At 39.6% G+C, this 72,089-nt stretch overlaps 3 protein-coding genes and 1 pseudogene across 3 annotated transcripts; 2 read left to right on the plus strand and 2 right to left on the minus strand.

Moving 5' to 3' along the window:
• Positions 1–5,420: 5,420 nt before the first annotated feature.
• LOC116893679 (olfactory receptor 5A2-like) lies at positions 5,421–6,380 on the minus strand. The gene has a single exon (XM_032895396.1). The coding sequence runs from the start codon at positions 6,378–6,380 to the stop codon at positions 5,421–5,423; it is 960 nt and encodes a 319-aa protein (XP_032751287.1).
• A 16,353-nt stretch (positions 6,381–22,733) lies between these two features.
• Positions 22,734–23,675, minus strand: LOC116893680 (olfactory receptor 5AN1-like). Its single transcript, XM_032895397.1, has one exon. The coding sequence runs from the start codon at positions 23,673–23,675 to the stop codon at positions 22,734–22,736; it is 942 nt and encodes a 313-aa protein (XP_032751288.1).
• Positions 23,676–33,870: 10,195 nt separating this feature from the next.
• Positions 33,871–35,776, plus strand: LOC116891764 (annotated as a pseudogene).
• Positions 35,777–51,566: 15,790 nt separating this feature from the next.
• LOC116893681 (olfactory receptor 1440) lies at positions 51,567–52,633 on the plus strand. The gene has a single exon (XM_032895398.1). The coding sequence runs from the start codon at positions 51,567–51,569 to the stop codon at positions 52,527–52,529; it is 963 nt and encodes a 320-aa protein (XP_032751289.1). The 3' UTR covers positions 52,530–52,633.
• Positions 52,634–72,089: the final 19,456 nt, after the last annotated feature.

Consider the following 72,089-nt stretch of genomic DNA (forward strand, 5'->3'; position numbering starts at 1 on the left):
TCCTTATTGTTATTGAAGACCAGCTTTAGCCTGTGATGGTCTGATAGGATGCATGGAATTATTTCTATCTTTCTGTATCTGTTGAGGCCTGTTTTATGACCAATTATATGGTCAATTTTGGAGAAAGTATCATGAGGTGGTGAGAAGAAGGTATATCCTTTTGGTTAAGATAGAATGTTCTATAAATATCTGTTAAGTCCATTTGGTTTGTGACTTCTCTTAGTCTGTCTACATCGCTGTTTAATTTCTGTTTCCATGATTTGTCCATTGATGAGAGTGGGGTGTTGAAATCTCCTACTATTATTTTGTGACGTCCAATTGCTGCCTTTTACAATGTTTCTATCCTTCTTTTTTCAATGGTGTGTGTGTGTGTGTGTGTGTGTGTGTGTGTGTGTGTGTGTGCGCGCGCGCGCGCTCATGCTTGTGTGCCCAGGCACGTGTGCATGTTATGTAGATATATTATTTAGGGGTTAACCATCAACAGTTACATATTCTCTGCACTCTACCCAGCTGTGAGTCTCTGTATTGACTCCTATCCACTGAAAAACACTAGGCTTCTTTGATGAGGACTGAATGTGGTACTAATCTATATGTGACTGGATAAGTGTTTAGAGGGTGGTGTGATACTGTCCATATAACAAGATACCAGCAGTAGATTCTTCCCTAGGGTCTAAGATTTCCCCCCTTTATCATTCTAGGCCAGGATTTTAGTAACAAGCCTGAGTACCACCCTTGAGTGTGGGCCTTAAATCTAAGCAGAAATTGGGCAGAGGACATATCTTTCTGTCATTATAATTCACAAGGTTCCCAACTGAGTAAAACTGTTGATAACTTTTACTCCTCAGCAGCCTGTAGAGCACCTTTTGGCGCTATGAAAGCTAGGCAGTAGGAAAAAGCTCCCAGGGCAGTATCTTCTTTTCTATCCTAAGTTAGGCACTAAAGGCAATCCCCACATGGATCCACTTGATCTAGGCAACCATTCGTTCTGGCTTTATTCCCATATGACTATACTTTGTGGCAAGTTGAAATTTAAAATTATTCTTCATAACTTACCCCTTGTTAACTTGACACATAAACATAACACCTTAACCTATAACTTTTTTAAACCTTTGTTCCGAGAGACTCATGTTAATATCATAATACAAAACGAAGTCTCACTCTAATGAGCTCCTAATGTCTTAAGCACGTTTACTACTTCTGAAAGGAAAATTATACAGATGTAAGGTTTAAAAATGAAGTTAAAAGAAAATTCAGACTCAGGACTAAACACTGAAAAGCAAGTCCAGGCAGCCCCGCCCTGCCGCTAGGACTAACAGACCATAAAGATAAAGAAAAGGAATGCAGGAACCAGCCCGAGTTATCAGGACTGACCCAAACCATCTGGCAGAAGGGCACCTCCCCCAGCTTACTCAGAGTCACACCTTAACCAGATGTCCTTCAAACCCTGATACGCCCCTAGCTCCTAAAATCCTGTACGCTCCAGTCAATACGTACTTTCCTGCTGTGCTGTAATCTCACTGCCATGTTTAAATGAGCCAATCACCTATAGCTGCGCCAGAAATTAGCCAATTGTGTGTAAAGCGCCAAACCCCTAACCTCCCTATATATAAACCCCGAGTTTGGAAGCTGGGGTCGATTCTCTGTCTCCTGTGTGAGATACTGAGTCGACCGGGATCCTGAGTCGACCCGGGATCTCGTTAATAAAAGCTACCTCTTGCTGTTACATCAAGACGGCTACTCGTGATTCCTGGGGGCACCCCACCCCGCGATCGGAGCGAGAGACACGTCCCCCGTTTAGGGGTTCGCTCTTTCACTTCAAGAGTCCAAAATATTAAAAAACCCAAAGTCTCAATGAGTTCATATTTAAAAGGATATCACTTAAACATTCTTATTTCACAGTAAGTGAACAATAACACTTAGGCCAAACAAAATCCAGTAGTGTAAATATCAAGCCCAGTTGATCAGTGCCTGGCTATCTGTGCTTTGTGATCTTCAGAGATAAAGAGGGTGTTGGCAGAGTCACCTCGGCAGTTCTGTCCTCCCCAGCACACAGACGTTCCACTTTATTCTAGCTCTATTGTATACCCACCGCTGTCCTTAGGAGATATTCAATGGTTGCGGCATCTCAGTGTCCTGGGTGTCCACAGGAATTGAGTCTCGACTTTCACCAATGTTTTCTACTCTCTCTCCACAGGGCCTTCAGACCTTCAGCACAGTGCCAGGCCTCAATTTCTCTCCACAAGTTCTTTCATCCTTTAGTTCAAGTACCATGTAGATATTTTTTTCCTTTACTGCCAAGTTTTGCAGTAAAGGCCATGTGTAGCCTAGCCCCTTTGGACCACAGTTGAGTGAGTTTCTCCATACTCATCCTGATGAAATACTTTCCTGTTGCTCTCATGAAGCACAAGGTTCACTTCAACGGTGCAGATTTCTTATTAACCACAACAGACTCTTCAGCCCTAGTCTAATCAGCACTCACATATTCTTAACTAAAATATCTCAAAATTGTCTTCTGGCCCAGTTTCTAGTAAAGCCTGTGTCATCCTGAAACCTCATGAAAAGAGTCTGTCCTGTCCATATTTGTTTCAATGTTAGTATCTTCCAAGCTTTCATTTAAAGAGCTTAATAAACGTTTCTAATAGTGTTCGATGGCTTTTCTAATCCAAAGTTGCAAGGTCTCTAGTTCCCCTGTCCCAAAACATAGGGTCAGGGTTATCACAAGAACATTCCATTTCCTCAGTGCCAATGTGTGTTTGAATTTCAGTTCTGTTCTTGGGATAAAAGATCCCAGCAAAAAACAACAAGGAGGGAAGGGTTTATTTGGTTCACAGTTGAAATTCGACACAGGCATGCAAGCAGGTAGTCACATCACATCCACACTGGGGAGCACAGAGAGATTAAATGCATGCTTCTCTGCTTGTTGGCTTCATGATTTCCTCACCACAAGCAAAGAACAGCTGATGCAATGTTGTTATCCACATTCCTGGTAGGTCTTCCATTTTACCTCACTTAAGGGAAGCAAGACATGCCCAGAGGCTATCCGGATCTAGACGATTCTTCCTTCAGGCTATTACTACATGTTTCTGGGTTGTAACAAATGGATATTTAATACTAATCAACACACACACACACACACACACACACACACACACACACACAGAGAGAAGTGAAAAGAATTTAAAAATTCTTTAAAAAGTAATAAAATAATACAACTTTAAAAAATCAAACCCTACCCATCACAAGAACTTATCATTGTTCTTTGGCAAATTATGAATTATGAAGGATCATAAACATTCATGCTTTCAATAAAATACTACATTTCTTTTAAAATATAACTTAAAACTTATTCTTTAAAATTTCTTGTGTGTATATAATGTGCCTTGATCAAGTTCAAATCTCATTTTTCTCTCTTGTCCCTTGCATTTCTTCTGGAACTATCATTCTTCCCAACATCCTTTGCTACTATTTCATATGAATACATTTTTTTAAACCCACTGAGTTTAACTGTGGGCTCTTGAATGTGGATGACTGCAGCTTACCAGAAGAAAATAAAAAAATGAAGAAATGAAGCACTATGACCATCACTCTCTCAGGAACCTTAATTTTCAATGAGCCCCCTAGCTAGAGGCTCATTTTATTGTCTTCTGCAGGTCTTGTGCTGGTAAACAAAGTTTCTGTGAATTCAGGGGTTCAATAACCATGCCATTCCTAGAATATAAAATATCATAATATCAACCCCCACACTCATGCTCTTATCTTATATTCTCTCTCCTCCTTGTCCATGCTATTACCTTACCCTTGGGGTATAGAGAAGGTTATATAGATATTCCCTTTAAAGTTGAGTACTTAAAAGTCACTTATTCTCAGAACTTTGACCAGTCATGAATCTCTATTTGACCATGTCCCACTGACAAGCGTCTTCTCTGACCCAGGCTGAGAGTTGTACAACTTAAAGATGTAAACATAATTACTTAGCAGATAAGTTTTGATACATATCAATTTATTTGTTTGTTTTTCTTAAAAATGGTTCTCATTGTGTTGCCCTGGCTCTCCTGGAACCCATTTTAAAGACCAGGATGATCTTGAACTCACCAAGAACTGCCAGTTTTTGTGTCCAATGTTGGAATGAAACCAGCCATGCCCAGCAACATATCCACTTACCAACAGTAAGTTATCGGTAGACTCCCAGAAAGTGGTTGTGGTCTCCTTAGTCATAGGCTTTAGATCATGTTTATAGTACCTGGTGCATAGATTCCCTCCAATAGAAAAGACTTCAAATCCAATCACAAAGTGACTGGTTACCTTGTGAACATTCATATCATTACTAGTCCAATGAGCATATATTATCGTTATGCCCAGTTTGAGGGAACCCCAGGAGACCACCAAAAATTGTAATACAGATGTAATAAACAAAGGGAGTTTTTATTATGGAAGCCCTGACATGGATAGCTGTTTCTCCCACTGCACAGGTTAGAAGAGCGACCTCAGTTCTAGGGGTTTGAGATATATATAGGGAGATGCATAAGCTGGGGCTCTTGACCACAGGCATTACATGATTGGGTAGGGGAAAGGGAGTGCCATCCTTCAAACCCAATAGCATTTGTTCAGACAGGGAGGCAGAATCGTGCAGCTGGACAAAGACCTTTATGACCTGGGAAGAAATAACTTATTCCACTATCAGGGACCAGCATGTTTTTATGTGGTCAAGGCTATCTGGGAATACTTAATTGCTTCTATGCCATAGCTCAAGAGTGGGCTTTTATCATCTCAAGGATACTAACTCCTGCTTCCTTCAAAGGTCAGAGCAATCTGCACCTGGAGAGTGCTGTCACAAAAAAAGGTATTGCAATATTCCAGAACCAGGTTGGTCTCCCTTTTGTCTGCCCTGTTCAAAAGCCAGAGGCATCTGTACTGGGGAAAGGGTATACTAACTCTTCTGGCTCAGGATCTGATATGCAGGGGACAGGGGGTAGGGTGTAGGGGGAAGATTACCTGTTCTTTTTCACCATCAGGCAGTTTGGTATTGTAGTTGGCAAGGTCCACAGTTAGGTGATATTGTTGATGACTGCTCTTCTAACAGTCTATATATCACCTTGTGGTAAAAGTAATGCTAGGCAGCAGGGAGGAAGCTTCCATCTGAGTTCCAGCTCCATATCCAAAGTACAGAAAAGGGGTATTTTGATATTGCACAGTGTTATTTTGTCATGATGAGGTTTTCCACTAAAGAGAGCATTGAAACCTAAATGTACTCATGCTATTTGTTTTAGGAACCAGTAATGACAAAACCATCTCTAATTAAACATAACAGAGGGAAGAATAAGCTCAGTCCATTAAAATGATCTTGAAGTTCAAGATGTCAAACCTACATAAATTTCTGCAATAGTCGGCCACTCAGACTGTCGTGCAAACACCATCCAGTGTCAGAAAAATGAATGCCCATGAGAAAGCATGTAGTCCCTTTCCACAGCTTTCCTCACAGCATTTTTAATGTCCTTATTTCTGAGGCTATAGATGATGGGGTTCATCAGGGGGATCACCACAGCATAGAAGACAGATACCACCTTGTCGTGGCTGAGGGAATAGCTTGAACTGGGTCTCATGTACATGAAGAGACCAGAGCCATAGAAGAGGGTCACAGCAGTCAGGTGAGAAGCACTGGTACTAAAGGCCTTGGTCCTACCTTTAGCTGAGTTGATCCTAAGGACAGCAGCAACAATGTATCCGTAAGAGATGAGGACTACCAGGACAGACATCACCCCCACAATGACACCTAAAATAAAGGTTACCACCTGGCTAGTGAAGATGTCAGAGCAGGCCAGAGCCAGGACTGGAGGGAGGTCACAGAAGAAGTGGTTGATTATGTTGGGTCCACAGAAATCATGCTGGTAGATAGAGCATGTTTCAATCAAAGAACTAAGGAAACCACCCATATAGGCACCAGCCACCAACTTTAAACACAGTGAATGGGACATGATAGCCATGTAGAGCAATGGGTTGCAGACGGCGGTGTACCGGTCATAGGCCATAGCTGCCAGGAGCAAGCATTCAGTCAGCCCCATTCCACAAAAGACAAAGTATTGTGTGGCACAGCCAAGAAAAGAAATGGTGTTCTCATCTGTGACAATGTCAGAAAGCATCTTGGGGGCAGTGGAGGATGAGTAACAGATGTCCAGGAAGGAGAGATTACTGAGAAAGAAGTACATGGGTGTGTGGAGGTGACTGTCCATCCTGATGAGGGTGATGAGGCTCAGGTTCCAGGCTAAGGTCAGGAGATAAATCCCTAGAAAGAACATGAAAAGGAAGACCTTCATCTGAGGCTGATCTGAAAATCCCAGGAGGATGAATCTGGTCACAGTTGTGCTGTTTCTTCCTCCGGCCATACACAAGCTTCCTGCATAAAAGACAAGACAATTCCCTGGTTGGAGAAATGATGTTTGAAACTTTAAGAAGAAATACCTGGGGCTGGAGATGTAGCTAAGTCGGTAAACTGCTTGCCTGGCATGACCAAAGGCCTGCGTTTGATTCCCAGCACCACATAAACTGGATATGTTGGCACAGAGGTGCCAAAGTGAATTAGAATTCAGTGTGATTCTTGACTATATAACTAGCTACTTGAAAGCCCACCTGGGACACATGAGACTTTGAAATGAAAAAGATGGGGCTACTGACATGATCTATCAGAAAGATGTTTGCTGCATCATCATGATGAAAATTTGCATTTGACAAATTTCAGCATCACAGCTTACAGTATGAAAGGACTGCAATCAAGCATCCTTGATAAAGGAGGATAAAACCTCAGAAGCACCAGATGCTAGGATTTTCCCAGAGAAGAGAAGCAGGAAGAACAAAGGGTTCATTAGGTCAGTGGTTGGCAAAGTTCAGCTTGGATGTTACCAGTTAGCTCAGATCATCATTCTAAACACATGAGGTAAGCCTATGCACACTTGTAGTAAATATTTAAATCCCAGCCTGGGGTTTTTACCCTACCTTTGGTTATTGAGTTCCCAGATGAAAGACATACTCATAGCCTTTAGATTTACAATAAGACCTAAACAGCACAAGAGTTGGGCAGCTGCTTATCCTCCATGCTGTTAGAATCTACTTTTCCATTGATACCTCTGAGTTATTACTTACTATTTACTATGTTTCGTCAGTACTGCTCTTAACTCCAATTGGGCAGCTCTCAGGGCCATGCTCTCTTGACCTTTAATCCATGCTGGCTTCTCCTTCCTCCTTCCTGTACCTTCTTTTTCCTTGTGATCCTTCTTTCCCTCAAGCCTGTGAAATGTAAGAGACCCCACCTATGTCTCTTCTGCCCAGCTAATAGCTGTTGGCATCTTTATTCACCAGTCAGAATTAGCTTGGGGCAGGCTCACAGGGGCTACATGCAGACTCCAGATCATTAGCCCCCCACCCCCAACATTATAGTAGGCAATAAAGGGCAAAACCTCAACACACGCTCAACAATTAAGTACTGGTGTCAGGTCAAAGTGAAAGCAAGTGTGTTTTAAAAGGCAAATGAACCTATGCCTTTATCTTTTCATGATAGATTGGTGAAGTTCAAGCTGTTGCTCTTCTCTCGCTTTTATTTGACTGCACATCCTCCCCTGTGTTTCTTGTCACTCACACTCATGTATAACATCTGCTTCTGACTTTGGGTGTTCTAAGATGTTGAATCATCCTTGTCCTTCAAGTAACAGACACCTGTTGACTATATTCATGCTTATTCATGGCATAAAATAAATGTTTTCCATTGCTCATCCTCAGAGTTCAGCAGAGTGTCCCTTCAGTTATTATGCCTGGCATATTACTATAATAAAATATATAATTTTTTTGTACATGAACAATGATCCTAAAATATAATCCCAATCATAATATAACTGTGAATAAATACCTACTTAATACTTAGCTATGTGCAAGGCACTATTGTGAGGACTCATTTGTACAAAGTCTGGTCCACACAGCCTCAGGATCTGGCAGTGTTTCTCTCTGCCTCTTTTACAGAGCAAAGCTGGAATAAGTTGAAATGTACTATTTTCAGGAGAATGAAGTAGGAGGGAATGAGTTAGACTTACTGAATTCTTTAGGTGAAGTGTCTTGAAATCTTGTACCACCAGAGTAAGTATTGGTGACATTTTAGCTCTGGCCTCTTCTGTAATCTTCAGTTCATTTGCATTTCTCAATGCTATGAACCTCATTTGTGATTACATCATTATTTTAATGTATACTCACTTTGTGTAAATAAAAATGTGTGCTTCTGGAATCCCTGTTCCTTTGTCACTAAAGTTTTCAAATAACCTGTGGGAGTTTATTACTTTAATGGGCATAGATATCCTTCTCCCCTCCACCCCAGCTCCCAGAGGCTGGCCACCCCAGCTACACCAGGATCCAATGAGTAACACGAGCAACCATTAGAGCTAACATCTACTGAGTAATAATTATTCTCTAGAGTAATGATGATGGGACTGGCTGCCCATTACCAATGTCTCCTGCCTTATTCTCCTATGAGACTTCCTTTATTTGGGTCTAAGAAGATGCCCTCTTGTATTGAAAAACAGCTTTTCACTTTAACATGTCCTCAGCTAGAAATAAACTTCACACCCAAACAGAGTAAGACTATGGATAAAACATAAAGTGAATAAACAATTAATTAATTAAAAATGTGGTTCTTAGGAACAAAAACTTCCAACTAAGTGATTTTGGATCAAATTCCATCTGTGTTTTCTTACCCATAGGAAACAAATATGAACATGTTTAGTAGCTTAAACTAATATAATAATGACTTCTACCTGAAAGGGTACTGAGGTCATCAAATAAGATATGAATAAGAAATTCTTCACATGGTGCTTGATAAATAGAGCTCAATCCAGGAGCATAAACTAATAGCATGAATAACTGTTTCTTGAGTCATGGCCAAGAAGTGTGTACTACCGTACCCACATCTAAATTTAACTGGGTAGAATCTTGCCCAAAAGTCATTCCCTTAATTCAATTTAATATCTTTGAACACAGGATTAAGTACCATTTCACTTCCTGGTGTCCCTTTAATTCTCAAACTATATATTTTATATTTTTCTTTTCTGAGCTTGCTATGCTTAATCAAAACACTATTCATGAGATTAACTAGAAAACAAACTCTATGATGAGTGTTTCTGTGTTTTTCTTTGTCAATGCAATTAGTCTGAGTCTCTTCACCATAACTTCAGGCATACTCTTCAGACAGGGGCAAAAAAAGCATGCATGTTCTTCCCCCCAAAAACTACAAAAACAGTCTCTAACCACATACTGAAATTCTTCTCGGCTGAAACCTTTTGGGATAGATCTGCACAATTCAAATTACTCCCAGTAACAAAGTCTTCCATATTCCTACTAGTAGGCTGCTAAACCTCATTTAAAGCATTCTATTTCTTTCCAAATCCAAAGTCCCAAAATCCACATTCTTCTAAAAAAAAAAAAAAAAGCATGGTCAGGTCTATCACAATACCCCTGTCCTTGGTATCAACTGCTGTCTTAGTTAGGGTTTTACTGCTGTGAACAGACACCATGACTAAGGCAAGTCTTATAAAGGACATTTTTTTCCCCCAGCCAGTTCTGAGGCTGAGGCGGGTTTATTTTTTCCTAGTCTGCTTTTACACCATTTTAATTACATGCAAGTAGTAAGGTCAGTTCTAGCTTAAGGGAAAAAGCAAGACAAGAAACAGAATTAGTCAAGAACAAGCAAGGCAATAAACAAAGTCCTGTGATAATTGTTTCTAAGGCTTATTAGGATAACCAAGATACCTGACCCTCCTTCCCTGTCCTAGCCCAAAGTCATATTCTTGCCTGAAGCCTACTTCTTTGTTCTAGCCTAAAATCAGATTCCTGTCTGTGCTAACTTCCCTATCCTGGCCCAATGCCAAATTCCTGCCAAGCAGCCACAAAAACTTTCCTACCTCCTACTTTTTTATTTCATAAACAAGACTGCAGCTGACTCAGGTTGTTCTGAGAATGCTTTCCTTACCTGTAATAGAATATGCATTATCAAAAGCAATGCACCTCTGTCTTTGGTTGGTAAGGCTCTGTGCTGAACTTACCAGTCTCTGAATGCCAGTCTGTTAAATTGGGGCTGACTTACAGGTTCAGAGGTTCAGTCCTTTATCACTAAGGTGGGAGCATGGTAGCATCCAGGCAGGCAAGGAATAGGCAGAGATGAGAGTTCTACATCTTCATCTAAAGGCTGCTAGCAGAATACTGGCTTCCAAACAGATAGGTTGAGGGTCTCAAAGCTCACACTCACAATGACACACCTATTTCAACAAGGTGACATTTACTCCAACAGGGCCACACCTTTTATAGTGCTACTCCCTGGGTTGAACATATACAAACCATCACAAATACTTAACTAAGGAGAAACCAGTCTGCATCACTGTCTGCCCCAACCTGCAGGAGGTTCAGTGGAGACCTGAGGAGGGGGTGAAAGAATGGGGGACAGGAGCAGCAAAGAAGGAGAGCAAGTAGATTGTCTGATCAAGCTCTCAAACTTTATTTCAGGGCAGTGGCTTAAAAAGACAAGCAAACAGGAAGGCCAAACAGGGCCCAAGACCAATTCATCACCCTCACTACCATTCCATTGTTCTTTCTGTTCCTGCAATTCTAAAGTGTAAATTGTGGGTGTACTGATAAGAACAGATAACTTGCCAGGTTTCCCAGACACAGAGGCTGAGTAAGTGGGCCTGAAAAATTCCTGAGAACATTCCTGAAACAGAGGGTGTAAAAGTGGGCTTGGACCCTGGCAATTATCTATTCTATGATTTTTAAGAGCTCTTGAAAGATAAAAGCATGCATGTGATAATTATTCTTTTCCATCCACTGCAACATCTCATACACCTTCTAACTCTAAAACACAAATCATGAATACAGGAGATAAGAAATAATGTGTACCATCTCCCTATATTTTTTTGTTTTTAGTACCTTCTATTACAATACTTACCCAGGCTTCCAGTCTCTTCATTGACACTTATTACAATGACATCATACAAATCTTCCAAATCAAACTCAAGGAGACTCTTGAATTATCAAAAACAACTTGGTAATGAGATTCTTTTGGCTATGTACATTATGGAGTCTCATCTGGATGACAGTGGTTTAGGAAACAACAGTTATTGATTTGGCTTTGTCATGGATTCTGAATGCAAAACTCCTCACCAGGCATATTTATAACTCCCACTTGAAAACATTAGACCATTTTTCTTTTACTCTTAATAATTAGATAATTTCTTTCACTTTTAGCCAACAGCAGTAATAAAAAAGATGCGATCAAGTTTTTATTTGATGACTAGCAATGAGCCTTCATTTCTATCAGACTGGTCATTTCAGGAGATTTTACTTACATCAATGTAAAACTGTATTTTCAGCCTGCAGACATCCTCTGTATAGTACATTCATCAGTCTCCACAGCTAAAAAGTGGAAAAGTTTCAAAAATCAATTATCATAAATACCTCTGACTAGAATAATGGAAGCTGACATCATCTATGAAGTCAGTAAAGCAATAATTCTCCAAGACTCAATAATTCAAGTTGCTACATCCTGACATAGAACAACCACTGATTCATATTAATATCATTGTCTATATAAAATTGAACCTTTGTTTAAACCCTGTGAACTGTGTAGTACGTCATTCATGCACACATATTAGTGGAATATGGGCAAATATCTCAGAAAGATACATATTTGTGACCTTGGTAATGAGAAGTCCTCTGCTGCAACTTCTTAAGACTATAAATCAAGCATTCAACATGGGAATCACCCACAGGGCAGAGTATGACAGCAAATTTGTCAAAGGTAGAGGAGCCACCATAACTGGAACTCAAATAGACAAACAAACCCGAGGTATAGAAGAGGAAAACAGCTGTCAGGTATGAAGCATAGGTGTGGAAGACTTTAGAACTGCCTTTATTCTGTGTGATCCTCATGATGGAAATGTGTAGAGGATAGTTTTGATGTTCTGCATGTGAACTCTGAATGTCCTGTTCCCCAATTGGTTCCTGATAAATCAATAAAGATGCTAGGCTAATAGTTGGGAGGAAGAGGTGGAAATTCCTGGTCTGTGAAGGTAGGCTAGCAGATGCAAGTGGAAGAAAGAAGTTGTAGTATTTTAGAAAGAGATAAAGCACCAACCATGTGAAATCTCAGGTGGGGTAGCCATTGGCCACTTCCCTAAATAGGCCTGGGATAGCAGATGGGAGATTAGAAACATAACTAAGTAACTAAGTTAAGAGCAGATTTAGGGTGCTGAGCAGGAGAAGATAATCAGGTGACTAAAGTTGAGAGTAGATTTAGAGGTGTTGATCTGGAAGTAAAAAGAAGGTTGTGCTAGTCAAGGAAGGCTTAGAAGAGCCCAGCCATTGAGCTAAAAGCATATAAAAAATTAAGCTAATGTGCGCATGCATCCAAAGGTACCTGGGCTGGCCTGGTAGCTTAAAGCAGAGCAGCAGAAACTATATGCTACAGATAAGACTACATAGCTATATCATGATAAATAAGGCATTTGCTATTCCAAACAACGTGGTTAATATGGCAAGCAGGAGCTGTACAAAGAATTTGTCATTGCAGGATAGATTTAATAGCTGGTGCATGTCACAGAAGAAATGTTTATTGAAGTTAGTCCAGAGAAGTGGAGCTGCAGCAAGGTACAAATCAGAGATACAGAAGTAGTAAGTCCAGTCATATAGGATCCCACCACCATCCAAGCACAGAGGGTAGGTGATATGATTGGTGATAGAGCAGTGGGTTACAAATGACAGCATACTTGTCACAGGCATGGCTGTCATGAGGAAATATTCACTTAGTCCTCTAGTGAAAAAGATAAAATATTATACCATGTAGTCCACAAAGCTGATAGTGTGCTTTTCCTGGAAGAATTTGGAGGGTGTCATGGGAGGTGATATAGTATAAGACTTTGAAGGAAGATCATGAAGAAGAAATACATGAGTGTGTGGAGGTGTGAATCCATTCTTATTAAAATAATGAGGAATGTGTTCCAGTTGCAGATAAGAAAATGACTATTTCTGTGATATGTGGGAATCTAAGAATCTCAGATGTATGAATTGTGTTATTTCCTTCCCCAATCATTGCCTTCATGATTATTGATGATGAAAAGCAACAACAGCAATGGAAGAAAAAGAAGAAGAGGAGGAGGAGGAGGAAGGGGGAGGAGGGGGAGGGGTAAGAGGAGGAAGAGGAGGGAGGGGAGGAAGAAGAGGAAGGGGAGAGGAAGAGGCAGAGGGAGGGGGGGAAGAGGGGAAGGGGGAGGAGAGGGAGGGGAGGGAATGGGAGAGGGAGGAGGGAGGAGGAGGAAAGGAAGAGGAAAAGAGGAAGAGGAAGAAGGAAGAGGAAGAAGAACAAGAACTAGGAGAAGAAGAACAAGAAAAAGACAAGAGGAACAGGAACAAGAACAATAAGAAGAAGAAGGAGAGGGGAAAGAGGAGGAGGAGAAAGGAAAAGAAAAATAAAAAGAAAAGAAAATGCATTGTTAACGTAGGTGAAATATTACAATTAGTACATTATCCCTTTTCCTACCGTTAAGTCCTGGCAAGAGACATCTAAAATCTACATCATGAGAAGAGATTTTGAAAACTTGAAATGGCAACTTTTATGTGATTATTTATTAAATAATAAAAATTATGAATATATTTTTATAGTACTGTAAAAGTGGTCTTGGAGCACATGAGAAACATATACATTCAGGACAGTATTCAGAACTGTTAACACAGAAGACAAACTATAATATAAAACTCATTCTTGCTTTAGGTAGAGATTGTACATTAGTGGCTGAAATACATTCAACATGAACAATGATGAAAGAGAATAATTGTAACCTGTAAACATACATGTAAACATATAAACACAAACACATACACAAATACATAAACACACATATAAACACATACACAAACACACAGAGGATTAGATTTACTGATTATCATATGTTGAACCATCCCTGTTTTTCTGGCATGAAGCCTATTTGATCATGGTGGATGATCTTTTTGATGTGTTCTAAGATTTGAAATGCAAGAATTTTATTGAATATGTTTTTATCTCTTTCACAAGACAAACTGGCCTGCAATTTTCTTATTTTGTTAAGTCTTTACATGCTTTGAGTAGCAGGAGTACCTCTAGCAACATAAAATGAATTTGGCAGTAATCTTTCTGTTTCTATTTGAGAAATAATTTTGGCATTAACTCTTTGTTGAACATTTGATTGAATTCTGCACTAAAACCATCTGCCCCATGGATTTTTTGGGTGGTGGGAGATTGTAATGACTACTTTTATATCATTAGGTGTTGCATACCTATATAAATTATTTTTCTTATTTTGATTTAACTTTGATAAGTGGTACCTACCAAGAAAATTATCCATTTCCTTTAGAATTTCCAATTGTGTGGAATACAACGGTTTTTTTTTTTCATCTTTATTGAATTGGGTATTTCTTATTTATATTTCGATTGTTATTCCCTTTCCTGGTTTCCAGACCAACATCCCCCTAACCCCTCTCTCTCCCCTTCTCTATGGGTGTTCCCCTCCCCATCCTCCCCTCATTACCACCCTCCCCACAACAATCATGTTCGCTGGGGGTTCAGTCTTGGCAGGACCACGGGCTTCCCCTTCCACTGGTGCTCTTACTAGGCTATTCATTGCTACCTATGAGGTTGGAGCCCAGGGTCAGTCCATGTATAGTCTTTGGGTAGTGGCTTAGTCCCTGGAAGCTCTGGTTGTTTGGCATTGTTGTTCATATGGGGTCTCAAGCCCCTTCAAGCTCTTTCAGTCCTTTCTCTAATTCCTTCAACGGGGGTCCAGTTCTCAGTTCAGTGGTTTGCTGCTGGCATTGGCGTATGTATTTGTTGTATTCAGGGTGTTTCTCTCAGGAAAGATCTACATCTGGTTCCTGTCGGCCTGCACTTCTTTGCTTCATCCATCTTATCTAGTTTGGTGGCTGTATATGTATGGGCCACATGAGGGGCAGGCTCTGAATGGGTGTATATTCTGCCTCTGTTCTAAACTTTGCCTCCCTATTTCCTTCCAAGGGTATTCTTGTTCCCCTTTTAAAGGAGTGAAGGGATGACATTTTGGTCATCCTTCTTGAGTTTTCATGTGTTCTGTGCATCTAGGGTAATTCGGCATTTGGGCTAATATCCACTTATCAATGAGTGCATACCATGTGTGTTTTTCTGTGATTGGGTTACCTCAAAAGTTTATCCTTATGATTCTCTGGCTTCCGTCAATAGCTTTTATGTTCCCCCTTTTGCTTCTGATTGTGTTAATTTGAATATTCTCTGGGTCTCTTAATTAATTTGGATTAGGGTTTGTCTATCCTGTTGATTTTTTTCAAAGAACCAGCCCTTTGTTTCATTGATTCTTTGTATTGTATATTTGTTTATTTGTTTCTATTTTATTTATTTCAGCCCTCAGTTTGATTATTTTCTGCCATTACTCCTCTTGGATGGGCTTACTTCTTTTTGTTCAGGTGTGTTGCTAAGTTGTTACTGTGAATACTGTGAAATCTCTCTCTCTCTCTCTCTCTCTCTCTCTCTCTCTCTCTCTCTCTCTCCTTCCTCCTTTTTCTTATTTTTTACTTATTTTTGTGGAATTTCTCAGCACCACTAACATTGCTGGTTGTGGTACTGGTATGTGTGAGTGAGTATGTGTGTGTGTGTTCCTTCTTTTGGTTTCAGTAGTGTGAAATTATTTCTTTCCTGTGTTTTCATGGGTGTAGTTAGACTTCTTAGGTTGGAAATTTTTTATCTATTACCTTCTGTAGAGTTGGATTTGTAGATACATACTATTTAAATTTGGCTTTAACATGGAATATCTTATTTCCTCTTTCTATGGTAATTGAAAGTTTTGCTGGCTGTTACAGCCTGGGATGTCATTTCTATTCTCTTAGAGAGTACAGCCATTTGTTCAGGCCCTTCTGGCTTTAAGAATCTTGAGAGAAAACTCAGGTGTAATTCTAATAAGTCTGAGTTTATATTTTACTTAGTGTTTTTCATTTGGAGCTTTTAGTATTCTTTCTTTGTTCTGTACATTTAATGGTGAAGTATTTTTTGATAATGGGACCTCCTTTTCTGGTCTAATATTTTTGGTGTTCTAGAAGCTTCTTGTACTTTCATAGGAGTGCCATTCTTAAGGTTAGGAAAATTTTCTTCTATGATTTTGTTGAAAATATTATCTGGATCATTAACTTGTGATTCTTCTCTTTCCTTTATCCTATTATTGTTAGGTTTGGTCTTTTCACACTGTCCCAGATTTTCTGGATGGGTTGTTTCAGGAACTTTTTAGATTTAACATTTTTTTTGGCTGATATATCCATTTCTTCAATTGTATCTTCATTGACTATAGACCTACAATCATCACAGATCCAGATTCTCTTGTTCATCTCTTGTGTTGGTGAAGTTTCCCTGTATAGTTCGTGTTTGAATTCCTAATTTTTTAAAATTTTGTAATTATATTTGTGCACAGAAAACTTAAGTGTACATTTAACCCAGTTTAGTGGCGAGTTCTTTAGCCTTTGCCTTTTCCAGCTTGGCAATGCGAGCCACAGACTTAAGACCCAGGACATTGCCTCCCCAGTGGCGGCAGATCTCATCATATCTGTCATTATAATTGGTCCTAATAGCTTCCATCAGCTTAGCCAGAGCACCCTTGTCTTCCGAGCTAACCTGTGTGAAGGCAACAGTGGTGCATGTCTTTCTGTGGACCAGGCCTCCCAGCCTGGCCTTTCCCTTGATGATACAGTAGGGCACCCCCATCTTTCAGCAAAGGGGAGGCAGGAAAACCACCAGCTCAGTGGGGTCTACATTATGGGCAATCACCACCAGCTGATCCTTCTTGTTCTCCACCAAGGTGGTGACTGTATTGACCCCTGCTTGGAGGACAGGTGGTCTCTTAGTTGGGACATCCCCTTTGCCAGCAGCTTTCTTCTCAGTGTGAGCCAGCAGCCTTTGCTTCTTTTCTGTCGCTTCTGTTTCCGACCCGCAGAAAAGAGCGACGACACAGTGTTCTTCTCAAAGCAGTTTATTCAGGAACCTTACAGCATGCAAGCAGGGATCTTTCTTTTCTTCTCCTCCTCCCTCAGTCCCTGAACACACTCCCTTATATCCTCCCTCAACTCCACCTTATCCGTACAGTCTGCATAATCTCAGTTCATAGGTCCACATCACACGGCCTGATCTTGCGTCATGGTGCGCCTGCGCAGCTCTCACAATGGACCTGGCTAGTTTCAGGTGTGTGAGGAAGTCAGGTGCTAGTCATGAGACTTAGCTGCAGTCCCGGGCGCCATCTTGGGACTGCTGCCACACCCGCTCCCCACATCTCCCCCTTCTTTATGTTTTTGGCAGAGAGAATGCCTGTCTTAGGTTGCCCCCTGCAGCAATGCCCCTTACCTGTCATCGGGAGACAAACGGCTTAGGTTTGATTCCTGTCTTAGTTTGGTGACATGCCTAGGGAGCCTTACCCGTCATTGACTACTTCTCTAGCATGCCAAGCCACACTTGAGGAGACTGTCCCATCTCCACCGCTGCAAAAGCCTGTATCATTAAGGCTTGAGTTCTGCACTGACGAAACTGTATACAGCACATGCACCAAAAGGCCAGGACGCTAATAAGAATCCGGCATAGGGCAAGTCCAGCAAGTCCAGCCCATTCTTTCAGTCGTGAGGCAACGGTGGCAATCTAATCAGCCAGTCCTCCAGCTAAGGACATGCTCTGTGTCGGCTTGAATCATCCTTTGTGGTGTGCTGCTATGGTTCTGGTCCACTGCCTTGCCGCCTGTGAAGGAAGCTTCAGCTGTTAGGAACCAGAGGCTGGTTAGCTTTGAAGCTGCGGAGGGCTCTTCGTGCTGCAGCAGACTTTGCGATCCAGTAGCTCCGGCCGACACCTTTAAACTTCCCCTTTCCCACCACTTCCACGGTGACTGCCCACTCGAGTGGAGTTGATATGGATGATGGATTGTCTCAATTCCTGAACTAGTCCATCGAAGTGTTGAGACCAAATTCCTGTAAGATACTGAGATATGTTATGGGATATCTGAGCAGCACGACTGACATTCACAAATGGTATGGAGGTGACACACAGTCCTGAATATTTCCACTCACAACCCAATTGCATTAACTCCATCATAATATCCGCTTGTTCCTGGAGCAAATCGACCCTTTGATACAGCAGCAAAATTCCCGCTTTCAACTGACTATTAATATTATCCTAAACATCTAAAGCTTCTGCAATACCTGCGGATAAATTACTTACAGCTGCCACAGTCTGTACTACAGAGGTAAGGGATATGGCCGCAGCAATGGCTGTGGCGGCAGAAACTGCTATAGCAGTAACAATGGCTGCAGTAATGCCAAAAACTTTCCAGATTTCCAGATGTAAGCTACGTCCCTCTGCCCCACCCGGAGCATACGGAGGCGGATGAGGCGGCCCCAGAGCCGATGGTTCTACCTTTAGTTTCACTTTCTCTAAGCTGTCAGCGATGCTTTCCAGATCGTCTTCCAACATTTCCCCCTCGCTAGAATTTCCTTCGGTCTCTAATTTTTGAGAACGTTCCTCCCTAACCTGATTTAGTGCCTCATTTCCCTTTTGGAGCTCCGCGCCACACCTTTCCTCATCCCCTATGCAATTTTTCACTAATTTCCACACTGGCAGCACTCCTTTTGGTAAATCTTTGGCAAACCTCAAATCTTTCCCTAATTTCTTCCAACTGGGCATTGTAAGATGTCCTGTCACCAGAAACCACGGAGCAACCTGGTCCACTGTTTTTAAAAAATTCTCTACTATTTCTTTCTTTAGCCAGTTTCCTTTCACTTTTAACAAATCCTCGAGGGCTTGGCAAACTATCTGAGCTGATGTTGAGTTCCCCATTGTGCTTGGTGCAACTTGTCCCAAAACCGGGAACCTTATAGTCTCAATCCGAGAGCTTTGCGACTTGTCCCAAAGCCGGGAACCTTATGGTCTCAATCCGAGAGCTTTTCTCGTCCCACTTACTTGGGAACTTACCTGCTAGCCGCCCTGACCACAGTAAGTTCTGAACGAATGACCACGTACGGGCCATCACTTGTCGCTTCTGTTTCCGACCCGCAGAAAAGAGTGACGACACAGCGTTCTTCTCAAAGCAGTTTATTCAGGAACCTTACAGCATGCAAGCAGGGATTTTTCTTTTCTTCTTCTCCTCCCTCAGCCCCTGAACACACTCCCTTAAATCCTCCCTCAACTCCACCTCATCCGTCCAGTCTGCATAATCTCAGTTCATAGGTCCACATCACACGGCCTGATCCTGTGTCATGGTGCACGTGCACAGTTCTCACAATGGACATGGCTAGTTTCAGGTGTGTGAGGAAGTCAGGTGCTAGTCATGAGACTTAGCTGCAGTCCCGGGCGCCATCTTGGGACTGCCACCACACCTGCTCCCCACAATTTTCCTGCTTTGTCTCTGGCTTGTACTTGTGGGCAAGCTTAGCAGCTGAGTCACTGTTTGCCTGTCCAGGGCCTGAGTGGACTGGTTGATGGCAGGAGGTACCTTGAGCTGCTTATAGATGATGGCTCTTTGCTGCTGCAGCCTGATGTAGCAGGGCCATTTGACAAAGCATGTTAGATCTCTCTTGGGCTGGATGTCCTGCCCAATGCCAAAGTTCTTAGGCCTCTTCTCAAAGGATTGACCACCTTTTTGGCCTCCTGTTTCTTGACCATGGGGGGGGGGCAGGGCCACCTTCTTCCTCTTGGCCTTCTTTCGTTTGGGCATCTTGTTTGGCTGAAGGAGAGAGAAAGAAGCCCTAAATTTTTATTTTCAGAATTTTCTTAGTTTTATTTTCTTTAGTGCTTCTATTTTCATATTCAGGTCTTGAACATTTTTTTTCAAGTGTTTATGTTTTCTTAACTTTCTTCAAGGGGTTTTTCATTTTCTCTAATTCTTTGCTTTTCTTAATTTCTTTAAGGGCTTTATTTATTTCCTCTTCAAGGACCTCTGTCATCTTTATGTAGTTGGTTTAAGAAGTTCTTTTGCTTCAGCTATGTTGGAATATTCAGGACCTGCTGTGATAGTATATCTGTGCTTTGGAAGAGAAATATTGGCTTGGTTGTATTGATTGAGATTTTATACTGATGTCTACGTATCTTGGTTTGGTAGGATTATAGGTCTATGTGCTAATTTTTTGGCTAAGTTTGTGTTGGATGGTTGTTTTTCCTTAGATTCTGTTTCTTCCTTGGATCTTTTGAGAGAATGATGGCTGTAGCTCAGCTGTTGTCTTCACAGGGAATTCCTGCTGGTGTTGTAGGTTGGGATTCTGGGATAAGTTGGATAAAGGAAAGTTGAGGGAGAAAGTCTTTGTGAACTGTCAGGGATGGTATTGAAAGGAAAAGGGAGTCTTCAGTAGGTTTCTTCCAATGGGTCTGGTGATGAGACCTGGGCAGGGTATCAAGATGTGGGGTATGGGATGTTGGTTGCTTCTTAGAGGCAAAAGGAAATGTTTTGGTTTGCATTCATCCTATTTGTTTTCCTGGGCAGAGGAACCCTTATGTTACCTACTGGGGTTGGGAACTTCATAAAGGTATCAAGAGAGGATGGGGAGGGAAGTTAGAACTGGATGGACTTTAGGATCCAAAAGAGGTGTGATCAGTGGGAATGGAAAACTGCAGTTGGTATTCTGTTGCAGCTCTGAGTATGAAATTGGAGTTTAGATTTGGAGGAACAGAAAGAGAAGAGAATGTCAGAGGCCTACCTTGGCATGTCTATACATGTGGCTTATAACCATTGAATCTTAAGTTACATATTTTATCTTTAGCTTCAGAAGAAAAAAATTATATAACTAAATTTATGGCAAAATGTATTACTTTTCTATAATCTTTTTGCAATTAAATTTAAGCAGCAAATACCTTTTGAACTTAAGAATTTGACTTCATGTGAGAATCCTTCATGCATCATTACTATATTCCATTTAATCAGTGTTATTTTAGATATAGCTTTCTTAATTTGTTTGGAATCCATTTATCTTACATTCTTTGATAATTTCAGAATTGGAGTAATTGGAGATTGCATGAAATTCTTGTTGTCTATAAGTCCCCAAAGAAAACTTTAGCATGGTTTATAGTAAAAAATTAGCTAATGAGGGTTGGGGATTTAGCTCAGTGGGAGAGCCCTTGCCAAGCAAGGGCAAGGCCCTGGGTTCAGTTCCCACCCCCAAAAAAAAAAAAAAAAAAAAGAAAAAAAATTAGCTAACGGAAAAAAATTATTTGTAGAAGGTGAAAGAGTTAGAAATTTTTGGGTTGTTGGGTATCTGGAGTTTCTGATCATACTAAGTCAGATGTTAAAGGCATGAGTTTCTGTTCTGTTGAACAAACAATGAAAAGCTCAAGAGCTCAGGTCAAAGCTTTATTTTGTTTACTATTCTATAATCCCCCACGGTCAGCTGAGGCCAACAAACTTGATCCATCTCCCATATCTACTGATAGAGCAATTGCCTATCTCAGTGGCAAAGTGAGAAAGAACAAAGGGCAAAGTATGACCTATCTCTGAAGATTTCTTCCCACAAACCTTTGCATCACCTCTACTCCTCTTTCATTAGGCAAAACCCATTATAGTTAACAGTGGTTCGGGGCGTTATCATGTATCATACTAAGTGACAAAGGAATTAGAGGAAAGTAATTTGGAACAAGCTGATGTCATTGTCTCCTAATCATGAACTTGTTTTCACTTGCCAAAACATTGAGAAGTATGAAGACTCTAGAAAACAGGGCATCCTCTTAGACACTGTTCTTCAGGATTCAGGATCTTTGAGGAATAATTAGTAGGCTCTTGATTATACCTATATTGTTCTTTAATTTCAGAGACCTGTATAGTATTTTCCACATTTTCTGTTAGTTTTTAGAAAGTTGAGTATTCAGTAGCTTACTACAGTAAATTCATATGTGTATTGAAGTAAGTAATAATAATATATATATATATATAATCAGAAATATCAGAAAAATTTCCTAGTATTATCCCATTGTCTATGTTAACCAAGTATAAATTAAATTGCCATGATTTAAGAAAGGAAGATAGAGTACCACAGTATCAGATTCTCCTATTGGTCATTTGGAATTTAAATTTGAAATCTCATATGGACTCTGACTTCAAGAATCAAATAATCACACTCAGAGTAAATGAACTAATCATTTCCTTCATCTTTACTAGAGTCTTAGTCCACATCTTTCTCACTACTGGGTAACAGTAGCTGATGGAGACAAAAATTCCTAGATGATCAGCATTATCTTAGAACACTTTAACAGTTAGCAGTAGGTTTTTCCCAGGAGGCACAACCAAGTCAATGTTAATTTTATTCCTTCTAATGAGAGGTTTCTTGTTCAGAAGCAAAGAACAACCTTGGTCTTCAACAGGTCTTTATTATGCTGAATGAGGCCATTCCTGAGACAAGAGTCAGAACCCAAGGAATGCTTACAATTTTCTGTAAGGACAGGACCCAGGGCTGAAAAGTCTTCTATTGCAGCAGGACAATTTTAAAAAGTTGGATGTTTCAGAATACTTTGAAAACATAATGAAAGATTTCTGATGTAACGTGAAAGGATAAACCTTCAGGATGTACAAGGATTATGTTTCAATAGCATTAAATCAGTCACAGTACATATTGCTATTATTAATTTCAATCTTTCTTCAATGTAAGTAGGTAGTTTGTCGGGAAAAATCTGTCAGAAATCTCAGAATCTTTTAGTAGCAGCATCCCAGCTTCTTCTGTAGCCTCTTTACAGCATCTTTGATTTCCTTGTTCCTCAGACTATACACCAAAGGGTTCAACATAGGAATCACCACTGTGTAGAAGACAGACACAAATCTGTCAAAGCTGGAGGAGCCACCAGAGCTGGAACTCAAATAGACAAAAGCACTGGAGGTGTAGAATAGGGAAACAGCTGTCAGGTGAGAAGCACAAGTGTTGAAGGCCTTGGACCTACCCTTAGCTGAAGTGATCTTCATAATGGACAAGACGATATAGACATAGGATACCATGATGGCTAAGGCATTTGAAAGACAAAACAACATTGTTAATATGAGAAGCACTACCTGCGCAAAAATAGTGTCTGTGCAGGATAGATTTAATAGCTGAGGCATGTCACAGAAGAAATGTCTGATGACATTAGGTCCACAGAATTGGAGCTGCAGCAAGGTACACACCTGAGATACAGAACCTATGAGTCCTGCTGTGTAGCTTCCCATCACCATTTGAGCACATAGTGTGGGTGACATGATGGATGAGTAGAGAAGAGGATTACAAATGGCAGCATACCTGTCATAGGCCATGGCTGTCATGAGGCAAGATTCACTCAGTCCCATAGTGGAAAAGATAAAGTATTGAACAATGCAGCCCACAAAGCTGATAGTTTGATTTTCCTGGAAGAGGTTGGAAAGCATTTTTGGGACTGTAGAAGAGATATAGCAGAGGTCTATAAAGGCCAGATTGCTGAGGAAGAAGTACATAGGTGTGTGGAGGTAGGAGTCCATCCTTATTAAAACAACAAGGGACAGGTTCCAGGTTAGCGTTGTAATATAAAGGGTAAGGAACATAACTAAGAGCAGTACTTTGATTTGGGGGAAATCAGAGAATCCCAGAAGGATGAATTGTACGATCTCAGTAATGTTTCTTTCTTTAATCATTGCCTCCGTGATCCTAGTTAATATTTGGGAGTAAAAAAAGAACACGTGATTGGCTCAAGTAAAATACTAACATTTTGTGTCTCCACCTCTGATTCTGAAGAGGGAGAAACTCCATTGCTTTTCCATAGAAAAGGCCTGGTGTTTCCTTTCCAGCTGTTAATGAAAACCTGCTCGTTTTCCAGAATATTATCTGATTCATATGTCATGAGTATTTAAAAAGATAATTAAAAGATTGACTAGAAACATTTATTAATGAACCCATGAAATTGCTGAGCTTATGAAATAGATGGCAGGTGTGATTGATGAAATTAATTGAGTTTAGTGGTTTACTGACACTTTTGAGTATAATTGCTGCTTAAGACTCATGACTGTGTAGGTGTTGTTCTTTCAAAATTAATATGAAGTAGTTTTGCATCCCAGATTATCATTTTAGTAATTTTTATTATCTTTTTCATTTAGGAAAAGTTACTCTATTTATAAGAAGCTCTCAAGTGCTTTGCTAATGTATTTAAACAAGATTTTGAAAGTAGTCTGAAGTATTATATAATTTATAATTGTGATAGAATTATTCATTTGTGCCTAATCAAATCATGGACTAAATCTTGGGAATTCTTTCCAATGTGGAAGTAGGTAAGTTATTCTTGGCTCTAAGGAAGGATTATCTTCATTTCAGGGTATTTTTGTTAGTTGGACAGCACGATAGCAGGAATGCGATCAAAGTTTCAGAATAAGAGGTTTAGGTGTGATGACCCTTGCATTGTGAGTTTGTCTTCGCTGCTTTACATAACTAAAGTTTCTCTTTTCAGCTTTGGTTTATTCTCTGTAGCCCGTTATCCACAGAAAAGACTGAGGAAGTGTAGATTCTTACTTTTATTCTCAGTATCAATGTTTTTGATAATTCATTCACTGTCTTTGACAAATACGTTCCCTGTGTTCACCATCTCTCTGGACAGCTAGAGAAGGAAAGTTTTCTGATGTAAACCTTAAATGAGAACTTCATTAGGTACAAGTAGCTAATGGAGATGTTTCCCAGTGCTGATCTGACAAAGATGTGATCAGTTTGAGGTGTGTGAGGTACAAAAACAGGTGAAGCAGAGAATGTTGCTGAATAACAGATGATTCGAGTTAAAGAAGCCAGAAGGCTGACATTCAGACCCATGCTATCTGCGCATGTCACCTGAATTTGGATATCTGCTTTGTCATCCTGGTTTTCTCAGACTTGCCAGCACAAACAAGCAGATCAACAAAGAGCTGTTTGAAGCCTTCCAATGGGCAAAAGAAATGACTGTGTCATTCCTTTAACACTTACCTTATCTCTAGCTAACCGGAAGTTATGGATCAAGCTATATATTTCTACAGAGACTGAGTTCTTATTTTTAAAGCAGAATTCTGAAGAAGAGAAACAAAATATTATTCCAATGATGAAGAAAAGGGCAAACTGTAGAGATGAAGAAAAGTGCAAGTGTAGATAAGCATATTTTTATCTCAACTAACGTTCTTGAAACAAAGTTAAGTTTGTTTTGATTTACGTCTCTCTGGAAGCCTTACGCCACTGTCAGGGTTGAGACTCACAGTTTCTTTAGGTTGAAGATCCCTCTATTCCCTTATAATACAAGTCAACAAACAGAAGGCAAAAAATGTTGAAGTAAGATATTTAGCATTTTAACACTCACCTCACTCTCCAAATTAATTTAGAATTTTATGTTTGAGTTAATTCTACTTATTGAAGTTCGGTAATCTGGGTAAAGAGAAAGAAAATGGTTTTCAGAGTAAGAAAGTTTGAGGTGAGGGGAGATGGATGGATGAGGTAATTATCTATAAACCTTGTCCCATATAAGTCCTACTGTAAAAACTTCATAGGTCTTGACATAACACAGATTCTACATTCACAGTCTTGACATTTAGCTCCAACCCCTATCCTATAAGAAGATGTGGTTCTTTTGGAAGGCTCAAACTACCTGTTTTTCTTTCTGTGTACTTTCCTGATGAGTGCAATTTTTCTTTTTAGCGAATGCTTTTGGCCATGGACTTAGTTATCCATTCAGAGCAAGTGATACAGGAACACTGGGATCCTGTTGAGAGTTAAGGTGGAAGGAGAAAAGCCAATTACAGGGAAATACTACAGATACTTTCTCTCTGGTGTAATGGTTGCTAGGGTGACTTCCCTAATGATTTTGGGCCCACTTTGCCATGTGTTTTGATTCTCCACTTTCCTCTGGTCCTATAATGATCTCAGGGTTATTACTCTTTGGACCCAAGAGCTATTTGTAGAAAGATCACAGGAAATCTTCTAGTCTTCAAACTCCAAACTTTTAGGTTGTAATCATGAGATCAGAAATGTTAAAGAATTTTCCCCTAGTGGCACAGCTGGCTAGTCACATAGCTTGATAACAGTTGGTTGCTGTTGCATACACTGCCTTGTTCACAATGCACTTTTAAAGCTACACAGACAGTTTTCTTCAAACTCCTAACTAAACCAATCATCCTAACAGTAATATTTTCTCCATACAAATGAGAGGGATTTTCAAATGGGAGACACACACTAGTTCTCTGTCATCACTCTAGAAACTTAGTATGATTGTCACTTTGAATGTTGCTACCACAGAACTCTGGTATGATTCTGGCTCTGTAGTTTACAGCTTGTACAGCCTGTATAAATTAGGCTCCTCAGGCCTCCCTCCTGATGCCCACTAAATGAATCTAACAGCAGTTTCTAGTTCACAGTGAGCTCTCATAGAGAGACTAAAGCCACATAAGCAGTTTGCAGGAACCACATCATGTTTCTATGTAGCATGCAGATCATACATTCTGCTTTGCCCTGCAACTCTTTCCAATATATTATTCTGCACTTCATGAAAAAGAAAAAAAACCTTATTCATTATAAATATGTACTTTTTCATCTAGGTGCGTGGTCATGTGGAATTTCTACTGTACACATTAGTGTGCCTGCTAGTGTTGTCAATGTGCTGCTCTTGTTCTCATAAGCATGTTGTTGAGAGTTCATGGGTCCATTTTCCCTTGTCATGTCTAGGGAATAGAATCTACTAACATGAGTCTCTGGTTCCTATAATCTTTTCTGCCTGTGTTCTTTAATTTTTCTTCAACACTTAGGGTTGTGGTTTGCACTGCCGATGTATCCATTAGAGTTGGGCACTTCATAGACACTTGTACATATACACATGCATATGCATGTAACATAAAAAAGAGATTATAAATTTTGGAGGTGGGGTGACACCAGAGGAATTGGAATATGGAGAGGGAAGGGAGGACAGCAGTGTATACGTATGAAATCATTATAAAAAGGATTAAAAATGGAAAGCACTAGGGCAATTTTCCAAATATTGGAGTATATTTTGGGTATAACAGAAAGTATTAATCATGATCTTATTTATTGGTGATATAAGCATCCTTGGTTTATCTGCTTTAGTAAAACTTGTTTGTAGAGACACTGCCAGGACCTGAAGGGACTGAATCAACAGTTCTCTGCACCCAAATCCCGTGGGAGGGAGAGCTCACCACCCGGACAGCACTCCTGAGACTGCAGAGTGGAAGAGACCACCAACACTGCCCACCCCTGCCCACATCCCTGGCCCAAGAGGAAACTGTATACAGCCTCTGGGTTCCCTTGGATAAGGACACAGGAGCAGGAAATCCTCTGCGTCTGAGACACCGCCGGAACCTGAAGGGACCGACCCGATAAACAGTTCTCTGCACCAAAATCCCGTGGGAGGGAGAGCTAAACCTTCAGAGAGGCAGACACGCCTGGGAAACCAGAAGAGACTACACTCTGCACACATTACTGATGCCAGAGGAAAACACCAAACGCCATCTGGAGCCCTGCTGCACGGAAGCTCCCGGAAAGGGTGGCATAGGTCTTCCTGGTTGCTGCCCCATCGGAGAGCTCATAGGCAACACCCTGGGAGCAAACTTGAGCCTCGGGACCACAGGTAATACCAACCTTCCTGCTCCAAGCGACCTGTCTGGTGAACTCAAGAAACAGGCCCACAGGAACAGTTGAAGACCTGTAGATAGGAAAAACTACACGCCCGAAAGCAGAACACTCTGTCCCCATAACTGGCTGAAAGAAAACAGGAAAACAGGTCTACAGCACTCCTGACACACAGGCTTATAGGACAGTCTAGCCACTGTCAGAAATAGCAGAACAAAGTAACACAAGAGATAATCTGATGGCGAGAGGCAAGCGCAGGAACCCAAGCAACAGAAACCAAGACTACATGGCATCATCGGAGCCCAATCCTCCCACCAAAGCAAACACAGAATATCCAAACACACCAGAAAAGCAAGATCTAGTTTCAAAACCATATTGGATCATGATGCTGGAGGACTTCAAGAAAGACATGAAGAACTCCCTTAGAGAAACACAGGAAAACATAAATAAACAAGTAGAAGCCTACAGAGAGGAATCACAAAAATCCCTGAAAGAATTCCAGGAAAACACAATCAAACAATGGAAGGAATTAAAAATGGAAATAGAAGCAATCAAGAAAGAATATGGAAACAACCCTGGATATAGAAAACCAAAGGAAGAGACAAGGAGCCGTAGATACAAGCATCACCAACAGAATACAAGAGATAGAAGAGAGAATCTCAGGAGCAGAAGATTTCATAGAAATCATCGACTCAACTGTCAAAGGTAATGTAAAACGGAAAAAGCTACTGGTCCAAAACATACAGGAAATCCAAGACTCAATGAGAAGATCAAACCTAAGGATATTAGGTATAGAAGAGAGTGAAGACTCCCAGCTCAAAGGACCAGTAAATATCTTCAACAAAATCATAGCAGAAAACTTCCCTAACCTAAAGAAAGAGATGCCCATAAACATACAATAAGCCTACAGAACTCCAAATAGATTGGACCAGAAAAGAAACTCCTCCCATCACATAATAGTCAAATCACCAAATGCACAAAATAAAGAAAGAATATTAAAAGCAGTAAGGGAGAGGTCAAGTAACATATAAAGGCAGACCTATCAGAATCACACCAGACTTCTCTCCAGAGACTATGAAAGCCAGAAGATCCTGGACAGATGTCATATAGACCCTAAGAGAACACAAATGCCAGCCCAGTTACTGTATCCTGGGAAACTCTCAATTAACATAGATGGAGAAACCAAGATATTCCATGACAAAACCAAATTTACACAATGTCTTTCTACAAATCAAGCACTACAAAAGCCCAACATAAGGAGGCAAGCTACACCCTAGAAAAAGCAAGAGACTAATCGTCTTGGCAACAAAACAAAGAGAAGAAAAGCACACAAACATAACCTCACATCCAAATATGAATATAACAGGAAGCAATAATCACTATTCCTTAATATCTCTCAACATCAATGGCCTCAACTCCCCAATAAAAAGACATAGATTAAGAAACTGGATATGCAATGAGGACTCTGCATTCTGCTGCCTACAGGAAACACACCTCAGAGACAAAGACAGACACTAAATACCTCAGAGTGAAAGGCTGGAAAATAAATTTCCAAGCAAATGGTCGGAAGAAGCAAGCTGGAGTAGCCATTCTAATATCGAATAAAATCGCTTTTCAACTAAAAGTCATCAAAAAAGATAAGGAAGGACACTTCATATTCATCAAAGGAAAAATCCACCAAGATGAACTCTCAATCCTAAATATCTACACTCCAAATACAAGGGCACCTACATACATAAAAGAAACCTTACTAAAGCTCAAAACACACATTGTACCTCACACAATAATAGTAGGAGATTTCAACACCCCACTCTCATCAATGGACAAATCATGGAAACAGAAATTAAACAGCGATGTAGACAGACTAAGAGAAGTCACAAACCAAATGGATTTAACAGATATTTATAGAACATTCTATCTTAACCAAAAGGATATACCTTCTTCTCACCACCTCATGATACTTTCTCCAAAATTGACCATATAATTGGTCATAAAACAGGCCTCAACAGATACAGAAAGATAGAAATAATTCCATGCATCCTATCAGACCATCACAGGCTAAAGCTGGTCTTCAATAACAATAAGGAAAGAATGCCCACATGTACATGGAAGTTGACCAATGCTCTAATGAATGATAACCTGGTCAAGGAAGAAATAAAGAAAGAAATTAAAGACTTCTTAGAATTTAATGAAAATGAAGGTACAACACACCAAAACTTATGGGACACAAAGCTGTGCTAAGAGGAAAACTCATAGCTCTGAGTGCCTGCAGAAAGAAACAGGAGAGAGCATATGTCAGCAGCTTGACAGCACACAAAAGCTCTAGAACAAAAAGAAGCAAATACAAGCAGGAGGAGTAGAAGGCAGGAAATAATCAAACTCAGAGCTGAAATCAACCAAGTAGAAACAAAAAGGACCATAAAAAGAATCAACAGAACCAAAACTTGGTTCTTTGAGAAAATCAACAAGATAAATAAACCCTTAGCCAGACTAAGCAGAGGACACAGAGAGTGTGTACAATTTAACAAAATCAGAAATGAAAAGGGAGACATAACTACAGAATCAGAGGAAATTAAAAAAAATCATCAGATCCCACTACAAAAAGCCTATATTCAACAAAACTTGAAAATCTGCAGGAAATGGACAATTTCCTAGACAGATACCAGGTACCAAAGTTAAATCAGGAACAGATAAACCAGTTAAACAACCCCATAACTCCTCAGGAAATAGAAGCAGTCATTAAAGGTCTCCCAACCAAATGGGAGCCCAAGTCCAGATGGGTTCAGTGCAGAATTCTATCAGACCTTCATAGAAGACCTCATACCAATACAATCCAACTATTCCACAACATTGAAACAGATGGAGCGCTACCAAATTCCTTCTATGAACCCACAATCACTCTTATACCTAAACCACACAAAGACCCAACAAAGAAAGAGAACTTCAGACCAATTTCCCTTATGAACATCGACGCAAAAATACTCAACAAAATTCTGGCAAACCGAATCCAAGAGCACATCAAAACAATCATCCATTATGATCAAGTAGGCTTCATCCGAGGCATGCAGGTTTTAATATATGGAAAACCATCAATGTGATCCACTATATAAACAAACTGGAAGATAAAAATCACATGATCATTTCATTAGATGCTGAGAAAGCATTTGACAAAATTCAACACCCCTTCATGATAAAAGTCCTGGAAAGAATAGGAATTCAAGGCCCATACCTAAACATAGTAAAAGCTAAATACAGCAAACCAGTTGCTAACATTAAACTAAATGGAGAGAAACTTGAAGCAATCCCACTAACATCAGGGACTAGACAAGGCTGCCAACTCTCTCCCTACCTTTTCAATACAGTACTCAAAGTCCTAATCAGAGCAATCAGAAAACAAAAGGAGATCAAGGGGATACGGATTGGAAAAGAAGAAGTCAAAATATCACTATTTGCAGATGATATGATAGTATATTTAAGCAATCCCAAAAGTTCCACCAGAGAACTACTAAAGTTGATAAACAACTTCAGCAAAGTGACTGGGTATAAAATTAACTCAAATAAATCAGTAGCCTTCCTCTACACAAAAGAGAAACAAGCCGAGAAAGAAATTAGGGAAATGAAACCCTTCATAATAGTCCCAAATAATATAAAATACCTTGGTGTGACTTTATCCAAGCAAGTAAAAGATCTGTATGATAAGAACATCAAACTTCTGAAGAAAGAAATTGAAGAAGACCTCAGAAGATGGAAAAATCTCCCATGTTCATGGATTGGCAGGATTAACATAGTAAAAATGGCCATTTTACCAAAAGCGATCTACAGATTCAATGCAATCCCCATCAAAATACCAATCCAATTCTTCAGAGAGTTAGACAGAACAATTTGCAAATTCATCTAGAATAACAAAAAACCCAGGACAGCTAAAACTATCCTCAACAATAAAAGGACTTCTGGGGGAATCACTATCCCTGAACTCAAGCAGTATTACAGAGCAATAGTGATAAAAACTGCATGGTATTGGTACAGAGACAGATAGATAGACCAATGGAATAGAATTGAAGACCCAGAAATGAACCCACACACCTATGGTCACTTGATTTTTGACAAAGGCGCCAAAATCTTCCAATGGAAAAAAGATAGCATTTTCAGCAAATGGTGCTGGTTCAACTGGAGGTCAACATGTAGAAGAATGCAGATCGATCCATGCTTATCACCCTGTACAAAGCTTAAATCCAAGTGCATCAAGGACCTCCACACCAAACCAGATACACTCAAACTAATAGAAGAGAAAGTGGGGAAGCATCTCGAACACATTGTCACTGGAGAACATTTCCTGAACAAAACACCAATGGCTTATGCTCTAAGACCAAGAATCGACAAATGGGATCTCATAAAACTGCAAAGCTTCTTTAAGGCAAATGACACTGTTATTTAGGACAAAATGGCAACCAACAGATTGGGAAAAGATCTTTACCAATCCTACAACAGATAGAGGGCTTACATTCAAAACATACAAAGAACTCAAGAAGTTAGACTGCAGGGAGACAAATAACCCTATTCAAAATGGAGTTCAGAGCTGAACAAAGAATTCACAGCTGAGGAATGCCAAATGGCTGAGAAACACCTAAAGAAACATTCAACATCTTTAGTCATAAGGGAAATGCAAATCAAAACAACCCTGAGATTTCACCTCACACCATTGAGAATGGCTAAGGTCAAAAACTCAGGTGACAGCAGATGCTGGAGAGGATGTGGAGAAAGAGGAACACTCCTCCATTTTTGGTGGGATTGCAGGCTGGTACAACCATTCTGGAAATCAGTCTGAAGGTTCCTCAGAAAATTGGACATTGAACTACCTGAGGACCCAGCTATACCTCTCTTGGGCATATATCCAAAAGATGCCCCAACATATAACAAAGACACATGCTCCACTATGTTCATAGCAACCTTATTTATAATAGCCAGAAGCTGGAAAGAACCCAGATGCCCTTCAACAGAGGAATGGATACAGAAAATGTGGTTCATCTACACAATGGAATATTACTCAGTTATCAAAAACAATGACTTTATGAAATTCATAGGCAAATGGATGGAACTCAAAAATATCATCCTGAGTTAGGTAACCCAATCACAGAAAAACACACATGGTATGCACTCATTGGTAAGTGGATATTAACCCAAATGCTTGAATTACCCTAGATGCAGAGAACACATGAAACTCAAGACGGATGATCAAAATGCAAATGCTTCACTCCTTCTTTAAAAGGGGAACAAGAATACCCTTGGCAGGGAATAGGGAGGTAAAGTTTAGAACAGAGGCAGAAGGAACACCCATTCAGAGCCTGCCCCACATGTGGCCCATACATATACAGCCACCCAATTAGACAAGATGGATGAAGCAAAGAAGTGCAGGCTGATAGGAACTGGATGTAGATCTCTCCTGAGAGACACAGCCAGAATACAGCAAACACAGAGGCGAATGCCAGCAGCAAACCACTGAACTGAGAACAGAACCCCTGTTGAAGGAATCAGAGAAAGGACTGGAAGAGCTTGAAGGGGCTTGAGACCCCATATGAACAATAATGCCAACCAAGCAGAGCTTCCAGGGACTAAGCCACTACCAAAGTCTATACATGGACTGACCCCGGGCTCCAACCTCATAGGTAGCAATGAATTACCTAGTAAGAGCACCAGTGGAAGGGGAAGCCCTTGGTCCTGCTAAGACTGAACCCCCAGCGAATGTGATTGTTGGGGGGAGGGCGGTAATGGGGGGAGGCTGGGGAGGGGAACACCCATATAGAGGTGGAGGGGGAGGAGTTAGGGGGATGTTGACCTGGAAACTGGGAAAGGGAATAAAAATTGAAATGTAAATAAGAAATACTCAAGTTAATAAAGAAAAAAAAAAGAATAATAATAAATATCAGGAACCAAAAACATGTCATTCCAGGAAAACCCAGAATAATCTCTTCATATAGAATAATTTTGGGTGTTCTCTTCATTTTCTTATACTTTAAAGCATGCCTCAAATAAAAGTTTGTATAATTTAAAAAACAAAACAAAACAAAACAAAATACTTGTTTGTAGACTTTTGTTTGAATGTTGATTATTCAAACTCAATTCCTCATTCTAACGCTTCAACCACCTTACTGACTGAGCCATGCCCCAAGCCACAAACACCTTAACCTAAATGCCATTCACAAACCCAAGGTGTGCTTTAAAACAACATTGCTTCTTAGATAACTTGTTATGCTTTGTAAATCTAAGCTGATTGAATCTCAACCCTGTGAGCTGAGTTCTATATAACTGTATTCTCAGGTAAAATGATGAATGCACCATGTTTGCTGCTCTTCTAGAGTCATACAGTTTACACAACTGAGCCTCTTTCCAGTAATGGCGACCTAACTTCTAAACTCATGCTCTCAGTCATTCCTCTAATCACATCCTGAATTTTCCAAAGTATCTTTTTAAAGAGGACTTCCAGGGGTAATATTTTCTTACTTTCTTTTTTTTTTTAATTTGTTTTACCTGAGTGTACTGGTACATGCCTTTAATCCAGCACTTGGGAGGTAAAGGCAGGTGGATCTCTGTGATTTCCAGGCTGCCCTGATTGATATAGTGAGTTCCAGGACAGCCAGACATACACCGTGAGACTCAGTTTCAAAATAAAACAAAAAAACCAAAAGGAGATTAACTTTCTTTCACTGTGTCTCTGTGTGTGCATGCATGTGTGTGGGCACCAAGGGAGTCCAGGAGAGGATAGCGGAGCAACAGTTTTGATCTACCTGGTGTGGGTTGTGGGACTGAAACCCAGGTCCTCCCTAAGAGCAGCAAGCACTGTTGACTGCTAAGCCATTTTTCAGACTCAGATGTTGGATTTTGTCTTCATGAAAGCCTGATGGGCCAATATTAAAAAGTAAAACAATCTTTTTATACTTAGAAAAATTGACATAAGAAATAAAGTCAAATGGGGTTATTTCACTAAAAAAGTGCTAGTCCCTTGGGATATGTGTTCTGTGTGGCTAAAAGGAGACTTGTTTTTATAGAATCTTGGATAACAACTGACCTATAGACCTATTATTCTCTTCCGTGTTGGCAAGACCTGGGAACACCAATGGAACCACTAGGGAAAAGAAGGCACAACTGTGAAGTTCCTACTACTAGGAGTCTGAGTTTCCAAAGCTCACTATTGCCTCTTCTCAATATTCTTAGGGATCTATCTCATGATGCTGTCCTGGAATGTGAGCTTCATCATTCTCATTAAACTGGACACCCATCTCCATATACCTCAGCAACCTTGCCATTCTGGATATTTGCTATGTTTCGATCATTACCCTCAAGATGCTTCAGGAAGCACAAATCCATCTTCTTTGTGGGCTGCACCATGTAGTAGTACTTCTCAAGTCTGGCTGTGGCCGAGCGCTGTCTTCTGACAATCATGGCCTATGATTGGTAGGCTGCCATTTGTAATCCTCTGATCTCGACAGCCATCATGTCCTGTCCATCTGTGTGCACATGATGGCAGAGTCTTTTATCAGTGGATTCTTTGGTTCATTTATTCAACTGTGAGCCTTGCTTCAACTGGATTTCTGTGGGCCAAATATCAACCATTTCTTCTATGACCTGCACCAACTGCTGACTCTCTGTTATTCTGATACCTTTCATTTTAAGTCATGGACCCCTGCTTACAGTAATGTTTGAGCTCACATCTGTCTTGGTTAACATGGTATCCTATGGTTACATCATTGCTACTATTCTTAAAATCATATCAACTGAAGGCAGATCAAAGGCCTCCAATACCTGTGCTTCTCGCCTGACAACAGTGATTCTTGTTTGGTTCAGGTATTTTTGTCTATATGTATTCTTGGGAGATTAGCAAAACAAGTTGGCATTGGCCTTATATGCTATTATGATTCCTATGTCTAATCCATTGATCTACAGTCTGAAGAACAAAGAAATCAAAGATTCCCTGAACAGATTGAATAAGAGGCTCTTTGTGTTGCTACTAGTTACAGAATTTATGATAAATGTGCAGTTGCTCTGCATGTCTAGTATAAATGAAGGGTGGGCAGAAAACCAGGAAGATGAAAGATCATTATACAGTTGTGACAAAACGAAACCAAAAGAAACCAAACAAACCACCCAAACAGGCTAAAGTAACCAACAACTATTTCACTATGGAGATGTGACAGTGTGACAGTGTGACGCTTTATCTTGAACATCCCATAACTGCAATGGCCATAGGCATCTGTCCTCATCAAGAGGACAAGAGAGTGAAGAGATTAGCAAGACCAGGAGGCAGGTGTCTCAATTTGTGCAGGAAAGGGATTTCTGTAAGTACTGGAAGATATTTTAAAATGTATGTATGTATATATGTATTATGTATTTATATATGTATTTATTTATTATGTGTGTGTTACAATCCTTATACGCTCACACATGTGCGCTGAAGTGCTTGTCTGTACATATATGTATGGATGCCAGATTTTGACGCTAGCATTTTCCTTCTCTCACCTGCTGAGAGAAATCTCACTGAATCCAGAGTTCACAGTTTCTATCAGACTGGCCAGTAAGCTCCCAGGTCTGCCCGTCACCAGCTTCTGCCCTCAGTGCTGGGCTTATAGATGTGGATCACCATGCTTGTTTTTCAACGTGTATACTAAGGATCCAGCTCAGCTTCTCACGGTTTCCCTTCATGCACTTCATCCACTGAGCCATCTCTCCAGCCAACTTCTTTAGTCTTTTTGTTATTTAAAAGATGTTAGAACAAAGCTGCACATACTAATGGGGTACATATACTCATTGTGTGAAACCTAAATGTCATTAAATATATTCATCACTTCAAATATTTTATTTTTTTCCAAGTTAGTTTTTATTTTGAATTTGGTCTCTTACCTCTGGAAATCTTATTTTGCTTTATTTATTTATAGAATTATTCAACGTAAAATTAATCATACAGATAAACAGATTTTGCTAACATCACACAGACAGACATACATGTGTAGTAGAAATGACTAATACATCTACCATGTTTAAGACTTTGCTGCCTAGTTAGCTGGGAAATCATGTGATTGGTGTAGAATCATTTATTACTTTCTGTCTTAAACTACTGGAAATCAGGAATAAGACACAAGTTCTTTGTTGGTGAGGTGATTATATTCTGATTTTGGCAACTTCTACATGACTGTTATATTTTTAGCTTGTTTAATAAAGGAAATCTATAGTAGAAAACTGTTTGTTACTAATTAAAAAATAGAAATTGTTGGTAAAACTGACAAGAAACTAGATTTGTGGAAGAATAAGAAAAATCTTAATTTAGGGGCTGGAGAGATGGGTTAGTGGTAAAGAGTATTTTCAGAGGATCCAGGTTCAATTCTCAGCACCTGCAGGGAAGCTCGTAACCCACTGTAACTCCAATCCTAGGGCATGTGGCACCCTCTTCTGCTTTCTGCAGGTGCCAGATACACAAGTGGTGCACAGACATACATGCAGGCAAACATCCATAAACATAAAAAAAAGATATTATAAAAGAAAATGTTAGTTCAGCCATTTCCTTCCGGCCTATGTGGGAGTAGTGGAGAGTTGAGATTTCAAGTCCCTAGGAAAGGACATTGGAAGGAAAGGTCGCCTCCATTTTTCTTTACTAGGATTCTGATTTCCTTAAGCTCAGGAGAGTACAAATTGTGGAAATTTACAAGGGTTTAGTTCTGATCAAAGCTGTTCTATACACCCAGAACCTCATGTCTGCTGAAAAAGGAAAATCCTCCATTTCCCCAAATATTCATGTAATAAAGGCCTACTGCAGAGCTCTTGGACTACTGTCAACAAGGCAGTTATAGAGGTTCCACTCTGGACTCATACACCTCTGGCATGGACTGCCGCTCCCAGCAGTGTGGATACAGAAGGGAGAGCTCATGAAGAGGATGGTAGACAACATTATTGGACTAACTTTGCTGAGGAAGTTAGAACTGGAGTCCTAAGCCCAGATCTCACCTGTCTTCTTAACTCTAACCTTTGAGGGTGTCCTATGTCTATACTTCCCTGTACACCAGCTTAAAGTTGAGGATATTAGCTCACATCTATTCTGTGGTTAAAAAGAGAAAGAAGTGTGTATGGCCATTCCTTTAACTGATTGTATTATTAATATTTTTATTGTCATTATATAATAGATTCGTAAGATATCTAAATACATTGCTACTTAAAGTCAAGGTCCACTGATTTTAAGTTTACTGTGTTCTTTTTCATTCACATATGACAATAATTTCTATTTTCTGAGATTTTGTTGTGGTTTCCATTGCTACAGGTTCATGTGTTTAAATATCCTGCATCTAGATGATAGGGTTCTTTGCGGACATTGTGGAACCTTTGGGTTGGGACCTAGCTGGAGAAAGTGTGTCACTGGAGGGCAAGCTTTGAAGTTTATAGCTGCCTCTCTTGGGATCTGTCTCTCTCTACCTCTTGACTGCATTATACTCTTGCTACTCTAACCATGAGTTGTTGTAGCTGCCCCACTGCTGTGCCTTTCCCACTGTGATGGACTCTTTTCCTTAAAATCATGAGCCAAAACTAAATTTTTCCTTTCTTAAACTATTTCTAAATTCTGTCACAATGGCATCAAAAGTAATACAGATGCATCCACTGATTTTATTTGTATATTTTACCACTATATATTGAAGATAAAAAGCATTTTACTTACTGCTATTGATCCCCAAGGCAGGAATATTTCACCTATGTGAAACAGATACTGAAATTGTTACCCAATAATCAGGTCAACCTGTTCTAAATTGTATGTAGAATAGTAAATTTCCCTCACTTAAGTTGTTTTAATATGAACGAATTCTTCTGAAGTAAATTTTTTGTTCCACTGTTACTTTATTCTCAACATTTGTACCTTTGCACATTGTTGAATTATTGTTTGAGTTGAAATTTTTATGTTAACATTTTCCCAGAAGATTACTTTTGTGAAACTTTATTCTCTGATTTGAACATGAGTGCATTTTTACAAAGTCTTTCCCAGTGACTTTAATTTAATGCTTAGTTTTCCAAATCAGCCAATTTGTTGTTCTCTACTTCAGCTACTATAAAATCCCTGGAATTGCAGGTGCCCATCTCCCTCCTCATCAGCTGCTAATCTCTAGAAGGCATCTGTGTATAATCCATACAATCTATGAGACACTCAGAGACCTGCTGAAAAATCCCCTTTTATCCTCAATTTTCTGTCTCAATGTGCTGGAAATAAAATGTTAGAGTACTTACCAAAAACAGAGTATTAGAACATATTACACTGTTTTAGCAATTTAGAATATAAAATCAACACTCTGTCCTGAGTTGGAAATCCAGCCATGAAGGGTTCTAGCAACCATCAACCCCTCTTCCTTTATAACAGAGCCAAGAAAACATGACTTCTTACAATGTGAGATCATTTCCTTCAAATCCCAGAATCATTCTAACTCCAGGCTAGGTATAAAGTACTGAAAGGAACCTGGGGACAAAGGAAACATTGAGTGATAGAGTTGTGGGACTGGAGAGACATCTGTTAAGAGGATTGACAGCTCTAGCAGAAGGCCCATTTTTAACTCCCAGCCCCCAACAGCCACCTGTTACTACAGCTTCAGAGTGAACCCAACCTACCTTTTCTGACCACACAGGCAGTTGCATGTGTGTACACAGACCTCCTTTCTCACACATACATATAAATGAAAATAAATCTTAAAAATAAAGAACTATCAGCTGTAGGCAAATTCTCTTGATGCAGCATATAAAGAACATTTATTTTTTTTGAAAAATCACATGATTTGTTAAATTCATACACAAAAACTTGCATGCTATACACTATATTCTATAGATGATTTGAAGACGAGACCAAGGTGAATTTTCTTCCTTTATTGAACGAATTCTTAAATCAGTGATGGGGGGACTGGCATGATGGGAAGGCTTGAAGAATTGCTATGGAGATTCATCACATTATAATATAAAGTCAAGAATAGCTAAACAGATGGTGCCAATGGTATATTGAATTTTAAGAAATGATAATTCCTTGGTTTTAAGGAAGAATGCAAAAAAACTTGTCTTTTTAACTATTCAGCTTGTTAAAATTAATTCCAATCAAAATTTCAAATGGACTTTGTATATTACTTTATGTGCCATTGTGACATAATTTAGGAATAATTTAAGAGAGGAGAAATTTAGTTTTGGTTCATGATTTTAAGGAAAAGAGTCAGTCCGTCACAGTGGGAAAGGAACAGCAGTGGGGCAGTTACAACTACTCATGGTTAGAGTAGCAAGAGTATAATGCAGTCAAGAGGTAGAGAGAGACACATCCCAAGAGAGGCAGGCTATAAACCTCAAAGCTTGCCCTCCAGTGACAAACTCTCTCTAGCCAGATCCCAACCCAAAGGTTCCACAATGTCCCCAAAGAACCCCATCATCTAGATTCAGGATCTTTAAACACACGAACCTGTAAAGATGGAAACCATAACAAAATCTCAGAAGATACAAATTATTGCTATTTGTAAATGAAGAAGAATGTAGTGAACTTAAAATCTGAGAACTGAGTTACAAAGGAAAGTAAGTTGAAACTGTGATGACTTTAAGTATGGTTAGTGGACAACCTAAATAAAGTTATATGACAAAGAAGAAGTCTGAAGAGAATAATGCAAGAACTCAATGATGAAGGGCTGCTGTACGTGAATAGATGTGTGTAAATGCATGGGTATTCATACATGTATGTATGAATGTATCAGTGACTACACATGTGTGCATGCATGTGTGAATGCATACATGTGTGTGTGCATCCATGTGTGCATGTTGTATGTGTATGTGTACCTGTATGTATATAGATGTGTGTAAATGCATGGGTGTACATACATGCATTTATATATCAGTGACTGCATGTATGTGCATGCATGCATGTGCATGTGTGTGTGTGTGTGTGTGTGTGTGTGTGTGTGTGTGTGTGTGTGTGTGTGTATTGCTGGGAACTAAACCAAAACATTGTATATACCAAACAGACGATCCCCTCCTGAGCCACATTGTTAATCCTATATTAACATTTGATGGAATTTTCATCTGATTACTCGCTTAGAAAATAACCAGATAATTACAAAACTCCTGTAGAAACTATGAAAGAGAAAATGAAAAGGCTTAAAGTCAAAGTAATCAAATAAGTTCAAGTCACAAGAACTAAAATGGCACGTTTTACCTTCAGGAGTAACAGGAACTTAAAGCAGTTTAAACATTGAGTAAGGTCTAATTGTTCTAGAAGACAAATAAACATATTTTTTAATACAGAAAATACTTTTTCACTTTTGATATAAAAACATGAAATCAACTATTATGATTAGGTAGTTTTATCAAGTTCACAGTCCATGTTTTCAGATAATTGCTTTTTTTTTTTACATCCAAGTGACTGTGCAGTTTTTGAGAAATTCTAGGCTAGGAAAGGCCAGAAAAACGGAAATAAAAATATCTCTTCCCTACCATGGAGAACATTTGCCTGTATTCTGAGATAATAGTGCCTCTTTCTGGAGGGGAAGATGGGCAGGCTGCCAATAGCCCTCTATCAGATCTGGGCATATCTTCCAGGCCTTCAGTCCTTGGCAGTGACACAGACCCAAACTGTGTGCACATGACCCTCCCGTGGCCACCAACAGATTGCCTTCATGGAACCTAAGAAAATGAGCCCACAGATCCCTTCAAGTCCCTTTTAGCTCACTGCATTCTTACTATCAAATCTGCTGGTTTTCAACAAGCCAGTGCAGCAGCTCCCACTACACAGATGCTTAGAACCTGCCTGAATGTGTGGCACCAGATACACATCAACTTGCTAGACCAAGAGGCATCTAGAAATTCCCCATATGGCCATGACAGTGAATACTCACACACCAGATCTGCCCGATGGTAACAGATACATAATGTGTCTGGAGCCTTTATGAGCTCCCAGGCATGGTTGTGTGTGATTATTCAGTCCCTCCAATCCCCAGAGAGATACATTATTATTAGGCACTCATTTTTACACTAAAATAAGAGGCAAAAGGGCATACATAACTATGCCAATGTGTTATAACCATGAGTGGTACAAACAGAGATCCAAAGATCCAACTGGACATTCTAAATCCACTTACTGCAAACTTGGTCATTCCAAGTCTGTTCAAATTCTTTGGCTCAAGTGTGAGACGAAAAGGACTCAGCAAGTATTCATGTTTGTAATCTCAGCACTTGGGTAACTGAGGCAGGAAGACTGGAAGTCCAATTTCAAATGCAAATCAAGCCTGGGCCAGCTTGGGCTACGTGAGACACTGTCTTAAGAAGTAAGTTCTATTTAGTAGGCACTTTTTAATGGGGCCAGAGATAGGTCCTAGTTAGGGTTCTACTGCTGTGAAAAGAAATCATGACGAAGGCAATTCGAATAGTGCTACTCCCTGGGCTGAGAGTATACAAACCACCACATTCCACTCCCTGGCCCCCATAGACTTGTTCAAACATAAGTGTCTATGGGGGGCCATACCTAACATAGCATAATGCAAAATACATTTAGTCCAACTTCAAAAGTCACCATAATCTACAGCAGTCTCAACAATGTCTTTTCTGAGATTCATCCAATCACTTACCTCTAATTCCCCAAGCAAACCAGTTGGCACTTACCTCTAATTCCCCAAGCAAACCAGTTGGGCAGACTCCAAACTCTGCCTCTCATGGCTGATGTCAAAGCTGTCTTCAGATCTCCAATTCTCGGTTCAATTTTGTTGAATGCAACAAACTTCTTTCTCCTGGGCTGGTTTCACTTTCTGTTAGCAGCTTTCCTCAGAAGATAGCCCATGGCTCTCGCATCTTGTACATTTTGGGGTTTCCAAGGCAACTTCAGTGTTACAACTTCGTGTTTAAATGTCTGGGCTCCACACATGATCTTTTGGGCTTCTCCAAAGGGCTGGCATCACTTCCCCAGCTCTGCCCTCTGTAGCACTCTAAACTCAGGTTGATCCAGTCCATTGCTGCTGCTGTTCTTGGTGATCATCCTATGGAACTGGTGTCTCCAATAAACTGGGGTCTTCCATTGAAACTAGGCTTTACCAGTAGCCTTTCATAGGTTCTCTTCATAGTGCCAAGCCTCACATCTTTTGCATGAGCCCTTCAGTCCTGGGCTGTCAACTGCAACTGAGGCTGTACCTTCATTGATGACCTTCCATGGCCTCTCACAGTGCCAAGCCTCAGCTGTTCTTTATGACCCCTTCATGCCTTAAAAACCAGTACCACCTGAGTGACTCTTACACATCACCAAGTATGGCTGCAGCATGAGGTTCAACCTTGGCTATCTCTGGAACACAGTTTCTTTGTGCTCTCAGAAAATACTTCCCAGAAGATTTCACCTCACTGATACTGGTCTCTTCTTACCACCATTAATTTCTTATCTTCAGCTCACTATCGTCAATTGTCCCAGTAGGCTCTTCTATTCTTGTCTCTAAAGTCAGATCCACACAGGCAAAGTTGCTGAGTTCTACTGCTTGCTGGGGTTCGGAACATGCCCTCCTCCCCTTCTTCAACTTTATCATCATTGCTGGGATTAAAGGTTTGTACCACCACACCTGGACTTAAGTTTTTCTTCACTTAGAACTTTCTCTGTCCCAGGCTAGCCTTGAACTTGAGTTCTGTTTACCAAGGCAACTCTTATAAGGACAACATTTAATTGGGGCTGGCTTACAGGTTCAGAGGTTCAGTCCATTTCATTAAGGCAGGGACATGGTGCAAGAGAGGCTGAGAGTTCTACATCTTTATTTGAAGGCTGCTAGGAGAATAGTGACTTCCAGGCAGATATGATGAGGTTCTTAAAGCCCACATTCACAGGGACACACCTACTCCAGCAAGACCACACCTATTCCAACAGGGACACACCTTCTAATAGTGCCACTCCCTGAGCTGAGCATATACAAACCATCACGATAGATAGATAGATAGATAGATAGATAGATAGATAGATAGATACTATGTAGCTACTCTTCTCAGGAATCTGATAGGTTAGTAGAGATATAATGTAGAAAGAAGTAATTTTAGCCAACTCTTTTTTTTTTTTTTTTTTTTTCTTTTTTTGAGGAGCTGGGGACTATGCCCCTAAACCACAGGGCCAGTGTTTATTTTGGCTTCCTAGGCAAGAATATCAGAGCTGTACCACTGAGCCAAATCCCCCAACCCCAAGAAGTAATTTTAGTACAGTATGAATAAAGGCAAAATTTAAAATTTATGCAACCTACACAACAGTCTTAAATCCTGCCTATCACATGCAAAGTAGAAACAGACCACATTAAATCCAAATTGGCTGGTGATTCTCATATATAATCTATGAGAAAGTAGTTGTTACAAATTACAAAGTTACAAGTTACAGTTACAAAAAATCTTTGCTAATCAAGAGCTTCACTGGCCAAGAATTAATTAATTTAATGAAACCAGTGTTCTATTTTGGAATTTTTATTTGCTGAATCTAGTGTTAACAAAAAGAATATCAGAGTTTTCTGGATCTAACCACTGTTGTTTAACAGCTATGAGAATGTAGGTAATAATTTAGACACCCAATGTCTCAGCTTCCTCGTCTAGAACTTACAGGAAAATGGTGTTCATAGAACTGTGTAAAATTAAAAACAGGGGTTGGGGATTTAGCTCAGTGGTAGAGCACTCGCCTAGCAAGTGCAAGGCCCTGGGTTCGGTCCTCAGCTCCAAAAAATATAAAAAAAAATAAAAACAGCATTGTGTTTTAGAATAAATAACAAAGTATATAAAAATAAACTCTTTATATCATAAAGAATAGATTAATTAAAAAATGGAAAGCCAAGAAAAATAGATAAGTAACTGCCCGACTCATTAAACAGCAAACACTCATGCTTAAAGTGAATGAAAAATATTAAAATAATAAAATTCAGTTGAAAAATAAAAATTTGTTAGTATTTTGAAACTTTAAAGTTAAGTAGAAATAAAAATGTAGAAACTCAGATTTGGAATAATATCTGTACATTCAGTCCAGGATTAGCTTAGTCCAGTAGAAAAAATGATCTAACTGAAGTGAATTGAGGGTAGAATATTATAAGTCATGGACACTAATATTTATAATGATACCTGTGAATGATTTAAGTATGCTTGATAACATTCTGAATGAAATATACACAATGCATCCCATAAGCAACAGAAAAGCTAAAAGTCCAGTTTGGAGAAGATATATGGGGTACATCCTTATTCTAGTGACCTTTTGTACTAAAAACATTTTTCTGAATGAAGAAACCATATGTAGCAAAATCACCAGGGGGAAAACTCACTTTTCCCATTACCATTACACTGGATAACAATTACTTGACTGTTAATTAGTGGTATTGTTTTTACACAGTGTGTCTAAGGAGGTACTTAAGTGAACCTCAAGTGGAAGCAATTCTCTTATCACAGATGGATGGGCAGAAGCTTGCTGGACAGAGCAGAGTTTGGAGTAGACAGCCTCCTGTAGGAATGCTCCTTCAGAAGAGGGAAGGTGTGTGATGACCTTCACCAGGATCTAGAGCAGAGTCCAGATCAGGAGGTGAGAACCGAGTGCTGTTATGTTTCCCACATTGCTGTAGAGCAAGTAGCCACCAATCGCTCACCTTCCTCAGAAACATCTGAGTGAGAGCTGTAGTCAACAGGAGTAGGGACAGCATAGGTTAGCCTGGGCAGCCCAGTGCTATTAGTGCTCATGGCTTTACCCTGTTTTAGGATCATAAATTTTTCATAGCCTCCTTGCCTGCCAATACCTACCTATTTTTTCTAAACTGCTGCTCCCCTGACTGAGATCTGCTCAGAGGTTGGATATTTTCTACTGGGAATGATGTATCCTTTCACTAGAGAAGCAAAATACGTAGTTAGTTAAGTAAATGTGGAATTAGGAAATTTTTTTTCAAATCTTGGTATAATGTCTGTTACTATCACCCTCTTCCCTTTCTTCAGTATTATTTTAAAAAGCTGTGTTAATTAAGAGCTTCACTGATTAAGAATTAATTAATTTAATCCAATCAGTATACTATTTGGAATTTTTATTTGCTAAATCTAGTGTTAACAGAAAGAATATTGGATTTAATCCCATTGACATAAACCTATGATCTCAGATATGCAGGAGACTGAAAAAGGAGGATATCAAGTTGAAGGCCAACCTGGTCAACTTAGTGAGATCCTCCATCAATATAAAAAGTAAAACCAAAAATCTTCGACATGGATTTCACTGTTAAGCATTTGCCTAGCATGCGCAAGTAAAAAGAAAATAAGAGAATGCTTGACATTTTAATTACCTATGTTATTTTTCCCATATAAGATCATTTCTTATTATTCACCACCAGGACTATAGTTCTGTATGCTTCCAACATCATAGAGCCCAGAGTGTGTTGCCTGTGAGAGGAAACAGGTGATGTAAGATATGTCTTCCATACCAGGCTTGGTGGAGTCTAAAGAAGGGAGAGCTCTGTGAGTTCAAATCCAACCAGGGCTACACAGTGAGACACTGTCCTCTCTCCCTACTCCCCCCACCCCCACATTCTCTTAGTTATTACATCTTAAAAGTCCTGTACCTTTTATTCTTGGGGGTGGGGAATATCCTTTTTAGCCTTAATTTGTCTCTGACGATTGCTCCCTAAGCAATTATCACTCTTAGAAAACCTAACACTGTGAACAAGCGAGCGGCCACTGATGCCAGATGCTTGTCTTCCTTTGTTCCAGGCAATCCCCTCCTATCTCTAACTCTAGGATGGAAAGAAGAATCGATGAGAGGGATTGCACTTTCATGACATTTATCTCCACTTTAAGACAAAATGTTGAATTGAGAAAACTTTTATATATAAGTTGTAAAAAGAAATCCAAGAAACAGATATACTTTAAATAATTACATATAGGACATATACATAAATTTAGAGGAACATACTTAAAGTTAACCACCACATAAAAGGATGGTCAGCAAATAGCTAACTGAATGTACAAGGGTGGTCTCATAATATTATAATGAAGTTTAAGAAATCCTATGGTTTAGTGCCCTGAGTCATTGGAACACTGTTAAGTAGGCATATTACATTACCCATGTCTGTGGTGATGCTGCAGTAAACTACTACTGAGTAGTCAATGCTGATGTGGAGTATCGAGTACATAGTAATAAATAGTTATGCTGCTGGTTTATGTATTGTGTTGTGCTGTGTGCTATGCTATGTGCTATGCTGTGTCTTTTTATTTTAGCATTTACTCTTCTACTTATGTAGAGCAGTTTATGGTGAACAGTATGTCTCACCCGAGTAGCAGCTTCATACATCTTGAACTCACCAACATTGCATTGTCTTCTTTAGGGCTTGACTTAATCTTGTGCTGTTTTAGTTGTATGGCCCCAAAGAGGATAGAGTTTAGCTGTGCGGTCTGTATAAATACACTATAATTTTCACACCATTATGAAACTACTGAATGGCACACTTTACAGAAGTTGTACATAGCTCAGCAATGCACAACGGCATTTATGTGTGAGTACACTAATGAATTAAACATTCAACATGGCTCTCCAGAATGCATTATAAAGCATGAATAAAAAATGAAATGATTTGGCAATTAAAATCAGTCCAAATTAGGTACCAAATTTATAATTAACCTGATCTGTTCTTCCCAAATAGACTATTTTTCTTGAGTGTTTTGTTAAACAGCTTCACATTAAATGTGTGCATGTGCATGTGCGTGTGCGTGTGTGTGTGTGTGTGTGTGTGTGTGTGTGTGTGTGTGTGTGTGTGACTATATGTGCAAGCAGATTTTCCTGTGTGTGAAGGACACAGGATAACCTTGGCTATCATTCCTTGGGGATGATCTAGGTTTAACTTTTTGGTGAATGTCTCAAGTTGACCCAGAGCTCACTTAGTTTGGGCTCTACCTCCCTGTGCTACAGAAATGCATTAGTGGACATCAGAGAATCATATCCCCTGGCATGTCTTTGGAGGATCGCCTTCCTTACGGATACTTTCATCACCCATTCAAATTAATTCTGCCAATGAGACATCAGAAAGTATTGAACAGTCAATAGTTTCATGCGCACACAATATTGGGTCTTGCTCTTTGGGAGTCTCAGCTTATGCCTAGAAGAACTTAGACAGAAAGGCTACATGGAGGGAAATCTCAGCTATCCCAGTCATGGCAGTGTGAGTTCCAAAACGTGAGTGATATTCTATCAAGTGTACCCAGTTCCATCTGACAAACTGTAGTCAACTCAGTAGACTATGGCCATGAGAAGAGGTGAATGCAGCTGGCTTGTGAGTTATCCAGCCAGCCAGGAGAACCATGAGAAAGTAAAACTCATTTATTTATTGTGCGTGCACACATATATGCATGAATGAATGTGCCTCAGAGCATGTGTGAAGATCAGAGGATAACTTGCAGGAGTCAGCTCTCTCTTCCCACAATGTGGGTTCTGGGCATCAAATTCAGGTCCTGAGGCTTGGCATCAGGTGACTTTACTGCCTGCCCAGCTCATTAACCTCTCATTGATGTTTTAAGCAAATACATTTGAGTCATTGTTTTAACAGAGCAGTATAGAAAATATATATTTGTTATATTAATTGATTTCTTTTTTTGTTTTGTTTTGTTTTTCAAGACAGGGTTTCTCCATATAGTACTGGTTGTCCTGTAACTCATTCTGAAGACCAGGGTGCCCTTGAGCTGATCTACCTACCTCTGCCCCCAAAGTGCTATAATGAAAGGTGTGTACTACCCCCAGCAGGCTTGAAATAGGTTTTAAAATTTTCTTACCTGAAATGATTTCAGTAGCCTAATGTATAATAATATAGCTCATAAAATTTAAATATGAGTAGTGAGATTTTCAGTACATTAGAAAATGATCCATGTGCAGTGAATTTAGAAGGAGCTCTAAATTCATAATAAAAAAAGACTTCCAAAGTGAATGAGAAAATAAGCTTTAGTCCATACGTTGGACCTTTCCTTATTCATATTAAATTATCTATTTACTTCACCTTCCTTCCTCAAACCATATTAAAAAGTAACAATGGATTGTTCCTGGAGCCATTTGAAGAGCTTCTTTAATCTTCCTTCTGATATTTACCAAACGGTAGTCTTATTTGGTACTTTGCAGGTGTTAGATTTCAAGAAACACTTTATTATGTGCACAGCAGGAAAATATTTCTGGGATTCCTACATCAAGATTGAATTTGGGCTTTAATATTGAAGAGAAACAAAATTAACTCTTTAATTCGTAAGATAAAATATTTTATTTAGAAGATTATGACATTTTATTATATTAAGAGAAAAAGATTGCAAACAAACAAAAAAAACCTGACTCTTTGTCCCTTCACTGTTAGGTCCCTTAGTCCCTTGGACTGACCCCTTGGGGTGTCATCCTATGAATAATTTATTACTGTTGCTTATTTCTTCTTCAGAAGTATATGAATGCTATTTATCTATTAACTGGCTGTATACCTTTTTTTAAACTCCTAAAAATTACAGTATGCAATTTTTTATTTTTATTGACTCTGATAATATTTTGTTTGCAATGAATTTCCACAGTAAAAGAAAACTTAGAAAGTTAAGTCTGATCATTTTAAGAAGAAAAAATGCATTGTTATTTTTTATTTATGTGCGTGTGTCTGTGAGTTTATATGCATGTTTATGCAGGTATACACAGAGGACAGAAGAGGATGTCATATGTCATGGAGCTGTTGTCACAGCAGTTGGGGGCCACCTGCTGTGGGTTAGGAACCAAAGCTGGATCCTCTACAAGGGCATCAAGCTCTCCTAACTGCTGAGCCATCTCCAGTTCCCTAAGCCTAGCCTCAGTGTGCTCTGTTTATATCGCAATTGATGTCATTTCTCTGACACTGCATGTGGTTAAATCGCTATTGTGCTACTGGGCCATTTGATCCATCTCACTCACTTGCAGTAGAGTGATGGAAACACATTTATTATGGCATTCCAGAATGTAGATTTCATCATGAATGGACAATAGGAAACTAAGGGAAGGTAGTTGCAGGAATTAGTGGGGTTTTTTTCTAATTAAGGAGTCTTTCTCTATTACCAAAGTAGTATTACCAGCAACACTGCCATCTAAATATTTTTATTTCATTTTCTCTTCCTCATCAGTGAACTAGAAGAGATATAACATTCATTAAAATTGTGTTTATGGGTTCATTAAAAGATCTGTTCACTTAAACAGATGAAAGCTAGAAAAATCTTCACTGAATGCATTTCTTAGTAATTTAAAAACAATATTCAATTTTCAGGGTCTCCAGAACATAATGTGTCCTGAGAATAGACTTGAGAAAACATACCACAGAAATGCCAAAGTAATTAATATTTCCTATAAGTCCTTAACTAATTTCTTAAAGAAAATTCTTTAATAATTCTCTTGAGCCATTTCTGTCTTTACAGAAGAGATTTTAAACATAGGCATCCCATAAGTCAATTTTACAGCAGGAATATAGCCTAGACCTTGGTATGTCCTTATTATGTACACCGATGAGTGGCATGGGTCACTGTAATTTCCTTTTTGCAGGTTGCTAATTAATCCTCTTCTTTGGTTGCTAAAATTGCATCACTACTGCGCTAGAGAACCAGACCACAGCTCTTCCTGTGTGAATTCTTACCACAATTATTGTTTTCATACTTGAAACAACCCTTTGATATATAGAGAACAGCTGGAGTGATTTCATTTTGAAAACAGAGAAACCAAAGCCCCCAGAGGTGTCAAAGTGATGCAGAGCCAGACCTTGGAAACGAAAGCAGGTGTCACTAGACTCAGGTCCTCTCATCAAGTGTAGCAGTAATGAATATTTAGTAGGAGTTAGTGTTACCTCTTTAGTTACCAACTGAGATAAAAGAATTTTTATGTGTCATTTCTCCTAGACTAGTGAAAAATGAAATGCAGAGTGAATCCTAATTTTATTTCTTTTGATGCACTCATTACACAAATCTTCTGAAGACATGGACATGGGAACCATCAAAGTAATATCTGAAAAATGAAGGGATGCTTGCCAGTCATTAAAATGCTCTATGACTTACCTGTAAAATGTTATCATAAATAATTATAAAATGTCCTGGGTCTGAACAGGTGACACATGAACTAAGATTAAAAATTGAGCAAAATATGGTTTGTGTAATTGGTCTTATTATAAAGATGACTTTAATTGTTAGGCAAATAATTTAATTCATTGTAGTGGACGAGTGCCAATCAATTTAGAAAAAAACCCAAAGTAATATTAGACTTATAGTTTTGTAATGTGCTAAACTTTTTCCAAAAGATTAATGCAAATATTTACACTAAAACTAAATGAAAATATAAAGAAGAATCTTATTGAATTATATAACTAAATATTTTTTCAGTGTAACACAAAGGTAGGACCATAATTATTGAGTGGAGGTGAACAAATAGAAATATGATGGATATATTAAAACTGTGATCACCCTTGGTATTGACAATGAATGATAAACTTGGAGAATAATTGCCAAGTTTTGGGAAGAGTGAATTAAGACTATTTATTTAATGAAACTCTGATAATACAAACCTAGTAGAGAAAGAGGATGGCAATCAATAGATACAAATTTAAAACAATAAAATAAATCTTACTTGTAAGATTGTCAAAAATAGAACCTAAATAAGTCTATGCAATGTTGATAATAAAACAACATGAAACACTGTCATGAAATCTTTATACTAGTGAAAATCAGTATCAACATTTAGACAAGAATTTGGCAACATCTGTTTATATGTGTGGGAAGAATTGTAGGACTGTAACTCAAATTGTGAAGTGATAGTAAGAGGATTTTCTAACAATTTTCAGAATAATTTTTATATCTTGATTGTGTTAAAGCTAGCTTGATTGTGGATAATTTTTCAAACCAAGGAAGTTCTCTAATGTTAAGAAGGTCATTTTTAATCCTAGTATCTATCTGCAGGTTCAAGTTGCTCCGAGACAATGCCAGGAGGGAGGAATAACACCATCATCACCAAGTTCATCCTTGTGGGATTCTCAGATTTTCCCAAGCTCAAGTTGGTTCTCTTTGTTGTCTTCCTGGGAAGTTATCTCTCCACAGTAGTATGGAACTTGGGTCTCATTATCTTGATTAGGATTGACCCTTACCTACACACACCTATGTACTTCTTCCTCAGCAACTTGTCGTTTTTAGATTTCTGTTACATTTCATCTACAACCCCTAAAATGCTCTCAGGATTCTTCCATAAGCTTAAATCTATCTCCTTTGTGGGGTGCACCATGCAGTATTTCTTCTTCTCAAGCCTGGGTCTGGCCGAATGCTGCCTTCTGGCAGCCATGGCTTATGACCGGTATGCTGCTATTTGTAACCCTCTTCTCTACACAGCTATTATGTCCCCATCGCTCTGTGTGCACATGGTGGTTGGAGCCTACACCATTGGTCTCTTTGGTTCATTAATTCAACTGTGTGCTATACTTCAGCTTCATTTCTGTGGGCCAAATATTATAAACCATTTCTTTTGTGACCTGCCTCAGCTATTAGTCCTCTCCTGCTCTGAAACCTTTCCCTTGCAAGTCCTGAAATTTGTAATAGCAGTGATTTTTGGGGTGGCATCTGTCTTGGTTATTCTGATATCCTATGGTTATATCATCAGCACAATCCTGAATATTAGTTCAGTAGAAGGTAGGTCCAAGGCATTCAATACCTGTGCCTCTCATCTGACAGCAGTCACCCTCTTTTTTGGATCAGGATTGTTTGTCTATATGCGCCCCAACTCTGACAGTTCTCAGGGTTATGACAAGATGGCTTCTGTGTTCTATACAGTGGTGATTCCCATGTTGAATCCTCTGATTTACAGTCTCAGGAACAAGGAAATCAAAGATGCTCTTCAGAGATGCAAAAAGAAGTGCTTTTCTCATTGCCACTGCCAGTTAAAGATCTGTTGACTGGAAGTCCCTATATTCTGCAGGGCATTTAATGAGATTCAAACACTCTGAATCTGTGGTGGAATAAAAAATGGGCTACCCCATCAAATTCCAAGGCTGGTTTATAGTATTTGAATCCTGTGTCTTGTCTTCTTTTAGTCTTAAAGTTGGTTCCTCTCCTGTGCCAGCGTGGCACCACAGAGAAGTTTCCATTTTCTATAGAGTAGCAATCTTTTGTTCTTAAGTTTTCAACCCTTATTCTTTCTTTCAGAACTTCAAATACGTAAGCCAAAGAATACAGGACCAAACACAAGGCTCCTTCTCAATCACCATATCTCAAGCAGTGTAATGACGATGTTAATGGTCTGAGACTTCAGACTCTTGAGATGTGTCCTGCTTGATTTTAAAAATAAAACAAAACAAAAACAACAACAACAACAACAACAACAACAAAAATCACAAAACATCTTGACACAAGCTAAAGTGATCCAAAGAAAAGAACTGGATTTAAGAAAATGAATCTATCAGATGGCCTGTAGGAAACTTGCAGGACATTTTCTTAATTAATTCTTGATATGGGAGGGCTCAACTCACTTTGAGCTTTGCAAACTCTAGGCTTGTGGCCCTGGGTGCTATGAAAAATGTAGACAGAGTTGCGTGAAGCAAGACAGTAAGCAGAGTTTCTGTTGTGGTCTCTGCTTCAGTTCCTGTTCCATGTTCCTACCTTGAGTTCTTTTTCTGACTTTCGGTAGTATGATTTATTTTGTTGGCCTGACCCTTCAAAGGATCCCCAGTTATAGTCAACTTTAAGAATTTTTAGTTGTTAGAACTGCTTGGCTCTATGACCATGAGTGTTGGTTGCCTCTTGGATTTCTGGAAATAGGATAGGACATAATAAAAGCCAGCTGATGTTGGTAGGGCCATGAGGTAGGGCTAGCAGAGCAAAAACAGAAGGCAGTTGGTGAAAAAGATACTGTTAGGAGACAGTTGAGGGAGGAAAGGCTAAACTGAACAGATAGACTAGCACAGTTGCTATAGTGAGGAGTTGTTTGTGTTGGGATAACTGGGAGAAAGGACTATTTAAACAGACTTTGGGGTTGGGAGAAACATTTGTTAGTTGGCAGATACACTTGAAGGGACTGGGCTGGAAACTGGGAAGAACGGTTGAGAAAGAAAATAGATTCAGGGATCCCACCCACCCCTATCCTTCTTTCTCTCCTATCTAGTGTTAGGGTGTTAAACCAGGAGGATAAAGGGTAAGAAAAAGAACCCACAAAGTAGCAAAAACCAGCTACAACTTCCCATCGTGCCTGACTACAAGATCTAAGTTGAATAAACACTTTTCTCTCCAAGTCACTTTTGGTGATGGTGTTTTAATCACAATAGAAATCCTAACTAAGACAAGGTGCTTAGGCAAGTTCCAATTGATGAAGACATGAATGTGGAGGAAAATGTCATTCTAAACTTTGATCTAAATTATCTGCCAAAGAAAAAAAATTATATAATAAGGTGTTTGTTCTAGAACTAGTGTTTTAGGAACTTATTTTCAGAACCATACATAAATAGCCTGTAAGTGAATGAGCAAAATGATTTTAATGATGCTACACTACACATGGATGGGATCATATCTTTTTCTGTCATTGCTCCCCTATCTAGAATGACACTGTATGAAACCATTACTAGGAAGACCTGAACAAATGTGTATTCATCTATAATAAGAAATTAATGAAGGACTGATATATAGATACCACGGTCCAACTTGATGAACCAATGAGGTCACTGGGGTCACTTACAGGAATGTGGGTGATGAACTACTTACAGAAACAGAAATGACTCAAGGCGAGTTGTATCACCAACACCCACTCCCAGCATGGGTTACAATCCACAAAATCTGAGAACCTGAGCCTGCAGGCAGCTCATCATGTTGGAAGGCATCCTTTCCAGATGACTCAGTTGGTCTGGGACTTTCAGGAATCTCAGCTTTTTCCAGAAAACTAGGCTTGTCTGATAGTGACTTTTAGCCATCTTCACTGCTCATGCACTCTTGGAAAGAGACAGACTTAGTGAATCTAGTTGGCTTCAGGGACTTCCAAAAGTTGTTTTGAATTGTTTCCTTACTGTACTAAATGAACTTTCCTGTAGAATGCAATGTTTCAATCATCTGTGAAATGGCTACACACTGGGTAAGTGGACATTTGTTCATGTATCCCAGAAAACGTTCACATAATCCTTGGTGCTCAAACATGCATGACAAAACAGGAGGAACACCCTTCCCCATGTGGCATAGAATGGTACGCATCCTTACTGCAGTACATTCATTAATGTTGTGAATGAGATGATATGTAACTAAGACCAACTTATTTGAAAGTGGAATGTCCACAGGAGGAAACCCAAGAGTATCTATCTTTCTATATGTGGTATGAAGTGGCAAGACTTCTTGATGAATGAGATCACCCATGTGAGTATGAGGGGTGAATATGTGGATGCCTCTCAAATGACTGATGAACTAGAGGTTACGTCATAGTTACTGAAAGTGGCATGTATGGATTGAGATTGTAAGTAGACTGTGGCATCACTTATATTTCCCTGCTCTTGGAAATAATACTTATAACCAAGGCTGGACCGTGTGTGCCCTCACAAAGAAGTTGCCTATTTACAGGAAAAAATTACAATGAGGAAAATATATGCAGATGCTATCATCCACAGTAGTCTCTGAATTGACAGAAGAAAGAGAGATGATATTGGGATGTTGGGTTCATGAGTTCTTGCTGGGAGATATAAGAGAAAAGGAATTCAATTTAGATCACTGATAAATATACCCTCCTGAGATTGAAAAACATGCAACCCATGGGAAGAACTGGGTAAAAGGGAGAGGGTGAGGAAGAAATAATTGAAAATACTCTTCAGGTTCAATCTTTAATGTAAAAGAATGGGAAATCCATGATACAGCATACAGATGGCCTGGTACAGGAAACCATGGTAATCAGAGATTATTTGATTGTAAAGTACTTGAATTGGGATAGATTTTAAACAGAAAATTAAAGAGGCTTTTAGAGAACATTAAAGAGTGTCTGACTGCCTGGCTAATCTGAGCCATGAGGAACACTGGACTTTGTTATCTGAGGGTCTCATGAGTATCTGGGACTAGAGAACAACAAATGAAAACCTGGCATTATTGAGAGAATTGTGCAGGAAAGCCACATTTTCTTCAGTATCATACCTGCTTATAGTTGCCCATCTTCCTATAAATAATTCTCACCTACAATCCTACAGGCAGCCTCTATTGAACTCATCTGTTCACAAAGTTAGACTTCAATGGGGTTCTTTGGTCTTTCAGCATGCTCTGCCTGGGATGAAAAATTATTTCTTCATCTTTCCCAGGCAAAGATCATATACCATAACTTCTATAAAGTAACAAATGGAACTGAGTGGAGTAATTTCCAGAAAATATCTTAAAATACAATTTTGAGCAAATAAAAATGGAAATTTTATGCATGTAAATTTGCATAATGTAAAACAGCAATCTTAAGATCATACACAGCTCTGAAGATAGCTTTCACACATGGGAGGAATCTATTTAACTCTAAAAAATACCTCTCTCCTCTGCTCCGTTCACCTCCATGATAGCTGGCTGAGTCTCCCACTTCTGCCTTTTTCCCAGTCTCCCTCTCTCTGCTCAGAAGTTCTGCCTTCCACTTCCTGGCCATTAAGATCTCTATTACAGCCAATTAGATACAATCCTAGATTGCCTTAGGCAGGTGAGGAAGAGCAAATATTTACAGAATATGATAAAGAACAGTACTAAGCCCCTGCCAGCATTTAGCTTTCTGCTATACAGAATTAACAATTGAATATACAAAGACACACCTTCACACAAGGTACCCTAATACTATTTGATAGGGTGGCAAGCACCTTGAAATACACACCACTAAAAAAATGTTAAATCTTGCCTTAACATTATTTTTAAAAGCATATTTTTATTTTTATATTTATTTATGTGTTTGTATGTGTGATGCCACCTGTGTGTATGTGTCTGCAAAGAGCAGAAGAGGTCGTTGGATCCTCTGAAGCTGGAGTTACAGTCAGTTGTGAGCAGCCTGACAAGGGTGCTGAGAACTGAATTTGTTACTTAAGATTCCTCACAGACCATCTAAGCCCAGAATAAAATTATTTCTCTCAAATAATCTTCTAAAGGAAATTATACTATACAAATCTCAAAATGTGTAAAGGCCAAGAAGACATAAACTTTAAGCCTACAAGTATTCATGGGCTAAAGAGATAGCTCAGTGGTTAAGAGTGGCCACTACTCTTGCAGAGGGCCTGAGTTCAGTTCTAAGCACCCACATAGGCAACTCATGACTGCCTGTAACTCTAGCTTCAGAAGATCCATTGCCTTCTTCTGGACTGTGCAAAATACTTGCACTCACCCATGCACAGCACACACACACACACACACACACACACACACACACACACCACACTGATAATCATAATTAATAATAATTAACATTAGCGTTTAAAATAAAGAGGAAATGAAAATATAGTTAAGAGAATAAATGATTCCTGCACCTGGTAGTATGTGTGTATATTCATATCCCTCATACCTAGAATTACAGAAGTACTGGAATTGAAATAAAGTCATTTTATATGTATTATATGTTATAATAGTAACTTTTATTCACCAAATGTAATTTGTTCACCTCTATGTCAGCTGGCTGTATCTCTCACTTTTGCCTTTTCTCCCACTCATCTCAGAGACTTCCTGCTGAATAAGCTCATCCTTTCTAGTTCTTTCTTAACTCTGGCTGGTTGTTCCAACTCAGAATTCCAATCCAAGCTGACTGATTTAAACTGGCTTCCCTCAGCTTCTTATTGAATTGCTCTGCTTAGAGAAACTGCCTTATTTCACAAAATGAACTGCACTGACTGCATGAACTGAACAGAATTACACAAACTCAACTAAATTCAACTGCATTTAACTGAACTCTTCAGAACTGCACTCACTGAACTGCCCTCCATTCCTGACTCACTCTGACCTGTTCTTAAGTCACCTGTCTTTCCTGCCTGTTCTTCTGAGAGTTGGGTGTATCCTATCTCTGACTCATTCTTTTATCTTTCTCTGATTCATCATTTTGACAGTCCCTCATTTAGATGTCACATTAAAAAATGGCTGCTTCCCACCCAATTAGACAAGATGGATGAAGCAAAGAAGTGCAGGCCGACAGGAGCTGGATGTAGATCTCTCCTGAGAGACACAGCCAGAATACAGCAAATACAGAGGCGAATGCCAACAGCAAACCACTGAACTGAGAACAGAACCCCCGTTGAAGGAATCAGAGAAAGAACTGGAAGAGCTTGAAGGGGCTCGAGACCCCTTATGAACAACAATGCTAAGCAACCAGAGTTTCCAGGGACTAAGCCACTACCTAAAGACTATACATGGACTGACCCTGGACTCTGACCTCATAGGTAGCAATGAATATCCTAGTAAGAGCACCAGTGGAAGGGGAAGCCCTTGGTCCTTCTAAGACTGAACCCCCAGTGAATGTGATTGTTGGGGGGAGGGCAGCAATGGGGGAGGATGGGGAGGGGAACACCCATAAAGAAGGGGAGGGGGAGGGATTAGGGGGATGTTTGCCTGGAAACTGGGAAAGGGAATAACATTCGAAATGTAAATAAGAAATACTCAAGTTAATAAAAAAAATGGCTGCTTCCTTCTACAAACTAGCTTTGTTTTCATTGTTTAGGATTAAAAGTGTATACTAAGGATGTATCTGTATCCAAGCCAGATCACACCTAGAAGGTCTTTGGATGTGATCCCTTGCCAGAGAAGCCATGTTGGTGGATTAAAATTCCTCTGTAATATGTCCTCTCACTTTGTGAAAATGTGGCATAAGCTAGACATAGATGAAGAAGAATTGGAAAGCAGGGGAGTAAACAAGTGGCAAACTGGATTTTATTGAATGGAAGTGGGGGAGCCATGACAGAACTGTATATTACTTGGCAGAATATATTGCACAGATAGCCTGAATGGTGTGTTTCACACCAAGTCAGGACATGACTCAATTGATCTGAAATATCAACTTCCTATAAAGCCCAGGCATTCTACAGATTGTGTTAAAAAAAAAGAAGAAGAAATGGCTCATAGCAAAAAGAAATACAATATGCTGAGCCAAATGCCTGTAACCAGGGATTTCAAGGTAGAAACTTGGTCATACAAACAGCAGAATTGCAAGACTTTAACTACCAGAAGGAAAGAATGATACAGGGGGAGAAAGAGGGATAAATAAGACCAAGGATGTTTGATACAAGCTTTATGGAAACATAATTTTATATTGATTTAAACTACATGTGTTTTAAATGAAGTTATACCACTATTGATGTTAATTTTGAGAGCCATAGACTATCTAGCAACACCTCCAGTGCTGGACATAGAAAACCCCTCTTGGAGTTATTGATTAGGGAAGTTCAGAAGACTCCCAAAAGCAGTATAATTTATTTCTGTTGTCCTTGTTTTCTTCTCAGAATTTGAAAGTAAGACCCTATTGCTGAAGACAACACGTACTTCAGATTTAGGACTTAGAGAAACTGAATTGAGATGGACAAAAGGCCTCTTCTCCAGAACTAGCTCTTATAGTATCTGAAGGTGTAATGCAAGTTGTCAAGGGAGAACAACAATCAATATCCTAGCCAACTGTAAAGCCTACAAACTACAACAGTGACTGGCACAATAACTTATCCTCAATAGGTTGTATTTATATCTTGGGAGTAATGAACAGATATTTAATTGGATGAAAGGTCCAGTCAATAAATTACCACTAAAGAGAACAAGGCAGTTTAAAGTATACAGTAAACAGTGACCAAGGACATAGATGAAAATTTTGCCCAAATACCCATGCCAACTGGGATATCCGCACAGCCCAACTGATGCAGGACCTACCCCCAGCTCCCACCCCATCTCCACCTTCCTTCCAGTCCACTTCCCCACCTAGGCCAGATCAGCAGACCAGCTGATATCCTCCCAAATGCTACAGCCTGCAAGCCTCCCACAGGGTCCACAATAACCAAGGCCACAGGAGGTCCACAGTAACCAGGGACACAGGAGGCCTTCTTTAACCAGACACAACACTGCCTGCCTGCAAGGAGACCAGCTCTAACTCAGATCACAAAGTTCTACCTACTTCCAAGGAGGCCGAATCTAGTCAGAGACGCCCAGGGGAGTTAATACCACAGAGAACCAGATTACCAGAGGCAAGTGGAATATCATAAGTGACAGGATTACACTGCCATTTGGCACCATGAGAATCCAGATCTTACAACAGCAAGCCATGGATACCATAACACATGTAAAAAACAAGGTAATGACCTAAAATCCCATCCCATGAAGATGATAGAGGCCTTTAAGGAGGATATAAAGAACTCACTTAAAGAAATACAGGAAAATACAATCAAGCAGATGAAGGAATTGAACAAAACAGTCCAAGAACTACAAATAGAAATAGAAACAATAAAGAACACAGAAAGGGAGGCAACCATGGAGATGGACAACTTAGGAAAGAGATCAGGAGCTACAGATGCAAGCATCAGCAAAAGAATACAAGAGATACAGAAAGAATCTCAGGTATAGAGGATACCATAGAAAATATTGACATATCAAAGAAAATACAAAGTGTAAAAAGATCATAACTCCAAATAGCTAGGAAATTCAAGACACATTAAAAATAGTAAAGACCTAAGACTAATAAGAATAGATGAAGATGAAGAATCCCAGCTCAAAAGGCCAGAAAATCTCTTCAACAAAACCTTAGAAGAAAACTTCTCTAACCTAAAGAAAGAGATGGCTACAGATGTATAAGAAGCCTACAGAACACCAAATAGATTTGACCAGAAAAGAAAACTACATTATAATCAAAACACAACATGTACACAACAAAGAAAGAATATTAAAAAACTGTAATGCAAAAAGGCCAAGTAACATATAAAGGTAGATCTATCAGAATTACACCAGATTTCTCAACAGAGATTCTAAAAGCCAGAAGATCCTGGCCAGATGTCATCTGGACCCAAAGAGAACACAAATGCCAATCCAGGATACTATACACAGAAAAATTCTCAATCATCACAGGTGAGGAAACGAAGATATTCCACATCAAAACCAAATTTAAACAATATCTTTATACTAATCTAGCCCTACAGAAGATACTAGAATGAAATCTCCAACACAAAAAGGGTAACTATACCCAAGAAAACACAAGAAACTAAACAGTTCACAACATACTCAAAAGAAGAGAATCTGCACACATAAAACCATGTCCAGCAATAAAAATAACAAGAACTGACAATCATCTGTCTTTAATATCTCTCAACACTGATGGACTCAATACCCCAGAAAAAAGACATAGGCTAGCAGACTGGATACATAAACAGGATCCGTAATTTTTCTGCATACAAGAAACACACTTCAGTGACAAAGAGAGACATTACTTCAGAGTAAAAGGCTGGAAAATAGTTTTCCAAGTAAATGGTCCTGAGAAACAAGCTAGAGTTGCCATTCTAATATCCAATTAAATAGACTTTCAACCAAAAATTATCAAATGAGATGGAGAAGGAGACTACCAAGAGGTAGTCTCAATCCTAAACATCTATGCCCCAAATGCTAGGGTATCCACATTTGTAAAAGAAACTTTACTAAAGCTCAAAACACACATTGAACCTCACACAATAATAGTGGAAGGCTTAAACATCGCACTCTCACCAATGGACAGGTCATTGAAACAGAAACTAAACAGAGACATAGTGAAACTAACAAAAGATTTGAATCAGATGGATTTAATAGATATCTACATAACATTTCATCCCCAAAACAGGAAAATATATCTTTTTAGCCTCTTGTGGAACCTTCTCCAAACTGACCATATAATCAGACATAAAACAAGCCTCCACACATACAAGAAGATTGAAATAATCCCATGCATTCTATCAGATCACTATGGATTAAACCTAGATTTCAATAACAACAAAAACAACAGAAAGCAAACATACTCATGAAAACTGAACAACTGTCTGCATGATGATTACTTAGTCAGGGAAGAAATAAAGAAAGATATCAAAGACTTTATAAACTCAATGAAAATGAAGACACATCATACCCAAACTTATGGAACACAACGAAAGCAGTGTTAAGAGGAAAATTCATAGCACTAAGTGCCTTCATAAAGAAATAGGAGAGATTCCATACAAGCAAGTTAACAGCACACCTGAAAGCTTTAGACATAAAGAACCAAATACACCTAAGAGGAGTAGACAACAGGACATAGTCAAACCCAGGGCTGAAATCAACCAATTAGAAATAATGTGGCAATACAGGGAATCAAAAGCAAGAGTTGTTTCTTTGAGACAATCACAATAGCCTATAGCCAAACTAACTAGAGGGCACAGAGATGGTATCCAAATTAACAAAAGCAGAAATGAAAAGGGAGACATAACAACAGAACCTGAGGGACTTTTTAAAAACCATCAGAACCTACTACAAAAGCCTATACTTTCCAAAACTAGAAAAATCTAGATGAAAGGGATGATTTCCTAGATAGATACCACATACCAAAGTTAAATCAAGATCAGATAACTTCACCCCACTTAGGGATCCATCCCCAAGGGTTTGAAGATACCAAACCCCCACACTATTGCTGATACCAAGAAATGCTTGTTGACAGGAGCCCGGTATGGCTGTTCCCTGGCAGGTTCTATCAGTACCTGACCAGTACAGATGTAGATATTCAGAGCCAACCATTGAACTGAGCCCAGGAACCTCATTGGTAAAGCTAGGGGAAGGACTGAAGGAGATGAAGGGGAATAATGTCAACTAACTGGACCACCCAGAGCTCCCAGGGACTAAACCACCAACTAAAGAGTATACATAGAGGGATCTATGGCTCCAGATACATATGTAGCAGAAGATGGTCTTATCTGACATCATTGGGGGGGGGGGGACCCTTGGTACTGTGGAGGCTTGATGCACCACCATAGGGAAATGCTAAAGTGATGAGGCAGGAGTTGGTAAGTGGGTAGACGAGTAAAGGGAAGGGGGAGAGAGGGATGGGATGGGGACCTGTGGAGGGGTAACTGGGAAGGGGGATACCACTTGAAATGTAAAAGAATAAAATGATAAAAATGTAATAATGAAAGAGAAAAATCAGGTAACTTATCTAAGCAGTCTCATAACCCCTAAGGAAATAGAAATAGTCATCAAAAACCTTCCAACCAAAAAAAAGCCTAAGGCCAGAAGGTTTTCATGCAGGATTCTACCGGACCTTGAACAAAGAGCTAGTGCCAATACTCTTCAAACTATCCAATTAAAATAGAAACAGAAGGAATGCGACCTAGTTTGTTCCATGAAGTCACAGTTATGTTGATACCTAAACCAAAGACTCAACAGAGAAAGAACTTCAGACCAATCTTGCTTATGGATATTGATGCAAAAAACTCAATAAAAATCATGCAAACCAAATCCAAGAACTCATAAAAAATGATCATTCACTATGATCAAGTAGGCTTTATCCTAGGAATGCAAGGATGGTTCCATATAAGAAAATCCATCAATGTAATACACTATATAAACAAACTCAAGGAAAAAAACCCACATGATCATCTCATTAGATGCTGAAAAGCCTGTGACAAAATACAACACTCCTTCATGTTGAAAGTCCAGGAGAGATCAGGAATTCATGGCAATTACTTAAACTAATAATAAAAGCAATGTATAGAAAACTAACAGCTGTTGCAGTAAAAAATTTTAAAAAAGGAATGTTTTCTATCAGTTCCTGCTACTCTGGCAGGCCGCAAGCCTCCTACTCCCGACTGTCTCCCTTTTAGCCACCCTCTCTGTGTCTTCTAGGCAGTAGTTACCACACTTACACACACACACACACACACACACACACACACACACACACACACACACACACACACACACACACACATCTCCTGCAGGCCCTGCATATTCTCACTCCGAGCAGGTAACAGAACCAGATCTGCACACTCCAACTGCCTCTCAACCATTTCTTTCACACACTGTCCCTTTAGTCCAGTAGAATCAAATTTCAAAAAACTTGTAATTTAGCAATTAGATTTACATGTTAAATTCTCAATCAACAATTCATCCACACAATAAATTTATGGCCAATTGATAAAGTTATAAACTGCCCACCTAGACAAGATAAAATTGATCTAGTCCATAAATCTGAACCATACTTCCTCCGTAGACTCCATCTTGATCTCTCTCCTTCTTCCTATCTCCCACCTTACAAAAACTGTGTCCCCACCCCACTCTCTCCTGTCCAATCATGTTTTGCCTTGACATCAACCTACAAACAGCCAATATCAAAATAATGGAGAGAAACTAGAAGCATCTCACTAAAATATAGGACAAGACAAGTTTGCCCACTCTCTCCCTATCTATTCAATATCGTACTTGAAGTTCTAGCTAAAGGATATCAAAGGGATACAAATTGAAAAGGAGGAAATCAAAATATCACTATTTGCAGATGATATGATAGTATACATAAGTGACCCCAAAATGCCACCAGAAAACTCCTACAACTGATAAACAACTTCAGCAAAGTGACAGGATATAAAATTAACTCAAACAGATCTGTAGCTTTTTTTTTAATAAATGATAACAAGGCTAAGAAAGAAATCAGGAAAACAACATACTTCACAATAGCCACAAATAGTATAAAATATCTTGATGTGACTCTTACCAACTACGTGAAAGATCTGTATGACAATAACTTCAAGTGTCACCCCGCCAAATATCAAAGAAGACCTAAAGATGGAAAGATTTCCCATGCTCATGAATTCAAAAGATTAACATAGTGAAAATGACCATCTTACCAAAAGCAATATACAGATTCATAGCAATCCCCATAAAAATTCCAACACAATTCTTCACAGACATGGAAAGAGCAATTCTGCACTTCACATGGAAAAACAAAAACCCCAAGAGAGCCAAAACAGTTCTCAACAATAAAAGAACCTCTGGGGAATCACCTTCTCTGACCTCAAGCTGTACTACAAAGCAGTGGTGACAAAAACCATGTGGTATTGGTACAGAGACAGACAGGCTGATCAATGGAATAGAATTGAAGACCCAGAAATAAACCCATATACCTATGGACACTTGGTCTTTGACAAAGAAGCCAAAAACATACAGTGGAAAAAAGAAAGCATCTTCAATAAATGGTGGTTGTATAACTGGCAGTCTACAGGTAGGACAATGAAAATACATCCTTATTTATCACCTTGCCCAGAGCGGGAAAGACCCTCGAACTATTGGCACTGGGGGGAAATTCCTGAATAGAACACCAAAAGCTCAGGCTCTAAGATTAACAATTGATAAATGGGACAAACTGAAAAGCTTGTAAGGCAAAAGACACCATCAGTAGGACAAATCAGCAACCTACAGATTGGAGAAAAGTCCTCCACTAACTCTACATTGGACAGAGGGCTAATATCCAACATATATACAGAACTCAAGAAGATAACCTCCAAAAACACGAATAAAATGGGGTACAGAACTAAGCAGAATTCACAACACAAGATTCTCAAATGGCCAAGAGAAGCACTTAAAGAAATGTTCAAAGTCCTTATCATCTGGGAAATGCAAATCAAAATGATCCTGACTTTCTACCTCTTACCAGTGAGAATGGCTAAGATTGAAACTCAGGTGACAGCAGATGGTGTCGAGGATGTGGAGAAAGGCCTGGAATTACTATGCTATCACGCACTTGCAGACGGCAGCCTGGCATGGCCTTCCTCTGAGATGCCCTATCAGCAGCTGATGGAGACAGAAGCAGATACTTTCATCCAACCATTGGACTGAAGTTGGGGATCCCCCTATGATTGAATTAAGGGAAGGAGTGCAAAAGCAGAAAGAGAGAGCAACCCTATAGGAAGACCAGCAGTCTCCAGTAACCCAGAGCCCAGGGAGCTCCCGAGACGGAGCCACCGACAGGAGCAGACACAGGCTGGTCCGAGGCCCTTGGCACATATGTAATAGAGGTCTGCGCAGTCTGGCGTCAGTGGGAAAAAATGCACTTAATCCTTGAGAGATTTGAGGCCTAGGGAAGGGAGAGTCCTGGTGTGGTGGAGCACTCTGTGGGCGGCAAGGGGGAGGAGAGATGGGATGAGGAACTGAGGGAGGAGGGACCAAGGGGGGGTTAATGATGGAGTGTAAATAAGTAAATGATGCTCATATACAAAGGAAAGATTTGTTTTCTCCAATGGAATCGCACTGGGAAATGCATATCCACAGTGACAAGGGAAGAAAGGGAAGGCAAAAAAGAGGAAGAAGAGGAAGAAAAGAAAAAATGAAGGAAGAAAGAAGAAAGGGAGAAAAAGAAGGGAGAAGAGATAGAGAGAAAGCGAGGAAAATTGAAAACAGAACAAAGGTGAATTTGGTCAGGTATAATCTGAGGTGATTAGAGATATGGTAATGAAAGGGTAATTCACAGGAAAAGTTTTTGAAAATACTAAAGTTTCATCAGAACAAAGGTGAAATATTTGGTCAAAAGGTATAATCTTTAAAAGGGGGAAGATTATCCTGAGATTAAACAGAGTAATGAAAGGAAAAAAAAGACAAGATGATGAAATTGGAGGGATTCGCCTCCTGAGAGAGACACAGCCAGAATTTACAGAAGTTTTAAAACCATTGAGAAAATGAAGGAACTGAAGTGGAAGAGCTCTGAAGGCCTGAGACCCCATACAATCAAATAAAACTTCTTTTCATCAGAACAATGAACATCCTTAAGAGCACCATCTGTTTAAGAGGAGTGAACAAGGGATCCATGTTTGTGTGAAACTTGGTCTCTGCAGTCTCAGTTAATAATAAAAAAAACTTCTTTTTAGAAAAGCCTTTGAGACTGTTTAAGACAAAGATCCATGTTATGGGTTTGTAACACAGTCTCAGACCCACCCTTTAAGACACTTCTATTGTTCTGTGGGCACAGTCTTTAGGTACTAGTCATTATAAAATCATATTACGTCATAGAACTGAGCCAAGTGAATTGGAGCAGCCCTTTGTCTAGAAGCAGAAGTGGTAAAGTTAATATAGTTTCCCTGGAAATGGTCAATTTTTATGACCATTAAAGCATAGCTCGACTTGTACCAAATTGGGTTATTTATGAGCTATTTGGAATATATACATGGCTCTTAAAAGAACAAAAACAACTAATGAATAAGAAGCAGTTTGTAAAACAGAGCAATGTTTTCCATACATCTTATGTCTCTGATGTAGTGAGCCATCAAAATGTGAAATCCTCTCAAACTATATCAGAGAATCATCTTTGTATAGCGGACTGTGGATAATACAGAACATAACAGCTGACCAAAGTACAGGGGACAAGTGTCTGCTGACTGTTTAGTCATAAATTGGACAGCTATGTTACACCATCTTGCCCAAGACTCAGAGACTATCCAGGAAGAGAGAGGATTGTAAAAGCCAGAGATTGAGGAAGAAACAGTGTCTTCTGGATATAACAAGGACTACATATATCGGGAACTCACAGTGCCTGTGGCTACCTGCACACGACCCACACAAGATCAAGCTAGGCATCATGTCAGCATGAAGCAGGGAGAGCCACGTGAGCCCCCACTCACAACTGAGGAGCTACTGAGAGTTGATGGCTGCTAGGAGAAGGAGACTTAGTTTTCTTTAAAGGTGTGGTCCCTGGCCTGTTGACCAAGTTCCAGTGGATGGCTCAATATTCATGGCTTTATGGGCAGCACCAGTTGGACTCTGCGGGTTCTATGAAAACAAGAGATCATGAAGTTGAAATAAGTATATGGGAAGCATTCAGAATTAGTGGGAGGGGGAGGGGAGACTGGAGAGGGGAGAGATAAGAGAGAGGAAAGAGGGAGACGGGGAAGAGAATGTGAGAAAATATGTTGAATGCATGGATGCTATTCTCAAAAACTAATTTTAAAAAATTAATTTGAAATCCCAGTAAGCTTTTATTAACCAGCGGAGAAAGGCTTATCCGAAGATTCTGCACTCACAAATGGCACAGATAAAGGTGTAGGGGTTTATCCATAGATAATGCTAAGTTCTAAGTCTAATGTTTTCAATAATACTATGCTGAACTTTATGTGGGTAAGCCTTGGAAGTTTCTATCCACACAGTGTTTTCATGACATGTGCAGTGAGACAGTAAGGGCTCAGCTCACACTTGGTGAGGATGACCTAGCAAAACAGCTGCAGATAGTAGGTCAGACACGGATGTGCACTAGTATCACCCCAGGAGGGGAATGTTAACATTCCTTATTAAATTCATGCAAAGAGCATGCTATTCTAACAAGTTGCTACTTAAAGTGATATTGTGTCCCCCAATTGTATTTCTGGCACACTACATATATAATATGAACCTGCCAGGGAACATATCCCTAAAGAAAACTGAGTCACCTTCTCCTAGCAACTGTCAGTACCTCCTGAGCTATGAGTGGGGGCTCACGTGGCTCTCCCTGCTTCATGCTGACATGATGACTAGCTTGATCTTGTGTGGGTCATGTGCAGGTAGCCACAGGCACTGTGGGTTCCCAAGATATGTGGTCCTTGTTATATCCAGAAGACACTGTTTTTCCCTCAATTTCTGGCTCTTACAATCTCCTTTCTTCCTTGATAGTCTCTGAGTGTTGGGCAAGATGGTGCAATATAGGTGTTCAATTTATGACTGAACATTCAGCAGACACTTGTTCCCTGTATTTTGGTCAGCTGTAATGTCCTATATTATCCACAGTCCACTGCATAAAGATGCCTCTCTGAAGCATCTCTTCTCATTTTTCTTTAAATAATCTGGCTATAAAAATCCTCATTGAGCTAAGCCACAATCATTATTCTAGTGGCTTCCACTTTTGACTTCCACAATCCTGCAAAGTTAAATATTAGTGGTCCCCTTCCCAATTTCAGACAATGCAAAAGAAGGTGGTATCATTCTTGTTGTTCGTGTTAAAGCATCTCAACACACATTCTGTCCTGTTGAGGAAGAACATCAGGGTAGAAAGTGCCTCTGAGCCGTGCTGTGCTTCAGATCTCTAGAACTGACTAGTGCAGCTTTGTTGTTTGAGACTGCAAAAGCACTCTCGCTCACTATGAAATGATAGAGAGTGGACAGCCTATTGCATATTTGGTGATTCTTCTCAGCAAACTCTTAACTAAAGCTACTGTAGTTTTAAAAGTCCCTTTGTAGAATACAAATCAACACAAAATGGATCAAAGTTATAAAATTTTGAAACTGCTAGTGGGAAGAAATTCAAGATATAGGCATAGACAAGAACTTACCATTTGTATAGGAAATAACACTAAAACATGACAAATGGGAATTATGTGAATTAAAAATTCACCTATGTTCATAGCAGCTTTATTCATAATAGACAGAAACTGGAAATAACCAAGATGTCACTCAACTGAGGAATAGAAAAAGAGAATGTGGTACATCTACAAATTGGAAAACTATTCAACTATTAAAAACAAAAACATCATGAATTTTGCAGGCAATGGATGGAACTTGAGAATATCATTCTGAGTGAGGTAACCCATAGCCAGAAAGACACATATGGTATGTACTCACTTAGAAGTGGACATTAGCCAAAATGTGCAGGATAGCTGTGCTATAAACCCCCAGACCCAAAGAAACCAGGTAATGAGTCCCCAAGGGGAGGATCCATGAATCTCATTCAGAAGGGAAAGCTAAATAGTCACTCGAGGGTGATGGAGAGAGTAAACTGGGTAGGAGGGGGCGTGAGAAGGGGAATGGGATGGTGTTCAGGTGTGGGGAGAGGAGGGACAGAAGAGGGCTGGGAGTAAGAATGGAAATCTATGATTTCCATCTAGTCTACTGGATGATTTCCAGCACCCCTGGGATTAGCTGGAGGCCTAGAATGGGAGAGGATATGAGGTGTCTATGAAGGTGACCCTAGCTGAGATTCCTACCAGAGGGGAACATAGAGATGGAAGTGGCCACCTCCCATACTCAGGAAGGACTTCAAGAGAAGGATCAGGACATCAATCCACCCACAAACCCTTCAACTCAAAATTTATCTTGCCTACAAGAAGTGCAAGGATAAAAATGGGGCTGAGGGAAGAGTCCACGAATGACTGGCCCAACATGTGACCCATCTCATGTGAGAGAGCGTATCTCTGACACTATTAATGGTACTCTGCTATGCTTGCAGACAGGCACTTAGCATAACTGTCTCCTGAGAGGCTTCATCCAGCAGTGGATAGAGGCAGATGCAGAGACCCACAGCCAAATAGCAAGCAGAGTTCGGGGAGTCTTGTGGAAGAGTGGGGGATAGAATTGAGAAAACTGGAGGGGTCATGGACAGCACAAGAAGACCTACAGAGTCAACTTACCTGGGCCCTGGACTACCAACCAGGAAGTATGCAGGAGCTGGATCTAGGCCCCCTATACATTTGTAGCAAATGTGCAGCTTGGTTTTAATGTGGGTCACCTAAGAAGTATAGCGGGGGCTGTCTCCGTCTCCGTTTCCTACAATTGGATTTCCTTCCCTTACCTGGACTGCCTAGCTGGGCCTCAGTGAGAGAGGATGTGCCTAGTTTTACTGGCGCTAGATGTCCCTGGGTGGAGTGGTTATCAAGGGGGGCTCCCCCTTCTCTGAGAAGGAGAGGGAGCAATGGTGGGGATTTGCAATGGGAGGAGAGTAGGGGGGCTGTGATCATGATGTAAAGTGAATAAAAATAAATTATTGAAAAAAGTGTGACCTGCAAAAGAAATAATCACTAGAGTGATGATACAGTCTATAGAGTAGGAGGAATCTGTCAGGAGCCATCACAGGACAAGCTAATAGCTAGCAGGTGAGCTTCCTGAGATGACCGCCTTACATTAATATCTACAATGGAACTTCGGTAGGCAAGGCCCAGGAGAAAATTATTTTAGGAAAGACTCCTGCTATTAATATGCTTTCCCTGTTATTATTTAAACATATATGACAATCACTAGGTATTAATCCACCCTTTTGAGGAGGTTTCTGCAGATCTATGAAGATGTACTGTCTTGTAGTGATACTATATAGACAAATAGATGATTTCTCAATTCTTTATGATAATCCTATAAGATTTCATAAAATTACATCAGTATTTATTAAGCTCTTTTATAGATGGGCTGCTATTAGATCCTTTTCTGATAGTCAAAACGGCAATGAGAACTCTGCCAGTCTCCAATGCGTCACCAGTTAATTGCTTCTAGATAGTAACTAGACTACTCAGAGCACATTCCAAGAGGTTAACAACAATGCCAAGCAACCAGAGCTTCCAGGGACTAAGTCACTACCCAAAGACTATACATGGACTGACCCTGAACTCTGACCTCATAGGTAGCAATGAATATCCTAGTAAGAGCACCAGTGGAAGGGGAAGCCCTTGGTACTGCTAAGACTGAACCCTCAGTAAAAAGGATTGTTGGAGGAGGACAGTAATGGGAGGAGGATGGGAGGAGCCCACATGGAATGGGCGAGGGTGGGGGGGGGGGGAGGTTAGAGGATGTTTGCCTGAAACCGGGAAAGGTAATAACAATTGAAATGTAAATAAGAAATTTAATAAAGATGGAGAAAAAAAAATAGGTCCAACTGAAAAAAAAAAAAAAACCACTAACCAAAGGTCATAAAAAGGGAATTAATGACTTATTGTAAGTGCCAAGACAGAAGATAAAATATTTACTGAGTTTATCTATACAAAACTTCACTAATAATTTATTTTTTTAACTCTTAGTGAACCTGTTGAGCTGTGACAAGTGATGAATGTTTAGCCAGATAATTATTCCTAATGGACATGCATGTAAATATCCTCTGTTGTAAACTTCTATTGCGGTTTATGATTTGGATTTGTGTACACTCATGATGAACTTTTTAACGTCTGATCATGAAAGATGTAGAAGTAAGTGCTGAGGTCAAAGAGAAGAGTCAGCACTGAGCTGAGGAGAACTTTTATGGACAGAACACTTCTTAGACAATGAAGCGAAGAACTTTTCCTTGTTTCCCTTTTACATGCATTCCGGTTTTTCCCCTTTTTCTTAGATAGCTTTCATAGAAAACTTCTTACAACTTAGTCATATATGCTATTATCACTTTTCAAAATGTCTCTTTTTCTTTCTCTGACTTCTACCAGCAGGCTGAAAGTTAGAGACTCGCAGTTCCTGCTGAGATAGGACAAAGGCCACATTACTTAATCCCCTGCTGTTATACTGCAGGTGTTAATCAGCTAAACCAGCAGCTTTTTACCCTCAGAAAGAGCAAGAACATTTTTTAGGACTTTTTAGAAGTTATCATCAGCATTTCAGTAGTTAGAGAGCTAAAAATCCATAGAACATCAAGCTTTAAAGCTATACTAGAGTCCTACTCTGTGTCTCTATGGAACCCGTTCCAGGCTCTGAGACTCCTGGCAGGAATCTCTGTCAATTATAAATCAAAGAATTGACATATGGCATGTACAAAGCCTTCCAAACTAAACACCAACATCCCCACCCTAAGTGTTCTAATCAACAAATTAGTTAATGACTAGGGTTGAATTTAG

Source organism: Rattus rattus, chromosome 2, assembly GCF_011064425.1.
Source record: "Rattus rattus isolate New Zealand chromosome 2, Rrattus_CSIRO_v1, whole genome shotgun sequence".
NCBI classification, from domain to species: domain Eukaryota; kingdom Metazoa; phylum Chordata; class Mammalia; order Rodentia; family Muridae; genus Rattus; species Rattus rattus.

Bases quoted from the DNA above. Each gene is read 5' to 3' on its own strand.
- LOC116893679 (XM_032895396.1), bottom strand. From the start codon at position 6,380: ATGGCCGGAGGAAGAAACAGCACAACTGTGACCAGATTCATCCTCCTG.
- LOC116893680 (XM_032895397.1), bottom strand. From the start codon at position 23,675: ATGATTAAAGAAAGAAACATTACTGAGATCGTACAATTCATCCTTCTG.
- LOC116893681 (XM_032895398.1), top strand. From the start codon at position 51,567: ATGCCAGGAGGGAGGAATAACACCATCATCACCAAGTTCATCCTTGTG.